The sequence below is a fragment of the Nicotiana sylvestris genome, chromosome 7 (genome assembly GCF_000393655.2).
Source record: "Nicotiana sylvestris chromosome 7, ASM39365v2, whole genome shotgun sequence".
NCBI lineage: Eukaryota > Viridiplantae > Streptophyta > Magnoliopsida > Solanales > Solanaceae > Nicotiana > Nicotiana sylvestris.
Genome location: NC_091063.1, coordinates 43,497,381 through 43,569,469, shown reverse-complemented (window position 1 = coordinate 43,569,469; position 72,089 = coordinate 43,497,381). Strand labels below are relative to the sequence as shown.

At 38.0% G+C, this 72,089-nt stretch overlaps 3 protein-coding genes across 4 annotated transcripts; 2 read left to right on the top strand and 1 right to left on the bottom strand.

The window, feature by feature from the left end:
* The first annotated feature begins 21,003 nt into the window (after nt 1–21,003).
* Nucleotides 21,004–21,922, top strand: LOC138873053 (uncharacterized). The gene is made up of 3 exons (XM_070151487.1): nt 21,004–21,168; nt 21,323–21,431; nt 21,549–21,922. Exons 1-3 carry the CDS (start codon nt 21,004–21,006, stop codon nt 21,920–21,922), a joined length of 648 nt encoding a protein of 215 aa, XP_070007588.1.
* A 5,102-nt stretch (nt 21,923–27,024) lies between these two features.
* On the top strand, nt 27,025–30,390 carry LOC104247666 (probable WRKY transcription factor 69). Of its 2 annotated transcripts, none has more exons than XM_009803735.2 (3): nt 27,025–27,325; nt 27,480–27,623; nt 29,642–30,390. In XM_009803735.2, exons 1-3 carry the CDS (start codon nt 27,183–27,185, stop codon nt 30,171–30,173), a joined length of 819 nt encoding a protein of 272 aa, XP_009802037.1. In that variant the 5' UTR covers nt 27,025–27,182; the 3' UTR covers nt 30,174–30,390. The 2 variants fall into 2 exon arrangements, with proteins under 2 accessions (XP_009802037.1, XP_009802036.1); XM_009803734.2 differs by having other exon boundaries at nt 27,477–27,623.
* Nucleotides 30,391–31,508: 1,118 nt separating this feature from the next.
* LOC104247663 (ras-related protein YPT3) lies at nt 31,509–36,459 on the bottom strand. The gene is made up of 2 exons (XM_009803733.2): nt 36,115–36,459; nt 31,509–32,257 (listed from the first exon to the last, which is right to left on the bottom strand). The coding sequence occupies exons 1-2, from the start codon at nt 36,333–36,335 to the stop codon at nt 31,822–31,824; spliced, it is 657 nt and encodes a 218-aa protein (XP_009802035.1). The 5' UTR covers nt 36,336–36,459; the 3' UTR covers nt 31,509–31,821.
* Between the last annotated feature and the right edge of the window lie 35,630 nt (nt 36,460–72,089).

Here is a 72,089-nt window from a genome sequence, read left to right as displayed (position 1 = left end):
GAAAAGCTTTCATAGGATTTCAATTTCTTTTGGATTTTAAAAGAGTTCAAAGAAGCTGAAAACCTGATGTTGATTGCTACTGTTTCATCCTCATTTATGATGAAGCTTTATTTCTATTTTTCTTTGTCGTTTCAGGTATGTCCTGAACTTTGAAAGTGCAGAAAAAATGAAGTTGTAGCTCATTGCTTGTTAAATGAAAAATGCATGTTCTTCACTTCGAATTGCTGCCTAAAATGTTCATCTTGTAACTTCTTCTGCAGTTTTTCCTTTTATTATTAAGCATATTATCATTGTTAGGACAGTATTCATAACCTAAAAGTTCAAATCAAGTGATGTATTTTATTGAGCATTTCATTAAACACTTAAATGTATAAAGTGGACTGACAGGCTGTGTTTGTAAATTCCAGCCTATACTTTGTGCAATAGTTTGATGTTGGTTTACAATTAATGTATTTAATTAGTTATTTTTGAGTGTATATGTTCATTAAACTGATTTCATCACAGCCTAAGTTAGTATATGTTAGAATTTGAGGTTATGTGCATGTTAGTAACATGTCTTAAATTAGTTATTTTCTAAGAATTTTGATGTTTTCGCATAAGCCATAAGAAGAGAATTTGAAATTTTGATTTGGGGTCTGGCAAAGGCCCAGGAGAGGTAGCCTATGCTTTGTCTTTGGGCTCAACTTTAGGCCCAAATGACCTTGAAGCTTCTATTTTCTTTGTTTATAATAAGAAACGGGTCCTTTGTCTGGGAACGGGGCTGAAAATTAGCCCAATTAAAAGACCACATTATTATAAGCTGGCCTAAGCCCAAGTCAAAATTTGTGTATTGTTTGATTCATTTTATGGGTCCAATTTTAACCTTTTTTTGTATTTAGTTTTATTTAAATGGCATGTTGGGTATTCATGGATATTGGCCTTATTACCTAAAGTATAGTTGTACAGATTTGGGAGCTAGTATTCGCTGACTCCTTTTGAGAGTTCATTGACTGCCTGCTTGGCCCAACTTCTGGGCCCGATTTTGAGTCCAGCTTTTCCCTTCTGAACCGTTTGGTCTAAGCTTAAGCCCAGAGCTGCTTCTAAAAATTAAGGGCTCAGTCACGCACATCAAACCTTTTCTACAATTATAATTGCCTATTAAGTGCCCATCATTATTAGATGGGAATATCCTTAGACCCTTTAATAAAAATGTAATTCTTCTCTAAAAATAATTCGAAGTGTGCCATACACAAACAAAATTCCTAACCTATGGCCCTCACTTTAATATTAACTTAGTATTAAACGATCTTAAACACTCATAGTTTGCTTTAGGCTCGACTTAGATTATTATTGTGATTATGTATACGTTCGCGTAACATTATTACGAATTTATTTCTAAGAAAGTAACTCGAGGGATGCGTTCGCGCAACTTTAACCAAACTTTTCTTAATAAAATAAACAAAACGTTATTAATTGTAAACACGTTCGCGTGACATAATTTTTGATGCGCTAAAGGAAAATAGTATACGTACGCGTAACGCAATTCTTTAATTATGATTAATCAAGCAATTAAAAGCAGTAAAAGATAAATGCACATAGGTCCTAAAATGAGTAGTTAGACTATTTAAGCCAAGTAATAATCACTAAGCAACCGTTCTAGAACCACGGAACCCAGGAATGCCTAACACTTTATCCCGGGTTAACAGAATTCCTTATCTAGAACTTTTGGTTTACAGACTTTTAAATAAAGTCGAAAATTTCCTCGATTTGGGATTTAAAATAAACCGGTGACTTGAGACACCAAATAATTTATTCCAAGTGACGACTCTGATAATTTAAATAAACCCATTTCGATTAATGTCACTTTAATTGGAAAAACTCTCATATACCCTTCCGGGGTAGAAAAAGGAGGTGTGACAGCTTTGACTAGAGTATTTTGATGAATCTAATCCTGAGTGAGTTATGTGCATTGTGTGTGTGAGGTTTGTATGTTATTTTGTGCATTACATTTGATGCCTAGAACTTGTCCCGTGTGTTTGCAAAGTGAAATAGTAGTTTTGTTCAGTCTTGGAAGTGATATAGGCGTTTCTTTGTTGAGTCAGATATGTATATTTTACCCTCATAATTGTTATGTATCATAATTAACCCCTTTGAGCATGTAATCATGTTTCTTTGGCAACCACATTACAAGCCTTACCCATTTGTTTGAATTACCATCTATTTGAACCGTTTCACCTCTCATGAGCACTTGAATTGTTATGAACTGTGTAAAAGTTAACGTGTGGGGTGGTTGGTTTGGCTTTTGAGTGGAACTAATGAAATAAGGAGAAAGGTGCACTGTTTTGAAAAAGTAAGAGCCACTTGAATTTTAAAAAAAAAAAAAAAATAGTTGTATTGCTATAAAAATAAATTCCTTGATAAGTGGTGACTCTTGATGTAATTGTGCTAAAAGAAGTATGGGTTAATACATTGATGTGAAGGTGGAGTTTGGTTTGACATAAGTATGAGATTTGAATGTTAAAGTATATGTATTAAAGTGCTTAGGGAGGTGTAGTCACTCTTATATCTAAATGTATCTTAACTGTCCTGCAGCCTACATTACAACCAAATAAAGTGTTACTTGATCCTAGACTGAGTGAGCTCGATTATTAGAGTAATACACTACGGGCAAGCCTATGGTAAATCTTTTGTGGCATATGAATGTTATTTCTAAGAGTGAGTGAATTCTTTCTATCTTGAGTTTCTAGGTGTTCTTAAATTTTATTGTGTGGAACTACTCTCTTTTGTTGTGTGAGGGCACTTGATTCATAAAAGAAAGGTAATGTCAGTGACCTCTATGTTAGAGTAAGTGGGTGAGTTGTGAATAACGTGTGGTACTTGTAAGTCAAATCTTGAAGTGAAGATGTTACACTTTTGTGCTTAGTCTATTTTAAGTATTCTTGGTGTGATGAGTTAGGAGAATTGTTTAAAAAGGTTGTGTCTATATAAAGTCTAGTTTGATTACTCGAGTAAGAGCAATGGTTTAAGTGTAAGGTGTTGATGATAGGTTATAATTATGCATTTTAGTCGCTTGTTACACTCTAATTTACTGCACTTTAATTGAGTTTGAGCTTTAATCGCTAGTGTTTTGTACTAATTGTGTATTTTATGCCTTGTAGGAGTGATTTCGAGCAATATAGATGTTATGGAATGATTCAAGTGATTTAGAGCTTTGAATTCTGAGTAAAAGTCCAAGGTATTAAGCCGGGATCGTGTTCGGGGATCAACGGATGATAGTTAAGAACGAACGAAGAATCGAGTAGGTATATTGTGTACTGTCTAGTAAAATACACATAACTTTTCGTTCAGAACTCCATTTGATCTCCATAATATATGGTTGGAAATCGAATTCAAAGAGCTACAACTTTCATGTTTTACATTTTTTCAAATTCCAAATATAACAGGGTGAAAAATGCACGTGAACTGGACGCGGATGTGAGGCAGAAACTGGCCAAAATCCACGGCCAAATCCGCGGTTGAATCCCCGGCCACGGATGTGCTGACCTGGAAAAGTGTCCTTTTTCGCGTAAGAGAATATATAATTGTTTGGGCACGACCCTACTTGGTATATATGCATAAAAAACGGTATTTTGAGCATCTTTGACATACTTTTGACATAATTTAGACCTAAGGAGGCTAAGGATATCAGAGATTCGACCTAAGGAGGCAAGAACATATTTGGAGAAAGGCGGAGAATTCTTCTACGAGTTTTTTACTTCCTTCTTCCTATTTCCATTATCGGTTATAAATTTTAGTAGTGTATTTTTGCATACTATTATGAATAGCTAATTTGTTATCTAGGGTTTTGATGGAACCTCCTGGAGGATGAATTCTTGTTATGTTTTAATATAATTTAGCCTTTGAATTTATCTATTTGTTCAACTACGTGTTTATTTCAATTGATTGAATGGTCATCGATTGACTATGTCTATTTATTATGTGTTGCTTGAGAAAAGATACATATTTAGGTGGTTGTTGAACAACGCACTCCTAACGTATGTGAGAAATCAATACAGTGGGTTTAAAGGTAGGTTTAGAAATAACAAAGCCTTGATGTGGTCATAGTGAGCGGTTAGATGAAGCCAACTAGCGTAGTTCGAGAGAATATGTCTAGTAAATTGTTGTAGTTGCTCGAGAGAGAATTACGGCACCTAAAGTGCTCACGATCAATAGAGAATACATAGGCGAAATTGTAGGGAGCATAACGGGAAGGATTCTGACAATTGAGAAAATCATAACTCTAGACTTCCTTAATTTAGTCTCCAATCATTTGTCTCGTTAGTTGATAATTTTACTGCTTTCTAGTATTTGCTAGTTAATTAGTTAGAAACATAAATCTCAATCTTTATATTAAACAGCTATAGCTAAGCCTTAGTTCTCTGTGGGATTCAACTCCGAATTTTAGACCGAATTATATTTACAGCGACCGCTTATCCTTTTTAGGACTAGAGTTGGACGTGATCAATATCCAATTATACTATCGCTATTGATGACGGTATTACTTTGATATAGAAATAACATATACTAAACTAGTAGCAGATCAGATCAGATCCTTCACTCATTCTTCTCTTAGAGGAATAATTCAATATGAAAAATAATTAGCCAATGAGAGAATTTGACGTCTTTTCTCTGCTAGAGAGCGTCAAGCGGAGCAAGAACCGGTCTTTCGGACTTTTAGCAAAAACATTATTATCAGTTCAACTTAAAAAATAGAAGAATAACTCGTTCATTTATCATCCTGATTTTGCCACTATAAAAAAAAATTCGTACCACAATATTTTATGCTTTCGCTTCGAACATCAAACAACAGTTGTTGCTAAAATTACATTTTTGTTCTATATGATACTATTTGTGTGTGTGTGGAGATTTTCATCTAAAATCTGTTGTATAGAGATATTAATTAACAGAGAAGTTTTATTACGGCTAATCCATCTTACTGAGTTACATTAAATTCCTTACGGTTAATCCCCTTGAGAAAAGATTTGGATCATAAGGAATTTGCCAAGATTATTCAAGGCCAAAAATACTTTTTTTTTTTATTTAAAAGTTCACTTATTTTCAAAATTGAAGTGTTTAGCCAAGATTTTAGAAGAAAAAAAGTGACTTTGAGTAGAAGTAGAATTAGTTTTGGATAAGGAGAAAAAATAGTTTCTCCCTAAAAGTATTTTTGAAAATTACTTTTGAGAAAAATATATTTACAAGCACTTTTTTAAAGTTTGGTCAAACAGTAATTGCTACTTAGGAGTACTTTTCAAATTAATTAGCCAAACACAAACTGCCTCTCATCAAAAGTACTTTTGAGAAAAAACACTTCACAAAATAAGCTGATTTTTGAAGTTTGGCCAAATAGGATATTAGAACCGCTGTTTAAAAGTTTGATCAAACACTAATTGCTGCTCAAATTTTTTTTTAAAATTAATTAGTCAAACACAAACTGATTATCACCAAAAGTATTTTTGAGAAAAGTATTTTTGAGGAAAAAAAATACTTCTCAAAATAAGCTGATTTTGAAAACTTGGACAAACAAGCTATTAGGGGATAGAATTGTTCGGAACTCCTTATGATCCTAATTTTTTTTCGAGGGGATTAACCGTAAGGAGTTCAATGTAACTCAATTAGTCATCCCATAATCTGGTTGTTAACAATTAAATAAAAAGAAAGAATCCAGCTACAATAGTTTTAGCAACCAATTTTATTCTTTTCATCCTTTGTTATGATATTTTTAATTGTACGCTTTTTTCGTTTTATTAAAAAAATTAACATGTGTTAAGTACTGAGTCACCGGCTGCCAGCTCACTTGTGTTGTAATGATCAGAAATCAAAGTTGTAACCTTTTTTTTTTTTTTTTGGAGGTTTAAGCGTCTCTGTGGCCTTTAAAATAATTGGAACACTGCATTTTACTTATCAGATGTTGCACGAGTCAAATTATTAAATTTTCTACAGTTGTTTGCACTCCAGAATTTAAAATAACTGCTAACATTTCAATGTCTTGTTTAAGTCAGCGTTTGAACTTAGATTTGATTGAAAACTGGAAAAAAAAAAGTCTAAGTTTTGTGAAAAATAATTTTTGAAAGTTGAAGTTGTGTTTGGACAGACATTTTATTTAAAGGTAGAATAGCCTAGTAGGCACCTATACTTATGTCACTTTATCATGTCGGTCCTCTTACTTCACTTGTTTTCATTCAGACAGTTTAACTAGATCAAAACATATATTTTAAACCCCTTGACCGTTAATCAAGCACATGTGACAATAAAATGATTGAGCTGGACAAAGTAGGTGTAATTCACGCGGACAACTAACATGCATATGAAGATTTTGAACAAAAAATAATTAAAATAAGAAGAAAAAAATAAAATGAAAAATAAAAAAAAAATAAAGATAATATAAGTCAAAAAAAGAAAAAAGCAATTTCCCCACACCCACCCCCATTTAATTTTTTTTCTTCCCCACTCCCTCCTTCAAAAAAAAAAAACAGAATCCTTGAAGTTCCCTTAAACATCTCTGTATACCTATGGTGTTATTTTTACCACTCTTGAATCCTGAACAAGTCCAAAATAAACTAAAGAGGCAGCGGGTATCAATATATTAAAGAGACAGCGGGTATTAATTTTCGAGTTGGACGAAAAATGGACCACCGAACTTCTTCTCCGCTACCTAACGCCTTCAGCCGGACCACCGAACTTCTTCTCCCACTTTGATTAAAAAAAAATTAATTTTACCTCGATTTCTTTTCTTTATTCATTCTAATTTTATTTTTATAATATAAAAAGGGAAGAATTGGAAAGGGAGAGGAGGAAGAACACGAAGACAGAGAAGCGAGATGGGCAGGAGAAAGAATGTGAGGGGAGAGAGAGAAATCAACGTGGGAGGGAATTAGGGAATTAATGTTTGACTTTTATTTTTATTTTTTATTTTTTATTTTAATTATTTTTAATCTACCATGTGACATGGCATCTACACATTGTTATTTTTTGAAGTGACCGCTAACGTGGAGGAGATTGTACAACATGCACTGGCAGCCTCCTGTCATAAGCGTTTATTATATATGGATTGAAGGAGAGTAAGTGTTCAATTGGCAAATTGTTAAGTTTGGGGACCGGCGTGATAAAGTGGCACAAGTTTAGGTGCCATTTAGGCTATTCTACCTTATTTAAAAGTTGAAATTTTGTGAGTGAAAGAAAAAAATTTATCCAAAAACTACCCTAAACCAGTTTTTGGGAACTTAAAATTTTTAAAGTTTTTCCCCAAAACATGATCATATTTCATAAACAAAAAATGTATTCAATATTTTTTTGAAAAAATGAAGCCAAAATCTATGATAAAATTGGAGCTAAGTAATTAGCAAAAATTTGAAAAAGCGGTTATTCTTTGGGTGTGTTTGGTATAACGGAAAATGTTTTCCAAGAAAATATTTTCTTGGAAAACAAGTAGTAATCTTATTCATTTTCTGGTGTTTGGTATGCAAATTAAGGAAAATGACTTCTCAAGAGTATTCATAAATAATTTAGATATAATAAACATGAAGCCATAAACTTTCAAACCAACAACCTTCCGGACCCACAAATTTCATAAACTTTCGAACCGCTAAACTTTCAAAACTGAGGAATTTGGAACTCGTAAACTTTATAATTTCTAAACCCGTAAACTTCCAAACACATAAACCTCCGAACTCTTAATTTTGAAATTTGTAAAATTTTGAGCCTATAAACCGATAAATAATAAAACTAAAACTGAAAAATATATTTAAAATTTTTTTTCGGAGGGGGTAATTTTTTTTGGGGGGGAGAGGGGGGCTGGGGACGGTAAAACGAAAAAAACAAAAATTTAAATTACAAAAAAAATATTTTTTTTTGTGTGCAGGGGGGGGGCAGTAAAACGAAAAAGAACAGAAAAAAAAAACAGAAAGTTAAATTACAAATTTTTTTTTTGTGCGGGGGTTGGGGGGTTGGGGTGGGTGGTGTAGAAAAATGAAAAAAACAGAAATTTAAAATTGCAAAAAGAAAAAGTTAAGGTAAAAAAAAATATTTTTTTGCTGGGGGGTTGAAGGGTTAGGGTGGGTGGTAACAGAAAAAATGAAATTTAAAAAAAAAAACATTTTTTCGGAGAGAGGGTGGGATGGATTGGTGAGGGTGGGGAAGGTTGAAAAGGAGCTTTGGAAAATATTTTTCCTTCTCTTGATAAGGAAAACATATTCTTCCAATTAGAGGAAAATGAATTAATAAAAAAAATATTTTCTAAAATATTTTAACTAACCAAATATTGAATAATAAAAAAATATTTTTCGAAAAATATTTTCCTTTCGTACCAAAGACACCCTTTGAGGTTTCATACTTTTCCCAACATCTTAAAGAATGTTGAGGCAGGTCTAGGAAAGATAAAATATTCATATTGTCTAAACACCGGGAAAATCAAGATGTTTTCTTGAACAATTGCCTAGGAATTAAATTGGTTTTTAAATCAAAATGATTACAGAAATGTGATAACTTTTGTGTCATTTTGCTACTTCCTTTTGGCAGGATTTAAAGCTATATTTGTGAAATTTCTCCATATTTACTAGTCACAAAATGAAAAAATAGAGCCATTACGTATCCTTACAACCCAAAGAAAGAAAACTAAGGATTTTTTAATCATAATTTTAAAAGGATTAAACATAATTATTTTTATCCTTATAAATTATGTTTAATATGGTTCCATATTAAACATAATTTATTTGTTGTACATTAGGTTTCACCCGTGACGAAGCTGAAAAATTATTTTAGGGTGTTCAAACTTGAAATAAGTAAAAAAAAAATCCCGATTAACATATATATTATAGACCATTAAAATCTAATACTTTACCTATATATACAACTTAATTTTTCGACGAAGTTGACCACCCTTAGTGCCATGTACCTTCGCCCCTGGATTTCACTTCTCGTCTCTCGAATAGGACAGACTAAAGATATGTCCAACTCTCGAGTCATTTTTATATGATGAATACTCTTCAAAATGTTGTAAATTTACAAATAAAAATGTTATATATCGAAGAATTAAAATCTCACGCTAATTTGAGATCTGAATTGCAAGAGAATATCATCAAGCTGCAAGTCCATTAATTAAATTTAACCTTTAATTTACCATTCGAATAACCGATTATTTATTCGATACTTAGCAAATTTTTTTTTTCCTATCCGCTTTCAAACTCTATTGCATAAGGCTCATTAAAGGAAATGCTCCCTATCAAATTTTTTTAGAATCCAGGACTTGAATCGCAAACGTCTAGTTATTGATGGAGGATCATATCCATCCCATTACAACCTTTAATAGTGCGGCCTTGCAATTGTACCTTTCTATATTACAGATTATACATTATGCAGATGTTAATAATTTATTGAAGTTCATCTTGTCAAAATCATGAATTGTTCGTTTCATTTTTTTTCTTTTAATTATTTTTCTCTCGCTTCAATCTTTATTTTTTCCCCTTTTTCTGATTCTTTGGTATTAGACTGTTCCAATCCAAATCTGTATAATAAAGAAATCAGCGCATGTTATAAGCAGTTGACTTTTAAATATAGGTAGGTTTAAAATCAAGAACATGGATGAAAAAAAATTTGTTATCTTACCTAAGCTGTTGATTAGATCTGCGGAAATATCGGAAAAATATGCGAAACTTGCTTTAAAAAAAGACTTAAGCAAAGAATAGAGGTGAACATAAAAATTAATTAAAGTCACTATTAATAAGTCGCTGTTTGCCATTCATTTGCAAAAATGGTCCAATTTAACACGTAAACGATGACACACATATTAGACACGATTTGAAGCATGATTCACCTTTTATTTTTAATCTATCTATCTTTTTTTTTTTCCTTGAACTCGAAGTAATATAATGTTGAAAACACTGTTGATTCTATATGTGGGATCCGGGAAAAAAAAAAAGAAAAAAAAATAATGTACTGTATACTTGCAAATTTATTTGATTGGTTTATAAATTTTGTAATATGTGATATTTGATCCCAGTGGCGGCGCCAGGATTTTCATCAAGGGGAGCCAAAATATAAAGAAACAAACTCACCAAGAAGTCATATGGGTGTCATTATATAGTATATATACATATTTTAAAAAAAATTACCGAGCTATATAGTGTAATTTTTCGGCGAAGGGGTACCGGTTGACACCCTTTGGTGCACGTGGCTCCGCCACTGTCTGATCCCGATAGAAATCTATTATGTTAATTGAGGACTAATGGATTTTCTAAGGGGTGTGAATGGAAAATGAGAGAGATACCTTTTGGATTACACCTCTCCATCTTGCCCTTTTTCCGATAAATTCAAACTTTTTTCACTCACAGAAAATTCTGAAATTTAATTTCCCCCTCTTCTTTGTATATTTATATCAAAACAAACATAAGTATCACGTGTGATTTGATCTACCATTGAATTCGCCGAAGCTCTGTAATTTGTAGTGCCTCTATTACAGAATACTTTTCTGTTTTATCGTAGGAGGAATCAACCCAAATATCTTGAACAACAGTGAATGGATTATATATTCCTTAAGAATACAAACGAAAAATTCGTGGACTCGAAATATTTTTAAGTTTCTGTTCTAAGTTGCTTTTCTGATTTTCTGTTCTGAACACAGTTATACTAACTAGGGCTGCTATGGAGAAACCTAAATGTGAACCTACAATTTCATGATTGATGATTCACTAGGATTCCTATGACTTACATAAGGAATATAATGGTCTTTTCTTTCTAAAACAAATCTCTATTAGCAGCTGGGGCATGCGTGGTAGGTTAGGTAGTCATTTATTTAAGCCGCTAATGATTAAATGAAAAACGTTAATTATCTGTTATAACAACCTTATACATTCCACTGTTGCTCCAGCAAAGAAAAAGAAATAAACTAGTAACACGACTTTTAACTACAAGATCTATAATGTAATTAAGCCAATCAACAAATAACGACGCATAGTTTTAGCTATAGTAGCGACTGGTCCACTATATGATAAAGATGTTTCACCAACAAAGGCCGGGTTACGATAAAGTGGTAAGTACTCTCTCATCCTTAACCAAATGTCTCGGATTTGCCTTTGTTAGGGAGTGCTTTAATCCTAATATGTGACTTTCCGGCACGAATTCGAATTTAGTCGGGCCCTAATGTGGATACTGGACATCGAATAGGAAACAAAAAAAATAAAGATGTTTCAAAAGCTAAATCAACAAGATAGAAAAGAGTAGAGCTTTATATCCAAGTTGTTTTGGACTAAAGAAGATATATATATATATATATATATATATATATATATATATATATATATATATATATATATATATATCCAGCGGCGGAGTTACAGTGTCGGATACGGGGTCGGCCAAATCTGGTAACTTTTATTCATGTTTTGGATTTTTTATTTTAAATCATTGAATATGTATAAAAATATAATTTAGAACCCAGTAACTTAATAGAATTGCAACGTCGAACCCACAAGTTACAAATCCTGACTCCGCCTCTAAATATATCTATATTGAGAAAAATTGAATTTACATATTAAAGTGATTGGAAGATGACATGTCATGACACGTAGACTGGTCAAAGAGTTATGATTGGCAAAGAGGCACGAGTTGCAACAGATACGAGCAGAGGCATAAGAGGAGGCACGAGCGGATACTCAAAAGATTCAACGCCCGTACCTATTTAAGTCCAAGAATTAAGGAGAATGAATCTGACAACACAAGAGAGTACATATACAGTATTTAATGAGCATTAAATACTAAAAACGTTAGAGAATCTGTATTAAAATACAATAATTATGTAACGTAGCATTTAATGTCTTTAATTGTCTATAATGGCCTTATTATCACAAAGGCAAAACGCATATTTCCAATAGCTATAAAAGGGAAAGAATGGTTCAATTGTAGACACACGAAATACAATCTGGATACATTGGTTTTACTTTGAATCTTATTGTTGGCAAAAATCACTTTCCTTTATTCATTCTTTGATTATCAGTAACCCAAGTTCTTCTAAATTAAGGTTTTAACCGAAATTCCACTTTTTGGTTAAACAAATTGGTTCCGTTACCGGGAATATGATAATCTATTCTTTTTTAGTTTAACTTTCCTTGTTGCATCAACTATGTCGAACAATAATGACAACATTCAAGAAAACCAACAACTTCAGGGAAATTTACAAGATAATCACACCCTGGTCCCTTCTCCACAAAGCTCTCCTCGACGGTATCGAGAAGGCACTCCTGATGGATCTCATGCAAATGGAAACGCTCAATTTGAAAATATTGAAGCTATCAATGAAGCTTTGCAAAAACTAATTGATGAACATGTCAATAAAGCTCTTGAGGTTTTTGCTAGCTAGTTACCTGCTGCACCACCTACACCCACTCCAAATAACAACACTTTGGAGAACCCTCGCTCTGGGCTTGTTAATTCAGGTAGTGGTGGAACCCCCAGCGAATCACAAAAGGGAGTACCAGGTAACTTAGTCAATTCTGATTTACAAAATTTAGTACTAACATTGCAGAAACAGCTCAAGGAGCAAAGTGACCGCATAGAACAAATACCCGGGGTGCCGCCCGTAATCAAAGAGATAGATATGGATAAATATTCACAACAACCCTGGAAGCCAAGTGCTGCTCCCCTCCCAATTCCAAAGAAATTCAAAATGCCCGATATTCCAAAATACGATGGAACAACTGATCCACGAGACCACGTGACTACATTCACAACAGGCGTAAAAGGCAACGACTTGATCAAACAGGAGATCGAATCAGTATTGGTCAAGAAATTCGGTGAAACACTCACTAAGGGTGCATTAACATGGTATTCTCTTTTACCCGAAAATTCTATAAATTCTTTTGCTGAGCTTGTAGATTGTTTCATCAAAGCACACTCAGGAGCTCAAAAAGTCGAAAAAAGAATGGAAGATATTTTCAAAATCAAGCAAGGGGACTCAGAATTGCTTAGAGAGTTCGTGGACAGATTCCAACGTGAAAGAATGACATTACCGCGTGTACCTGACAATTGGGCAGCTATAGCCTTCACAAGTAATTTGAATGAAAAAGGCTCAGAAGCTACGAGGCGACTCAAGGAAAGTCTTCGTGAATTCCCAGCTACAACATGGAATGATGTTTACAACAGGTATAGCACGAAGCTGAGGATAGAGGAACATATTATCTCACGGTCTCAAAAAGAAGAAAAGGTAAGTTCGAGATGGGCGAAAATCGAAAAAAGTTCCGATAAAAATAGGTACGAACCATACATGAGACCAGCGGAAAAAGACTCACGGTCAAAACAGGACAATCAAAGGTACGATCACAGGTCGATGAATAGAGAGTCAGGCTCGTCATCAATATTTGGGAATGATCAAAACACGCGTGAGTCACGAGATGATGATAGAAATTTGAAAGCAAGGTTTGGCAGTTATAATTTCAATGTGAGCACTTCCGAGCTCGTAGCTATTTTGAGAAGAATGGGTGACAAGGTACGATGGCCAAAAGAGATGAGATCGAATCCAAACAGGCGCAATCCTGATCATTGGTTCGAATTTCACAACAATCATGGGCATAAAACGGCATACTATAGGTTTTTACAAAGTGAAGTTGATCATTTATTAAAACAGGGTTATCTTACCGAATTATTCAGTGAGAAAGGTAAGCAAGCATATATGAAAAATAGGCAGGATCCCCTAAACCACCTTCTCCCAAAAGGACCGTCAACCTTATAAGTGGAGGTGAAGACATTAATGGTGTGACGTACACAGCGGCCAATAAAATTTTCAAAGTCACAATTACTCAAGGGAAGCGGGTGCGACATGTCTTAGAGGAAGAAAGCATTACGTTTGATGATGCATATGCGGATGGCGTATTATCTCCTCATAACGATGCACTGGTAATATCTCTACTTGTACATGATACTAATGTAAAACGAGTTTTGATTGATCCAGGTAGTTCCGTGAACATTATTCTGTTAAGAGTATTACATGAGATGCAAGCTGAAGATAAATTAATACCAAAGGAGCATACTCTATCTAGATTCGACAATTCCAGTGTCGTGACGAAAGGAGAGATAATACTTACTACATTCGCAGAAGGAGTTGTCAAAGATACAAAGTTTCAGGTAGTAGATATGGAGATGGCTTACAATATGATCCTTAGGAGACCATGGATCCACGAGATTGATGTTGTTCCGTCAACCTTGCATCAAGTTATTAAATTTCCATCACCTTGGGGAATATGTCAAATCCGTGGGGACCAACGTACATCCAGGAACATCAACTCTGTAGCGGATTCAAGTATGAGAAACGAAGAAAAATAGCAATCACAGAATCCAGTTGAGGGTACCACAACACAAACCTCAACTGAACAAGGGCGAACAGACGTGGACTCAAGGCCAGATACCATTCAAGAACCAGAGGAAAACGAAAATATCAAGACAACAATTGAAGAACTAGAGGCTGTGGTGTTATTTGCACAATGGCCTGATAGGAAAGTTTACGTAAGGGCCAATCTAAGCCAGGACATAAAAGGTAAGTTGATTGAATTTTTGAAAACTAACGTGGATTGTTTTGCTTGGTCCCACTCTGATATGACAGGAATACCACCGAAGGTAATGACTCACAAATTAAATGAAGACGCATCGTATCCTCCTGTCAAACAAAAGAAGAGAAAGCAAGGAACTTTCAAAAATCAGGTGATTCAAGATGAGGTTCAAAAATTACTAAAGATTGGGTCTATCCGTGAGGTAAAGTATCCTAATTGGTTAGCCAATACTGTTGTGGTACCGAAGAAAAATGGTAAGTGGCGAGTTTGTGTAGATTACACAGACCTTAATAAAGTCTGTCCTAAAGATTCTTTTCCACTACCGCATATAGATCAACTAATTGATGCTACTGCAGGACATGAATTATTAAGTTTTTTAAATGTGTATTTAGGGTACAATCAGATCAAAATGGATCCGATAGATGAAGAAAAAACTTCCTTCATAACTGACAGGGGGACTTATTGTTATACAGTAATGCCTTTTGGTCTCAAAAATGCTGGTGCAACATATCCGAGACTAGTGACTAAAATGTTTCAAGAACATTTGGGGAAAACTATGGAAGTCTATATAGACGACATGCTCGTCAAAACTCAACATTCAGGGGATCATATATCACACTTGTCTGATGCATTTCAGATTTTGCGAAAATTTAATATGAAATTAAATCCTGAGAAGTGTGCATTCGGTGTTGCATCAGGTAAGTTTTTAGGTTTTCTTGTCTCTAACCATGGTATTGAAGTGAATCCCATATAGATTAAGGCCATTGAAGAAATCCCTGACGTACTTACAAGTAAAAAAGAAGTGCAGAGGTTGACAAGAAGAATTGCAGCGTTGGGAAGATTCATTTCTAAATCATCAGAAAAGTGCTTTAAATTCTTTTCAGCTCTTAAAAAGCAAGATCATTTCGAATGGAATGAGGAATGTCAACAGGCACTCAAAAATTTGAAGACATACTTATCAAATCCTCCACTGCTCGCAAAACTAAAGGTTGGGGAAAGACTGCTCATCTACCTTGTCGTCTCAGAAGTAGCGGTAAGTGCTGTCTTAGTCCTGTAAGCACGTGATTTTTGCTTTACGAGCAATCGCTCCAAAAGAAAATAAAAAATAGTGACAAATGATTTCGCGGTACAATTTTTCGAGTTTTCCGTGACATGTGTTGTTAGTCATTTATGGGTCTGTCCGTTTTGCATCTAGGCATTATCAAACAAAAATACAAAAATGCCTGTCGTTAAAAGAAAATTCAAAAAATGTGTATGTGTGCACATCGTTCGTTCTCAGCTGTGAGCTAACCATTTTTATTTTTATTTTATTTTTTCATTTATGTGTGTTTATCGTTGTGGGTATCACTCAATATGTGTGTAGGTTTATTTTAATTTTTACATTGTTTTAGGAATTTTTGTTTAATTTGAAAAAAAAAAGAAGGGAAAAGGAAAATCTGATTTGGGCCCCGAAACAAGGCCCAAAACCAAAGTACTGATCTAGTCCAAGACGAGCCTGCCCAAACACGGACTCAAATGACGCCGTATCGGCGTCCCTACCAAGGCCGTTGATCTGATTCAAACGAACGGTCCAGATCAGGCTGTTCAACTCGCCTCAACGACGTCGTTTCAGGCAAGATGATCTAAGCCGTCCAACCCCATTGATCCAACGGATCCAGGCCCTCCTCTAAACCCGTCAACATGACCCGATCCATGCCCTTTACCCGGTCTCACCCACCATCACGCCCAAACGACACCGTCTTTCCTAAGTGGATGGATCCTGGCCATAGATCTCACTTGATCCAACGGCCAGGATCTAAACCCTCAATACATATATAAGCTCTCCATTACACCCCACGCCCCCCAAACCAAACCCCACCTTCCCCACTGTACACCCTCGTCCCAAACACAACCCCTTCTCATCCTCGAACCCTAGCAGCCGCCCCAGTATCCCTCGCCATTAAAGCCGGCGGCATGAACGCCGATGACCGCCTCCTGAACACCCTAGGACCACCTCACTGTCCTGAACACGAATCCACTAACCACGAGCCTCGAATCACTTTCGTTCGTCTCGAATCTTCATTTGAAGATTTGAGTCGAACCCGGATCTATGCCAAACCATCCCATCTTCATACCAGACACTCCCCTGACCTTCCTCGTGACCAAACCAAACTTGGTTTGGTCCGAATCTACCCACAACTCCCTAAAAATCAGATCTGGAAATCCAGACTTTAGAACACATGCACCTGGGGAATCCGGCCGGTTTGGACATGGGTTTGAGGTCTAATAGACCTTAATCAAGGTGTTCTCATGTGAGAACACCCTGATTAAAGTTTGTTCGGCCTCAAAAGTTCGAGGTTGAATCAGATTTGGGTCTGTTTGATTTAAACATTGTCGGTAAGTTTTCCTTTCTTTTGTGTTAGTTTTGATTAAGTGGTCAGCATGTTTCGTTGTGTTTGTTTGTTATTTTTTGTTATTTTTCATTCGGATTTCTTTCATCTCTGTAAAGACCTTTTATTTGGTCAATTGTTTTCTGTGTATGATTTGAATGTATTCTGTGATGTACATGTTCGATTAGATTAGTCGTCAAATGAATAAACTTATATAGGTTCCCAGTAATTGAACACAAAATTGTCTGATGCCCTTTAGGTCCCTGAACATATTGTTTATGTGAGCGACTGATTATTACCTGCTATAATTAGTATAGTCGACTCGATAAATGTCGTTGATTAGTTTCTATAACTAATGAATCAAACGAGCTAATAATGTCGCATGACTAATTGAACTTTGCCACTGATTGAAGGCCCCAGCATTGTTTGAAATAGTTTGTTTGCATTGAAAAATGACTGAAAGGTTCAGTCTAGGCAGTCTTGAATTTGAACTTTCATCAGTTCAAAAATGCCCTGATGCTGCAAAGGGTCAAGACAGTGATAACCAGGGTTTAACAGGGGTAGTCTGGGGTTTGAAAAGAACAAAAATGATTAGTTTAAATGAGCTGACAAGTAGGGTACTAATTTAGGATTAAACTAATACCAATGGGGAGCAAGACATAAGAGTATGGGGCTTGAAATGAATAATAAAATGATGCTCATAACTCTTGATTAAACAAAAGACCAGGCGTGGAGAACAAAAGGGGCTGGCACAAAAGATGCTTAGGCATGGCTTTAACAGAGTATGGGCAGGCTGCAAAGTTGCAGCACGAGGGCAGCTTAGCTGCACTTGGCCACTTTGGCTTATAAATAGGCCAGTGGAAAACTTAAAAAAGGGCTGGACTTTTGAATTTTCAGAAAGAAAAAAACTTTAGTCTGAAGAGAGGTCTAGTGAGTCCCAAATCACAATAGCGTAAACACAAGGTAGTTTCCAATAGACATTGTAACCAAACACTGCCTGAAAGTTGTACAAGAGTGCATATTGGTCAAAGCTGTCTTGGCCAAGTTCTGTTGCTTGCATTGGCTGAGTTGTTTGTTGGTTGTTGAACTGTTAGTTTTACTGCATTTGAACCCTCAGTTACTGCTGTTATTTCCTTACTCTTTCCTGGGATTGCTGGCTTGGTTTCGACTATCTGCTAGTCCTTGTATTCTGGGAGATATTGTTGGTTATCTGTGGCTGTGGAAAACATTTGGTTTAGTTGGTTGTTGCTGTGTTGTTGCTGTGTGTCTGCTGCTGCTGTATTTACTGCATACTGCCCAGCTGATCATTCCTTTCTTCTTTTGTTCTCTATACCAGGTACACACCTAATACACTGTCAGATGTAATTGGAAATTGAGGATGAATACAAAAATGAGAAAACCTGAAGAATGTCTTTTATACGTAGATTGTTGCATTAAATATCATGTAATGTAGAATGATTTTTTATTTTGGTTTGGATGCTGGAAGCAGCTTGCCCGCCTAGTAAATATCAATGTATGGGGATTGAATGTTAGTTGTATATGTAGGCTGTTAGATGAATATTCCTAATGCAGTAGGTTGTATCCCAGACTTAGGTTTAAATTGTGTAACATACTCTTTAATGTAGGCCAGGCATGTAAACTATCCACTATTAGTATAGTTCTTTCCCCTTTTGCTAGTTTGTCACATATAAATTGATAAAGAACAAAGAATCAGTTCTAGGCCTCCACCCCAGGAAGGCCGAGCCCAAATCGAAAATCAGCTAGGCCTGTATCGGAAAAACAGGGCCCAAGTCGGGCCATCTCGCATGAGCTGGGTTTGGGCCCATAATTTGCGACTAGTTGTCCATAAATGCGGTCACGTTTTATTATTCTGTAGTAGCACTTTAAATCCGGTTTTATAATCAACTAAGGCTATTTACTGCTTTCAATTGATAGAGACAAACACGACGAGAAACATAGTTGCTATAGGATATCCCTTAAAAATAACAACGAGATGAGCCTCGATAAAAATAAACAAAACGCAGATACGGGGCCCTTGTTAAATGCATATTAGTGAAGCATTTAGTTTCCAGGACGGGTTGTTTAGCAAATCTCACAACTCTCCTAAAAATAACAATGCGTTAGACTCTTTAGGACGCGCCTTAATAAATCTTACCTTCTTAAACTCGGGTGCGCATTTATGTGACCCAAATCCAATTCTCAACGGAGTCGAAATGTGCTTCTAATCACGGGTACATTGATTGTGACGTGGTTCGAGATGCGTGTCCATGACGTTGCAAATTCATTTTTTTTAAAAAAAAAAAATAAGAATGAGATGAGCCTCGCCGAATAAAAATGCAAATTGCGGGGCCCTCAGTAAATATTTGCTTTAAAAATTGTTTAGACTTCGGGATGGACCGTTTAGTAAAATTCCACGGTCCTACCCAAAATAAATACGCTAGTCGCTTTAGGCGCGCCTTTAATAATTTAATTTCCTTAAAATCGGGTGCACATTGGATGTGACCCAAATCCAAATCTCAACGGAGTCAAAGTGTGTCGACGACCGCGGGTACATTGATTGTAACGCGGTTCGAGATACATTTTCACAACGTTGCAATTCTTGATAAAAACAGTAAATGATAAAAGCGGTTAAAAGTTAAATTTTGCACATAAGTTCACACTTGTATAAAATCAGATAATCAAGCCGAATATAACAGTTGAGCGACCGTGCTAGAACCACGGAACTCGGGAATGCCTAACACCTTCTCCCGGGTTAACAGAATTCCTTATCCGGATTTCTGGTACGCAGACTGTAATATGGAGTCATTCTTTTCCTCGATTCGGGATTAAAAATTGGTGACTTGGGACACCCTAAATCTCCCAAGTGGCGACTCTGAAATAATTAAACCAATCCCGTTTTGATTGTCCTTTAAATTGGAAAAAAAAACTCCCCTGCGCCCCTCGGGCGCGGAAAAAGGAGGTGTGACAAGTCCGAGAGGACCAAGGTAAACAATCTCCGATCTATTATGTTAGCAAATCTTTATTAGATACGGAGACACGGTATCCTCAATTAGAAAAGCTTGCACTTGCATTAATCATGACATCTAGAAAATTAAGCAATGTCATCCTATTGATGTAGTAACTGCTTATCCATTATGCAATATATTACACAAGCATGAGTTGTCAGGTAGGTTAGCCAAGTGGGATATAGAATTAAGTGAATATGATATCACATACCAACCTAGAACTGCTATAAAATCTCAAGTGTTAGCTGATTTCATGGCTGATTTTAGCCAAGGGGTGCAATTAGAAGCAGAAAAAGAATTGCAGGTGCTCAACGGAGCTAACCCAGGAATTTGGACCTTATTTGTTGATGGTTCATCTAACATAAAGGGTGCAGGCTTAGGGATCGTTTTGGTACCACCTACGAGGTGAAACCATTCGACAAGCCATTAAATTCATTCTATAACTAACAATGAGGCAAAGTATGAGGCAGTGATTTCAGGTTTAGAACTGGCACGAGAACTTGGCATTAATCAGACTGTAATCAAGAGCGATTCGTAGCTCGTGATTAACCAAATATTGGGGACTTATACCGCCAAGGAAGCACGAATGCAACAGTATTTAGAGAAGGTACGGGATCTAATCAGGCAATTCCAAACCTGGAAGGTTACGCTAATACCAAGAGATAAAAATGTTGAGGCAGATGCCTTAGCTAATCTTGCATCTGCAGCAGACGTGGCAAGCAATGAAAATGCTTCTGTAATACATTTGTTGCATTCAGTGCTCGATCCAGATAAAAATAAGGTAAATTTTAATAACTTAACCTGGGATTGGAGGAATGAGATTGTTGCCTTTTTGCAGAATGGTATCGTTCCTGAAGACAAGAGGAAACCTCACGCGCTTCGAAAAAGGCTGCTCGATATTGCTTAAAGCAAGGCAATCTTTATCGGAAAATGTTCGGTGGTCCCTTAGCAAGATGCCTCGGACCTTTTCAGACAGAATACGTGATGAGAGAAATACACGGGTGGCATTGTGGGAATCACGCAGGAGGAAGATCACTAGTAAAAACCCTAATCATGGCAGGTTATTATTGGCCCAAAATGGAAGAAGAAGCAGAAAGTTTCGTGGCTAAATGTGATAAATGCCAAAGGTACGGTAATAATATGCATAGACCTGCAGAGTTGCTACATCCGGTCACTGCACCGTGGACGTTTATGAAATGGGGGATGGATATCATAGGTCCCCCACCACAAGCAAAAGGACAGGTAAAATTTTTGCTCGTACTCACTGATTATTTTACTAAATGGGTAGAAGCAAGAACATTCAAACAGGTGCGTTGGTGTACCAAAGGAAATCATATAAGACAATGGCCCTCAATTTATAGGCACACAAATCACAGAGTTCTTTCAAAGTTGGCAGATCAAAAGAATTATATCCACACCTTATCACCCGGTGGGTAATGGGCAAGCCGAGTCAATAAACAAAATCATTATCAATAATTTAAAGAAACGTTTAGAGGAATACAAAGGTAATTGGCCAGAAGTGTTACCTGGTGTTTTATGAGCATACCACACAACAGCAAAAACAAGTACAGGAGAAACACTATTTTCATTGGTTTACGGGGTTGAAGCTTTAATTTCAATAGAGATAGGAAAGCCAAGTACAAGATTCACACAAGCGTCAGAAAAGTCTAATAACGAAGAAATGCGCATAAATCTTGATCTACTTGAAGGGAAAAGGGAAGTTGCACTAATAAGAATGGCAGCACAAAAGCAGGTCATAGAACGATACTACAATCGAAAAGCACGCCTAAGATTCTTCAAAATTGGGGACTTCGTGCTCAAAAAGGGTTTTCAATCTATGAAGGCAGCTAATGCAGGGAAATTAAGTCCAACATGGGAAGGACCCTATAGGATTCATGATATTGTAGGTAAAGGAGCATACGAGCTGGAAACAATAGATGACAAGATACTACCTTCGCATTGGAATGTTGTTCACCTGAAGAGATACTATTTCTAAGGAATACCCACGGTTAGGTATACCTATTTTAAAATTTAATTTTTGAATTGTTAAATTTTACTAACTATTTTAGATGATAGGCAAAAAGCTAGCCCGTACTAAATGATGAGTCACGACCTGCAAGACACGTGGAATAAATTAAACTTCCCGGTCTAGGGTTACAATTATTCTGATAGAAATTCGAACGGGCTAAGCAGTCTTCATCTATAATCGCACCTCCAGTCCCGTATGTTTTTTCCTTTTCAGGAAAAGGACCAAATGAGAAGAACAATCAAGTGCTCGAGGCTTCACACTTCAACGCTCAAACACTTGGGGGACTATATAATAGACACAGGCATGTGTATAAAGAAGGCAAAGAAGATTGGGAAATAATCAAAGATCAAGCTTGAAAAGTTCACTCAATGAATAAGTCAAGTACAGAGCAAAGTCACGAGCTAAGCCTAAAGAAAGACCTTACCATAGCTAGGGTAAAGGCTATGTACTGAAACGGGTTATAAATAAAAACCTCGTGTTTATTTTTCTTTTTAAAATCTGTATGAGGAAAATAGTTACGAGAAAGTTATAGATGTAATTTAAATACATGTAAAGTGTTATTCAAAAATAGACAAAGTTCAAATAAAAACTTGTCAAAGTTATTTCAAGAAACATATGTATTCCTATTTCTTTTATCGTATATTAACACCGTTATGAAGTTGAGACGTCTTCTTCATTAAGTGTCGAATATAAAAGGGCCCTCTTTTATAAAATTCATGATTAATTTAAGTATTCATGAAGTTAACAGAAGCATTTTTTGAAGAGTAAAAATACAAGTTATTCAGTAAGTCCTTAGAAATAAAGGCAAGAATAAACAAAACAGAAGTTCAAATAGTAACGAAAAACTTCTTAATATTAAAAAGCTTAGACTAAGTATGAACTTAGCTATAAACTGAAAATTGTTTATACATATTTCCCCATAAAAGGTCTGGGGACTTAAGTTTTCAAAACAAACCCTCAAATGAGACCAAGGGTTTTAACCACAATTTTCCAAAAAAAAAAGAGACACAAAGGAATTCAAACAACTTAAACTTGTCACTGAGAAGATGAAGGAACTAAAGCAGGTACATCAACAATAGCGGGTTCAACTTGGCTTGAAGGAGTGGGGATACCCGTATCATCTTCAATATTTGCGGAAGCTTCGACCACGGGAGAAGGAAAATCTTGGTTTTGTTGAGTCTTCTCAATAGTTTCATTGATCTTAGCTAACTCAGATTCCAAGTTAAAATTCCTTTGGCTAGCTTCAACAAGGGTATCACGACGAGAATTCAAAAACGCCCAATTCACTTAAATGGTAGACTTATCTTCAAGGATCTCATAATCCCTTTCCCAGTCAGCGATTTCGTTCTTTAGCTTTTCATTTTCAGCCAAGGTAGATTCATAAGAAGCTTGAAGAGAGGCGTGGGAATTTTCTAAGGAACAAACCTTATCAGAAGAAACCCGGAGGTCTTCTTGGGTTTGAGTCAAATTCTGCACGAGTTTACCAGCATAGGCTTCTTTTGCATCCAAGAGAGCCTTCAACTCTCTAATATCTTCACTCGCCTTGGAAAGCTGCTCGGAAAAAGAAGTTTCAAGACGAGCCTTTTCCTTGTCTGCTTGACTGGAGGAAGCCTTTTCAACTGCCAATTCCGAAGTCAAAGCCCGCACCTGCTGCTCCAAGGTACTTTTACTTTCTTCTAAGTACTCCACATCGATCTGAAGACTTTTATACTGTTTTTTCCAATTATATGCCTCCAACTTGTAATCACGCACTAACTGCTCTAAGAGGGTAACCCTTTTCATCATCTCTGTGCCGATGAGATTGGCCTAAAAAGGGGGAAAGGGAAGGAAATGAGAATCCCAAAGATAGAAAAATGACAAAATAAAAGTTAGGAAAAAGGAATATCTTTAAAGAAGCATGCACAATGTCATTCATCAAAGTCAAAGAACTATGGCTCTCTAGCCTGACTCTCTCAACAGGACCAATTAAAGGCTTTAGCCACACATCTGCTTGACCCGATTTTCTTAAAAGGTTGCCCTCAGCGGGGACTTCAATAATCATTTGCCTCATAGCACCACTCCTACTTGAGGAGACAACCTCAGCACGGTGAGTAGGTGGAGGAGGAATTGTCGAAGGAGGAACAGTAGAAGTAGTAAAAACAGCCTGGGGAGGAACGGAAGCAGCCATATCAGCAAAGTAGGAGTCACAGGCACGGGAGGAGAAAAAGAAGCCAAAGGAGCTTCATCAGAAATGGGACCTAAACTTTCACTACCAAACCCGCGGTCAAAAAGCTGCTCAACAGAATCATGAGCAACAGCGGGAGCATCATCAACATCATCAGGGATCACTACCAGGACTTCAACAGATTCGGTTAGAGGAATAGAACGGCGGGGGATGTTTCTGCTTCATCATCGGAAATAATGCGTCTGCGAGCTCGTGGCCTTGTTACCAAGGAACCCCCGTCTTCCTCTTCTTCGGAATCTTGGTCATCAACGGCTTTTCTTTTCGATAAAGAGCCTAGAATTATTTCTTGAGCCCTTTCCAAAGAGATACGAGAAGCCGCAACCACCTCAGCAGTAACTCCTCGAATAGGAAATCCTGATAGAAAAAGGATTGGGTTAAGTTCAGGAAAAAAGAATATGTAAAATAAAATAAAAGCTCTTACCATGAGTTTTTACTTTCCAACCAAAACGTTGGGAAAGGATCTTCCAAGATCTACCATCCATTGGTGCAATACTCAACAGCATTCCTACCCAATCACGGAAATTGGAAACATCTTCCACAACTCCCATGGTTGCTAGAAAGGAAAAGTAAAATTAGAAAAATCAACAAAACTGAAGAAAAAGGTACAAGAAAGTTAGAAGACTCACGTGCAAAATTCCACTTCTCAGGAAAGGGAACGTTCTCATCACCCATTAAACCAACAGTGGGGGAAGCAACAAACCTGGCATACCAGCCACGGTCTTTGTCATCTTCAGGGCTAACTAGAACTCTTTTGCTCCTGGCAACTAGTGTAAAAACATCATTGCGAAAGAATCTAGGAGAGTAAAGATGAATTAGATGTGGAAAAAAGGCACACTGACTATGTTGGTCAAATGCCTCAAACAGGCAACAACCCTCCATATTATTGGGCCAATTTGACCTAAGCAAACATCAAAGAAACAACAGAACTCGAGAATAACAGGATCAATTGCAGGTTTGAATCCTAATGTGAAAGGGTACGTATAGACAAAGGAAAATCCGGTTAAGTAAGAGGTAATTCTTTGATTTGGATTGGGAATAATGATAGGAAAGTCATGACTTCAATGGCAGTCTCTACGAACTAAAGAAATCAAACCTTCAGTGATTTGAGTGGGATAGATATCGGGGTGATCTAAAGAAGATACTTGATTTCTAAGAGTTTCTCTGTCATTATAGAAAGATAGTTCCACAGGAACTATCTCCTCTACTAGAGGTTCACGAAGAGGTTCAGAAGATTCCTTACCTCTAGAAGAAGATCTGTGTGAAAGAGAACCTCTAGTTCTAGAAGAAGGGTCAAAACTAGGCGAAGGAAGAGAAGAACCACGCAGGGATGAAGATCCTAAATTACGAACCCTACCTCCTCTTCTGCTCATACTGGGGGCATCAGGGAAGTTATCGACTATGGGGACCCTTTTAGGGTTAGGGTTTGATGAAGACATGTTAGTACGAGGAAGAAACAAACAAAGATTCAAGAACTGAATATTTTGAAAACTTTATGTGATAAAGACAAAGAAGAAAACTATATTTATACTACGAAGCAACCGTCAAAGGAAAAGGTGCATTGATGGAAAAGTCATAATGAGAACTCACGCTTCGTGATTAGTGAAGCTGTGAAAAAGTCCTAAAAAGCACTGCAAAGTTGCAGATCCAGTAAAAAGGTGCCACGTGTGAAGAGCATTAAATGGAAGTAACAAATGAAGGGTTGATTTTGCTATAGCATTAATGGTGACAAAAATTCCCGTTTTAATGAATTCCACTTCCTAAATATTCAATTGATGAATAAATGGCAAGTGGAGGGACTATCTGTATTGGGAAAATTTGAGTTTACATATTAAAGTGATTGGAAGATGACGTGTCATGGCACGTAGACTGGTCAAAGAGTTATTATTGGCAAAGAGGCACGAGTTGCAACAGATACGAGCAGAGGCATAAGAGGAGGCACGAGCGGATACTCAAAAGATTCAACGCCCGTACCTATTTAAGTCCAAGAATTAAGGAGAATGAATCTGACAGCACAAGAGAGTACAGATACAGTATTTAATGAGCATTAAATACTAAAAACATTAGAGAATCTGTATTAAAATACAGTGATTATGTAACATAGCATTTAATATCTTTAATTGTCTATAATGACTTTATTATGACAAAGGCAAAACACATATTTCCAAGATAGCTATAAAAGGGAAAGAATGGGTCAATTGTAGACACACAAAATACAATCTGAATATATTGGTTTTACTTTGAAGCTTATTGTTGGCAAAAATCACTTTCCTTTATTCATTCTTTAATTATCATTAACCCGAATTCTTCTAAATTATCCATTATCGCAACTTAATTATCCTCTCGCCCTCACAAAAAGGCCAAGCAGAAACCATTAGTTGAGCCAAGTCCAATTTGCTGATGACATTTATTTTAGGAATTAAATTCTGTGCAATGATAATATATACGTAAACTTTTACACAATCAAATTAAATCAACTTATACTATTATCAGACAAATTAGCAAGCCTGATATGATAGTTCAAAAAATAATATATAACCTGCTATAATTGGTTTTAAAAGTTCCCTTTATTTTACATATATTTTTTAGAATTTTACATTAAATATTCATAAGAAAAAAATATCAAAGGCCAACTTGGATAAATGAATAAAGAAATGTGGACGGGGCTCAACTATATTTAAGACAACGGGCCCCTTAATTAGAAAAAGAATAATTAATCAACATATGAACATGTCACCTTATGTCACATTATCATGTGTAATTGCTTGCACGTCCTTAATAAACTATATTTTTGCCAATCTGTCAATTTGGACTGCCCCTCATATTAAAACCCAAAACTTCACAAATTATTTTCCACTACCTTCCCCCACTTCATACCAACTCTTTTCGGCAATCCCATTACAAACTTCTTTTTTCTTACAACACTTTTTCCTTTCTTTTCTAAACGATAAACTAAAAAGAGTTTTGTCCAAATTATAATTAATAAGCTGTAGCTAGTTTTTGGTCATGGAAGATAGGTTAAACAGAAGAAGTACTCCATTTTTTATCAAACAAGAAGATTCCACCGGAACTCCGCCGGATAATGCCGCTGATTCTCCCTTTTCCGGCGATGAAGCTGCTGAAGTTAACATGCCATCTCCTAGAAAAAGGTTTGTAAATTATTCTTTCTTTTTTTTTGTTGAGAAAATGAATCTTAAAATATTTTATGGTCAGTTTTATTCTTTTTTTTTACGGAATTCGGAAAAAATGAAAACTTTGGATAGTTTTCTTATATTAGTATTGGTTTGATTGTATTTATAGTAGGAGAGGAGCAAAAAAGAAAGTAATTACAGTGCCAATTATTGATGCTGATGGATCACGAAGTAAAGGAGAAGTTTATCCACCACCAGATTCTTGGTCTTGGAGGAAATATGGACAAAAGCCAATTAAAGGGTCACCTTATCCCAGGTAATTAAATTAATTATCTTCACTGCATTTTAGATTAAAGAACCATGGTAAATTGAAATAAAAGAAATTTTAAAAATAAATAAAAGTTGCTTACTAAATAATGACAGAATTATTGTTCTAAACAGTCATTGTAGTTGCCGCCGGGGGGTAGTTGGTAAAGGTTTTGATTCTTATCCGGTAGGCTGATGACTATCTTATTATGGACCAATTAAACTTTGCATTAAATTAATGTAGTAGTTTGAATTATGCATTGCTAGTAGTACTTCACTCGCCTACTTACACCTTGCTAATCACGCTCTTTTTTCTGGTATTACCCACTTTGGCAATCAAATTAAAGCGTCGTAAATACAGTTGAAATCTATATTTACGGACTTAAAATGTTGAATTATCCATTAATTACACCTTTTAGCGTATTTGCCAATTAAGGATAAGCACAAAGGCTCATGTATTGTACTTGCTTCTTCTTATAGTATCGGAGCATTTATGCCACTAAGATAGGGGTTCAATTCTAAAGGACAATTCAGTATACAAAGTATCCCGCATTCATGTAAGGTTTGAAAAATGACCATTCCTCAATCGTGTAATGTTGGCAATCTACTCTAATGCAAACATCAATGGCTGATTACATGGCTCGAACCCGTGACTTATAGGTTATATAGAGACAACTTTATTGTTGCTCCATAGCTTCCCTTCAAAGAGTTCAATTCTACATACACTACTAAAAACAATATTTAACGACTGATAAATTCAGTAGCTAAATCAAAAAATTCGTTGCTAATCCTATTCAGCAACGACTTAGCAACATATTATCAAGAAATTTTGTTAGCTACAAGCGATTTAGCGAAGACTAGCGACGAAGTTCGTAGCTAATTCTATTTTTTTGTAATAGTGATATCATTAATGTGGTTGTCCCTTACAGTGGACGCTTTCAAGACATTGTTCCATAATTTATTGTGATATTATTGGTTTCAATAGTATGGCCAGATTGATAACATTACAACCCCAGAAAATATACACTAGAGAAAATTGGAGCGAAGTGGCATTACAAATTTTGAGTTTTTTTTTCCCATACATTTAATGAACTTCTACACCTTGATCTAACCTCGAGTTCCACGACTTCCAAGTGTCTTCATAGCCCACTCTCTTCTCCATTATATTGATGTGAATTCCTCCATAAATATCGATGGTAAATGCAAAGGCACTCATTGTTTTCGGGCTTGACTTTTATAAATGTAGTTACAAAATATCTTAAAATTTATATACTTGTGCCAATTTATATACTTCCTCAAAATCATTTTGTATAACATTTTTTTCATGTTTATATATATATATATATATATATATATATATATATATATATATATATATATATATACTTCAACATTACATTTCTTATGTAATGTTTTGGAGCACAGACTCTAAAAGATCTTTTGGTACGTGTGAAAAGTCTTTAAATATGAACATGCAACAAAAGCGGAGACAATACCTTTTACTGTATGGGGTTGTTTGGTAGGGGTATACGATTAGTACTAAATGGGGTGTATACGTATTGTTGGGATTAGTAACGCTGAGATTAGTTATGCTGAAATTATTACTTATCAATTATCTGGTTTGGTGTATTAAAGGTTTTGAAAGGATTGTTTTGTCTTTATACATGCTTATCCATGACTTCGTGTATTAAAAACTATAGTATTACTAATGCCACGGTTCGCTATAGGTTTGAAAAACACTACCAAACAAGGGATTAATAATATAAAGTTAGCTAATACATGTATTATTTCCCTAACGTACATCCTACCAAAGGGCACCTAATCGGTTTGATAATACTGTGTATTCACTTAATTTTAAGGTCCAATTCACTGTCTTTGGATTTCTAGAAGAAAATGTAATTTGTGAAGAGAGCAAACTTTTATGGGTTATTCAATATTTTTTACTACTATAAAATTTTGGTGGGCTATTAGCACTCTATTTATTATTTCTATCTTTTACTTAAAATGGTGCATGTGTTTCATGCTCAGGGGATATTATCGATGCAGTAGCTCCAAAGGCTGTCCTGCAAGAAAACAAGTAGAGCGTAGCCGCCTGGACCCCACCACTCTCCTCATTACCTACTGTTCTGAACACAATCACCAATTCCCAGCCGCCACCAGCAAACACCACCACCACCCTCCTGCCACCAGTACACCCACCACCTCCACCACATCTACCAATACCGCCGGAGACAACAATGCGGCGGCTGCGGCCACTGACGTCACCATGACAGATAAATCATCTCCTGAAGAATGTGACGTCTTTGCTTATCAACATGACAATGGCTTCTCGGAGCTGGCCGGCGAATTGGGTTGGTTCTCCGATGTGGGAACTCCTACATTTATGGAGAACACGTCATCAATGGTGGGGTCCACGTGGAATGATGCTGACGTGGCTTTAATGTTGCCTATTCGGGAGGAGGACCAGTCTTTGTTTGGTGATTTGGGGGAGTTGCCGGAGTGTTCAGTTGTTTTCCGGCGGTATAGTGTGGAAGCACCGTGTTGCGGCGGTACTGGATAATAACCCACGTGTCAAACTTTCACACTGAAAACTGAAATTACATGTAGATGGACCTCAGTTTGCCACACGAGATACCAAAAGTTTTTTTTTCCTCCTTTTTTTTTTTTTTTTTTTTTTTGTTCCACGTTTCTCATGACCCTTTTTTTTCTTCTTTATGTAAAGATCAGGTAGATTGGGACAAAAAAGAAAAGAAAAAACCATACTTTTACTTGATTGAGCTCCTTTTGGCAAAGTTCACCTTTTGGATTATTATATGAGCCTACTTCTGCTTTCTAATGTGGACAGGGATTTAATGTTAACCTAACTTCAGTACATTTTAAGCATCTAGACTGCTAGTTGGCGGCTTTACGTGAAGATTGTCCTTTCACCTTCTTTTCCTTCTTTTGACGAGACAGATTGGATTACGTTTAGCTTCATCTATGTTAGTAAACAACAACAACCCAGTATAATCCCACTTAGTGGGGTCTGGGAAGGGTAGTGTGTACACAAACCTTACCCCTACCCTGGGATAGAGAGGTTGTTTCCAAATAGACCCCCGGCATCCTTCCCTCCAAGAACTTCCCGTCTTGCTCTTGGGGAGACTCGAACTCACAACTTCTTAGTTGGAAGTGGAGGTTGCTTACCATCAGAGCAACCCTCTTGTCTACCTTCATCTATGTTCATAAAGAAATCAAGAAATATAAAACGAAAAACCACGCTATTGAACATGAGGTAGCAAATCATACTGCTCATCTCTTTCAATTTAGATGACACACTTTACTTATTAGTTCGTTAAAAAAAATGACATATTTCTATAATTGAAAATAATTCTACTTTAAACTCGTCATTTTATCCTAGAAGCTTTTATAATCATATAAATGTCATGCCCTCACAAAGGTTTTATCCCTTAAACTTTTAAGACCATAAGTTTCAAATATCTTTTTTTTCCCCTTAAATTTCGTATCGAGTCAAACTACCTCATCTAAATTGAAACGGAATAATGTTAAAATGGAATGGTAACAGGAGATTTTAACGTTACTTTTTTATTCGAATGCTGTGATGAGAGGAAATAAATATATAATCATTTGTAATGGTTAGTTCCTTAATCCTATGCCCAACATCATGAACGAAAAAGAGTCCTGAAAGACAGATTGCAATGATGGGTTAGTAATATGGCAATGGAGAGTTTCCTATTATGAAGCTTTTTAGTTCCATAACATGGAAGGGCTGTTAAATGAAATTCACATGCTAAACCTGCAGATTATCAACAGTTTGATCTTGCCCTATTAATGGACAACAATTTCTACTCAAGAGATAGACAAAAAAAAAATCTAATTAAAATCAAAGGGACAATCGAGACGAAAGATGATATATTGGTAACATGTTATTGGAAAGACCTTGCCACTGTCTCATTTTTTCAAGCTAACATCCAGAACCCATAAAACTAAGACCTTGTTTGCACATTCTGTAATTAGAAACCAACGGTACCTGCTCCTTCGGAGTTTTTCATGAGAACGCTGCTTCGTGTATTCTCATGGCTAGCTTAAATCTTATCCCACAACCAAGATAACCGAAAAAGGAAAAGGAATACCGGGGAGGAAATCATTGATTTAATGACAATTTACAACTAAAACAGCTTGAGCATCGTCTTGCACATTTTTCAAGAGCCCTAGCTTGAACAGCATCCGAACTTTTTCCAGGAAGACCCTTCATCTTTGATGTTAATCGTCTCTCCTTTAGGAGGAGCAGATGAAGTAGCACCTTCATCGCCTGCCTCGACTGCTTTTTTACTGACGATCCGGTATATCTGCGTGAGAGCTTCAGTGAATGCATTTTCCACGTTGGTTGCTTCTAATGCAGAAGTCTCCATAAAGTATAGGCCCTCCCTCTCTGCCAAACCTTTAGCCTCATCAGTTGAAACAGCAACGAGATGTCGGAGATCTGATTTGTTGCCTATGAGCATGACTACAATGTTAGGGTCAGTATGGTCTCTCAACTCCTTCAACCATCTTGTGACGTTCTCATAGGTAACATGTCGAGTGACATCATATACGAGCAAAGCGCCGACAGCTCCCCGATAATAAGCACTAGTAATGGCACGATATCTGGTAGCGAAGAAGAAAAAAATGAAGCATTAGTATAACACCTTAAGATGATAACATCTAATTGACATGAGTTCCTGTGTCTTATTCATTCCCTCTCTATACGACAGTTAGCAACAAAACACATACAAGCAACTACATATTCGCCATAAGCAAAGAACATCAATAACGGGGAAAAAGGGGCACCAAGAGGGAAAAAGAAAAACGTAGGGAAAAGAGATCAAGTATTCAAACATCTGCCTATGCAATTGAGCTTGAATATACGAATATTATATTTACTAACCAAGAAAAATATTGAAAGTTGTGGTATACCAGTATACATGACCTATTTTTTTTTTTTATTATTAAGTAAATACATGACCTATTTTTATTGCCAACAAAACTTTTTGATCGTTTTCTATTAAAGATGCAACTTAAATGTGTTTTAAACACTAACCTAAATACTTTATACATTTATTTCTCAAACTATTCTCCCTAAACAAAGAGATAAGTCCACAACTCCCACTGAAAAAACAACAGGAGAAGAAACCACAAGACAGAAGATAAAGGACCAGAAAGATGAGGTCTACTCCATCTTTCTTCCACTGCTCTATTTTAGGGTTAAGTTGGACAGTGTGGGGGTAAATATATCAGGCTTAACTTGCACCTTCGCAAAATAGCTAGAAAAGAACCCCCCCCCCCCCCAAAGAGATGAAATTGCTCAAAGATTTTTAAGCTAGAACCTATGTTGCGCGGACTCTCCAAAATGTAGCCGCACCCGTGTCGGATCCTTCAAACATGCACTACTTTTGGAGGATCCGACACGTATCCGGCTACATTTTCGGAGAGTCCGAACAACATAGGCTAGAACTATTATTCATCTCAGGAAAAGGTTTTGCATACAACCACCAATAGGGAATATATCAAAACGTGGGCTTTACAATAAGCGAGAATTATGATCGATATTTCGTCCAGACTTTCACATCCTTGCCATTGAGAAATGCACAAGATGTCAAATACATATCAGGCACTAAAAAGCCATGAACCAGCAGCTGAACTGTGCCAACAAAAGCACTGCCATGAACTAACACGCATGCTGCACATGTTCACAAGAAATGAGTAGGATAAAGGCAAAGCAACATATCAGAAAGCCACCCAAGGGCATTCAAGCAGGGCTAAATAAATTCATCTTCCTCTTAATTCAGTTCTCATGTTTTATCATACCAGCTCCATATACAATTACGAAACATGTTGTATCACCCTATATTTAACACTGCACCGTGTTTGCACCCAACTATTATGTACTTTTTGTAAGAAACATGAGCATAGAACATCTGGAAGAACAACTATGATGTGATACCATTGCTAATGACATGTAAAACACACTTATGATTCATAAACCTTGTAGCAAATTACGTCAACCACATCCAAAATTGAAAATAACCAGAGGCATTGCTTACTGTATTTGCAAGAAGAAAGAGACCAACCCTTCAATTCACCACAATCATGCCAACTCAATAACCTAATACAAACTATCCTTGGGCATTCTCGTCTCTTACTCTCTTGATAACTTGATCTCAAGAATTTTTTCATTTGGCAAAAACGATGTTATTTTCTGAAGTTCAACTCCAAGCATGTTCTTTACTTTGTGCCTACTTTCTTAGTTTTCACAGGGCATTCTGTAGATATACCCAATCTCTTAACGATAGAAAATTGAGGTATCGAATCTCAGAATAGAAAGTTGACAAAGTGAAAAATTTGTTATACCAACAAGGTAGTGAATTTTTTCATGGCCATAAGTTCTGAAGGAGTCATAGTTTTCACACCTAACTGTCACCAAGAAGCCCACAGCCTTTAAGAAGGATTTTTCTAGGGCGAGACACGGAGGCGGATCCAGGATTTCCGGAGGATGGGTTCACTATTACTTTTTAAAAAAAAAATTAAACCAAAAGGTTGGTAGGGGATTTGATCCCCTGACACTAGGCTATTGGAAATAAGAGACCAAACCCAGTGCACCACTTGGTCTCTTTTGACCATGGGTTCCACCAAGTATATATATCTATTTTGCCAAATTATGTACATCATATCTATATTTTAACCCGAGGACCACGGGTTCACGTGAACCAAGTTTTACATGATAGATCCGCCCCTGGCGAGACATAGAAAAGAGATTACATTGTTGTTAACTAGAAGTTTCGACCAAATACAATTAAATTGGAGTTGCACCAGTGCTAGAGTAAAGTTTTGGTTCCCCAAAATTTCTTTTCTTTCTTCAAGTTCGTTACCAGAGAAATGACTTATACGAGATTTCATTTTCAATTGCCCTTACCAAGTATCAACTGCATTCCTTCCTTTTCTTTCTTAAATAACATAACATGAAAGAATTTACAAACACCAAGGGATATGACCTAATGGCCAATGAAGTGTTCAGAGTTACCGGGTAACTGTACAAGTGGGGTTAGCAAGTAACCGTGAATTCAGTGGAATAGTAAAGGTGCGCGCAAATTGACCCAAACACCACCGTTATAAAGCTACCTAAGATACAAATTTTACTTAAATTGGATCTCAGTTTTTTGGTCAGTACTTTAAGCTGTATCTAAATTACAACTTTGTTTGTATACTAACCACAAACGGGCTTGGTTTAGTTTCTAGCTTTGTTAGACCTATTTCCAAAGATTAATTCCATATGATGTGCGCAAGTATCTTCTTTGTGTACATATAGACTTTTCACTAATTTGTAGTGCATCTAAAGAATCTACTTTCAACAACTCGGATACACGTGTCAATGAAAATGAAAGATCCATGTCAAACATCTATATTTCAAAACGACGATCTATTTTGCAACTAAAAATACACTTTGGTTTTTAAAGGTACTTCCACTCCTTTTTGTTAACCCATTTCGTATGTCTTATAACCCTCAATACTGAACTCAAGCTAAAGCTATTTCATAGATTGAATTCCTTTTGGTATAAACCAATTTTTTTTAAACCTTCTCTTTTTAATTGGCAAATGAAAAGCTATGAAATCAATCAAACAATAAAATGGTCAAGGATCTCAAAAATTACAATAGGGAAAAAGAGTTGCTTCGGTCATTTATTTGTCATATTAGAAAACATATCCTCCCGATGTACTTGTACGGGAACTGAACAAATTCAAGTAATCTCATATAACAAATGTGGAAACAAAAATTTCTAAAACTAGCTTTCAGATTGACACCACAATAGCATCTAGACAGCTAGGAGTATACATAGCATGCAAAAGTGTTGAATTGTGTGATCACCTCATTTAAAAGCCTATTAGAGACAAAACACTTTTATACGTAATTAATTATGTCTTCAAAACACCCTTTGCAAAACATGTAGAAATTCATTTTTATAATTGGTGGCGGTGCAACTTCCATGTCCCTCAAATGGTAATACATATACTACACAGGATTCCCATTCAAGCAACAAAACCACATCTACACACTCATTTACAATATCAATAAACACAAACAATATTCAATAATCCTACAAAAAGAAGCTTAACACAACAAAGCCACAAGCAACTTTCACTTGACTAAAGCGCGAAAACATGTAAAAGCAAGCACTTACTACCACTCTGGAACCCCACAACTTAAATATATTGCAGATTTCATACAAATAAATAAATAAATAAAAGCTCACACACCAATATAAACGGTTATTTAGAGTTCAACAAAGATCATGTAACCAAGTAACAAAAGCACTATAACTAAAGCCACAAAAGCATAATAAGCAAAACCCCAGATACACAAACACAAAAAGAGACATAGATGTCTAAAGTATACTACCAGAAGAAAAGAAAAAAATATATAAATCAGGGGTCTTTTCTTTGTTTTTCAGAAAAGGAGGAAACTTTACCTTTCTTGGCCAGCAGTATCCCAAATCTGAGCTTTAATAACTTTGCTATCAATATTGAGACTTTTGGTAGCAAACTCAACTCCAATTGTAGACTTAGACTCCAGGTTGAATTCATTTTTGGTGAATCTTGAAAGCAGATTTGATTTACCCACACCTGAATCTCCGATCAACACTAGCTTGAATAAGTAATCGTACTCATCATCTGCTCTGTAACCTGCCATCTTTGAAAACAATTACTTTGTTCTGTGTTTTTTGGTTAGGCAAAAAAGTAAGTAAATCACAGAACTCTGCTTCAATTTTTTTTCTTAAAGGCGGAGAAAAGGGGTTGGGACTCTCGTCTGAGGTTGGCTATATTCTAGGAACAGCTTAAAATAGAAATGAATTTCATATCGTGAAATGACGTAACTACCCCTTCAGGTTCTCGTTTGATTTTTTTTTTCTTTGATTTTTCCGATAAACAATAAAATGAAAAAAAATTGGTAGAGAATAGAAATTACATCAAGTTTCCACTTAAGCAAAAAAGGAATTGAAGTATGTGCAGTAACAACAACAACAACGACCCAATAAAGTCCCACTAAGTGGGGTCTGGGGAGGGTAGTGTGTACGCAGACTTTGCCCCTATCCCGATAGGGCAGAGAGGCTGTTTCCGATAGACCCTCGGCTCAGGAAGATGAAAATAAAACAAGTAAAGACAATTCATCAGTAACGTCAACATAACCATAGAAATTATGACAGCATCCTAAAAACCATAAAATAGATGACATGCAATAACCATAACCCACAACTAAGGTTTAGAGCTATGGAAAACAGTAAGGTTAGTGTGAACTCTACATTAAACACAAGCATGTCTAGGACCAACCTACTCAAACTCGCTTCACCCCCGGAATGGAGGAGGAGAAACTCGACTACCACCCTATCCTACAACCCTAATGCTCGACCTCCAAACCTTCCTATCAAGGGTCATGTCCTCGGAAATCTGCAATCGTGTCAGGTCCTGCCTGATCACCTCTCCCCAATACTTCTTAGGTCGTCCTCTACCTCTTCTCGAACCCACTAAAACCAGCAGCTCACACCTCCTCACCGGAGCATCCAGGCTTCTCCTCCGCACGTGCCCGAACCATCTGAGCCTCGCTTCACGCATCTTATCTTCCACAGAGGCCACACCCACCTTCTCCCGAATATCGTCATTCCTAATCTTATCTATCCTAGTATGCCCTGAAGTATGTGTAGTAAAAGAGCAAAAATTTCAATAACACTGTTTCAATATTCTTTGTAAGCAGATACACGAATTAGCTTGAGTCGTGCTGGGCACTGTCCTAAGAAACTATTTCAGCAGTGTGAAATATTTCTTCAGGATTAAACAAGCTTACCTCTATTATTTAGAGAATACAGGAATCAGCAAAATTAAATATTACAAACCCAGCTAGCAAGAAGGAAAAGTAAATAAGAAAGGAAACAACTAATATTTAATATTAGACAATAAAAGAAGAAGGGAGGAGTGAAAGGAAAGGAGAGGAAGAAATGTTTTTTTGCTGATGGATATTTCCTTGTCAAGTGAGAGCCTAGTTATAGTTGTAATTGCATGAAACTTGGATTTTGCATGGCAAAAACGTGGCTGAACATTTGCCACTTTTTAGTCTTCTTTTGCCACTAATCATAACCTTCTAGAAGGGCTAAAACACTTGTCCAAAGGGCATTAAAATATTGCCACAGTCCCCCACTATTTTAAAGACTTTTTAAAATAAACTTGCTGGATTTGTATGGTCTAAATGCAATAGGTTTGGTGTCTTCTGGACTATGAATCAAACTTAGATCAATAAAAATTAACTCACAGAATTACTGGTGAAATATAAAATTTATGAACCAATAACTCTCATTGTAAGTCAGAGATTTTATCAATCACACTTCGACCCTCACAATTTTGAACGCGGTTTTGCGCCACTAGGCCATGCGCATGCCTGGTGATTCATGAGAGCCATAGAGATTAGGCCAAAATCTCATAGGAGCGGCCCACTTCACTCTCATATAGGTGAATTTATCAAGTGTATACTGCTTTTAAATACACCATTCATAAGGACTATGAATTTCATTAAGAGTTATAACTCAGCCTCTCAATTAGTAGCAGTCAAGCACTCTCTTTTAGTGCTCTAGTGCCAATATCGACTTGTTATTACCCATATAAACCTACTTCATGGGATCTCCAATCACATAGGTTGAGTTACCATCTCTATTGACAACATGTCGGCCTTAACCCCATCTCTTTTGAGGTTTGAAGAATTAATTTTCTTCCCACGGGTTTAGTTAGAGGATGGGCCAAATTTATCTCTGACTTCAAATAGTCAATGGAAATTATTCCATCTCTCAATAGCTATTTTATGACATCATGTCTCAATTTCATATGTCTACTTTTACAATTATAAGATTTATTCTTTGTTATAGCTATTGTCGTCTAGCAATCACAATGTATAGACACAAGAGGCAATACGTCATTTATTAAAGGTGTTGATACCTAATTTTTTCCCGTGTATTTTTTATATGTAATATGCCTTTCAAATAGCATGTATATGCATATATAAGTATACTCCAAGGCTACATTATTTTTTCTTATTTTTTAAAAGATTTTTAAATCAATTTACTCCCCTATTTTATCAAGAAAACCCCAATAATTATTTTTAAAATTATCATCTTGGTGATTCATTTATCGTATTCTCATATTTTTACCAAAATATAGCTAATATATTTTTTACACATTTTTTACAAATTTATTTGGTATTTTTAAGGATAAAATTGCATAATTATAATATTAGCCTCTTTAATGATTTGATTGCATTTATACTTATAAAATTAAGTCCAGTATTTTTATATTTATAGTTATATGTTATAAATTATTTTAGTATATTCAATTTATTTCCAGGATTTAATTTACTATTTTATAAAAAATAAAAAGGGAAAAATGGCTATTTAAAATCTAGCCAGATTTCATTTCGATTGTAGCCTAAATTCTACCCCAATTAAACCCAATTGAACCCCAGCCCAATTCCTAAAATTACCCAACCCATAGCCCGTTTGAATGACCCGCCCGACTCCCCTTTTAATCCAGGCCGTTGATCAAAATGATCAACGGCCACATTTCAACCTTACCTTTTTTAATTCACCAACACCCCCAACCCTAATCATTTCCACCAACCAGCTGCCTCTGAAACCTCCCCCCCCCCCCCATTCTCTCAAACTCTCTCAAAGCTTCTCAAACCCTAGCCGCCTTCCACCGCTTCCACCCTAAAAGCCACCGGAATCCATGGCTTCCAAGGCTATGGAAGCCCTATACCCACATCCTCTTGCTCCTGCATGCCTGGTTTTTGAAGGTTCAAGGCCTAACCACGATGAAGTTTGGCCCAGGCTTCGTTCGATTCGAGTTCCACGGCCATCTCCGGCCTTATTCCGGCGTACCATGGTTGTTCGAGCCTGATTTTGACCTCTCCGACTTAGATCGGTGACTCTTCAAAGCCTTTCTCACTACTGGGGTTCCTCTGAAACCCTAACCCTTCGAGGTTTTTCCGATTTCCTTAGATTTGTTCCAGATCCATGCTTTTCTTAAGGTCTTAAACGATTTTCCTAACTTTTCTTTCAAAAAAAAAATACTTTCAAAATCTTTCTTTTCCGATCTAGGGTTTTTCGGAAAATATTTAAATGTTTCTCTGACTTCCTTTTTCCTTTTGTGTGTATTTTCCTCTACTGTGTTCTTGTATTTTCTTCTACCATGTTTTTGTATGCTTCTTCTATTGTATTTTCCTATACTGTGTTCTCGTATGATTTTTCTATTGTATTTCTTCTCTACTGTGTTCTGGTTTTCACCTACTTTTTAGCATGCTTCTTCTATTATTCTTATCATTTTTTTTCCATTATATTTCGTATTAGCTTCTTCTACTCTATTTTTTTTGAATTCTTCTACTATGTTCTGTGTATTACTTGCTATCATCGTTTTCTCATGAGTTTCTGCTGCTGAAAGAAACATGCAAGAGGTTTCAGTTCTTCTCTAAGACCTCTGAGCCTGTTTCGATCACTTGCCTTCTCATCTCTGTACTTGATTAATGGTGGAAACCCTAGAATTTGGGGGTTCTTCCAAGCTTGGTTATGTGATTTGCTTGAACTAAGGTTTCATTTCAAAATCCCTAACTCTTTCAGACCAACTTCGGGTCTCTGAACTGAGTTTGGACATCCTTGTTTTCATATGATTCTGACCTTTTCCTAAACTCTTCTACACTGGATTTTTCTACCGATTTCACAACGACACGACAATCTTCTTTCATGCTTAACATGTTCGTATGCCCCTTATATATGATGAACTTCCCTCTAAAGTGGCTTTCAAATTTGTGATTAGTTCATACTTCCCTCTGAATATGGTCTGATTGATTTCTTTCCATTGCTTGCGGATTTTCTTTGTGACTCGACCTAAGTTAAGACCCTTCTCAGCTTTTGCGACTTGGTTCATTCATGGGTCAGTAATTACAAGATCCCTAACCTTTTATTTACTGGCTGTTAATTGATTTTTTACCTTATTTGTACAACCGTGTACTTCAAAACCCTGTTCCTTAGAGAACTTTTTATGTATTCGCCCATAATTGCCTACTTTGCACAAAAGTGTTTGTTTAATTACTTTCCTTAAATAGTTTACCCGTTTGAATCTGAATTCCTTAATTAAAGGAAGTCTTGTGTGATTGATTCTTGATTGATATTCGGTTCCTTAATTGTTTTCTTACCTTATTTCTGCCGGATTTTTACACTATAAAAGGCACGATCCTTTTCACAAAATAAAAACAATCCTTCTGAACTCACACTCTCTCAATAATATTCTCTTCTTGTCTGCATTGTGGCCTGTTTATAAGACCTACTGCATTTCCTTTATTTGTTTCTTTGAAACTGGTATGTCCTAATTTAAGCTTCAGCATCACAACAATGTGTTTTCCATGTTTATTTACTGTTTCTGTAGAGTTCAATGTTTAAACTAGCATGTTGATTTCTTTCTATCTATTTCTGCTATGAATCCCTGCTCCCTACCCCCTTATGTGTTTTGAGTTATGGTTTAAAACATGGCAATATGTAAGTTACTGTCCATGGATTGAACTTGGTCCCTTAGGGAATCCTAACCTCTAAACAGTGTATTCTAAAAGGCTTATGGGTATGCCAACACTTCCCATTGCTGGGTATGCCCATCAGCCTGTCTTTGCCTATTTACCACCTCCCCATTCCCTATACCCCTATGTGTATTGATGTGAGTTGTTTTCCCTTTCCCTTTCCGCTCTCAGAATTTTATTCCTGCACTTGCACTCTCTCTTAGTCCCTAAGTTCTGCTCCTCTCTTGTGAGCCTTGCCTTGGGACCTTGAGTTCCATCTGAACTTGGACACCTGAGGGCTGGCCCTTTCCACACTGCACTATGTCCTAATCTGGTGATACATTTGAGTGTAAGCACTGTCCGGAGTTCATTTGAGACTCTTAGGTAACTTTGACACACCCCAAGTGGGAGAAAGGCTTTGAAATATGACCTCTTGGAGTTGGTTTACTTCATACTTCAGATAGGAAGTCTGAATCAGGCTCTCCTTGATTGTACTTTTTAATTTCCAATTTTTCTTTTTACTTTATTTTTCTGGGCTGTAATAACTTTGTAGTAAACTCTCGGGGATGGCTAGTGAAAAAGGGAGGGGTAACCATGTATGCAAAAGGGGTAAATATCCTGCCTATAGGAGTTTCTGGATTTTTGCACTCTCATATATAGATACCATGTCTATAGAAATCCTGCATTCTCTCATATAGATACCATGTCTATAGGAATCATGTATTCTCTCATATAGATACCATGTCTATAATTACCTAAAAATCTGAATTCTGCATATGCACATAGAGAATATGCCTATAGGTCTTTCTGAACCTTGCATATCCATTCTTCATTAGGCAATCATGTTTGTAGGTCTTAATAATCAACCGCAATTAGATATCATGTTCATATGTCTTAAACGAAATTCAGCACCTAGATATCATGCTTATAAGGTTTCTGCATTTTACTATGTCTATGAAAGTGTTTAAAATCAACAATGCGTAGAAAGCATGCCTATAGGAGCTATTAATCAAGTCTGAACTATTTCACTCGCTTAAAGTCTAAAACCGGCAATAATGATGCATTACCAGTTGCAGAACTTATGATCTTTTGCTAAAACTCGCCCTTCTTTAATAACTGACAACTTCTCTTAAATCAGTATGTAATCATCTCATATCCTTGTTCCTGAAGTCTGTAGATATCATGCCTATAGGGTTTTCGTCCAACACTTAGGCAAGCCATAGGGTAAAAGTTTATAAATTGAATCTATTGTTATTAACTACAACCAGCAGGCAGGCCTGATTCGGGTTTCTTATCTGAATTATGTGATAAATCAGTCTGCCTCAACCTTTAAGTTTAATCAGGCCCTAAACAGTATGTGTAAGTCATGCTACTTACTTGCTTTCTTTGTTTAAAGGAGGTGTATTTGAGCCTTTCTACTTGCTGTATGCTTTTCCCAATTTGCTATACATGTTTTTGTATGTCGCCTTAGTATTTTACCCTTTTAAAACCATAAATAAGCCCAATATCTCCTCCATTTAGGATTAGTAGTCCCAAATACCTCCGGGACTGATAGGATCGGGACGAGTAATAGCATGCAATAAGTAAACGAGACCATTCCGTGCTTTAATACCTTAAACAGGGCGGAAAGGGTAGATATGGATATGATGACCACGCAATAACATCACGTGTATCCCCTCACTGAGGAGTGATTACCGGATGTTGCATGGGGTGATCCATATTATTAATAAACCTAGGACCCCCCCCCCCCCACACACACACACACACCTTTCCTTTGTTTCTTCCTTTTAAACCTTTTAAACTGCTTCTTCAAAATCAACTCTTTTAGTTTTCTTACTTGTAACCATCATGTGCAAAATTCCCTCTTATTTGAAGTCTTATTCTCCCACGTGTTGTTTGCGCTTAAAGTCACAATAATTGTCTGGCCAGGAACCATACTAGTGGATTCTGAGGGGTGCCTAACACCTTCCTCTTGGGATAATTTCAAGCCTTTACCCAATCTTTGGTTACTCAAAACAAACCCTTTTTAGTGTCTTAATGCACTTTAATCATTAGGTGGCGACTCTTCCATTCAAACCCAATTCCCAAAAGGGAATGAGTTGTCCTCCCAAATGTCATAAACCCGATTTCGCGAGAAAAAAGGGGCACGACAGCGTGGCGACTCTGCTGGGGATTCTTAGGCTTTTACCATTTCATACTATTATTGCGAATTTATGCTTCTTTATGCGCAATTATCTGTTTATTTCTTTCAAGCATTCAATTTTTCGTTTTGATTGCAAAACTGACTTGTCTTTTTGTTTCTTTCCCTTATTACTTTCCTTTACTGCTTTCCTTTACTACCGCTTTAAATTATGAAAAACTGTTGCATTTACTGCTTTCCTAACGTGCAAATATGTGACAACCTGCTTTAATTGTTGCATAATCATGCTCAACTTCATATTCCACTCGTGCCAAACAAAATATCATAGCAACGCTTATAATGAGTGGTTGCGCTCTTCCGATATTATCACCCCTTTAAATCCGAAAAAGGCGTATTTACGGTAAAACTAGTCGATCAACGGTGTAGTCGACGGTTCCGTGCCTTCCCCCTTGAGTTGCCCGTTCAAGGGTACCAGTCTAAAACCCCTTAGAAACTTACTCTATTTAACTATGCATGCATCATGGTCAAACCCAGCCGAGTCAGTTATATTATCCATATAATGACTCTTTAAGATAGCCTTGTCCAAAGTCCACTGGGTTTCCCTAAAACCCAAACGAACATCCCCATGTTCTGTGCATTTATTTGGAGAACTAAATGCTTCATGCTAATTGTTGATGTTAAATAATCGAGTCCGGTAGGGGTATGGTCTTAACCCTTTTGTTTTGCAAAAATTGAAGGACGAGGTCCCCAGTTTCGGAATGTTTAGCACGCCCCCACTCTTGCTAGACTAATGGGGAAGTCTTCCGTCAGATGACCAAATCAATGATTGGAAAGAGAAGGCCGTCAGAGCTAGCGAAAAGTTAGAATATCTGGAATACAGTCTGCTGGAATTAGAAGGAAAAGTGAGGAAGAGAGTCGCCGACTGCCAGAACACTGAGGGAAATGAAGAAGAACACCTGGCCAAGGCATTTTTACTGGTGAACCTACGCGAACTGGAGGATTTGATCAACGAGAGCATTCAACCTGAGGAAGGTCCTTTTGGGACCAAATAGATAGGAGTTTATCTTTTTCGTTTTATGAATGTAATAAGGCCGATGGCCACTAGTGCTACTTTACTTCCTGTTATTTAGTGTCAATTTGGGATTCATCTAATTTTTATCAATAAAATGAGGCATTTAGCATTCAAAGTTCTCCAAATCAACTTGCCGCTAGTCCTACCTCGGGCACAAGAGGATTCCCCAAATTAGGACACGATTTACATTCTTGCACTATGTGTTTAAATATCGCAACATTTTTTCTTATAATTTGCACTGACTTGTTATCTCTTTTGTTTTATTTATTCCCCTCCCCAAAGGTTAGTTCGTGCACTCTGGCATCATCATCATATTCCACAAGATCCAAGGGCCCTCCACCCACTTCTTCTCCTAGCCTTGTCAGAAATAGGAACAAAGAAAAGATGGAAGATTTGAACAACACCAGAAAGGAAAACTCAACTGAACGGGTAGAGGTCACTCATGGTACTCAGGTCTCCAAAGAAAGTGCGTCCCAACTCGAGCAAAAGTTGTTGAAATTTCAAGAGGAACTTGACCAAGTTCGAAACTTAGCAAATTTGTCATTTTCCCTCACTAGCCCAGATATCAACCCCACACATCCACAAAAGATCCCAAAACCACAAAACCATCCCGCTCCTCACCACCACTACAATACTTGCCACACTCTCAACAGTACTCCACTGCTCATCTCGGAACCTTTAAACTACACAAATGACCACCTCCACACTCATCATAACATCCCCATCTATGTGGAAACCATGCCATACTCCACCCAACCCATTTCAAGCACACCCGAGTCTGATGATAAAGACTCACTCATCAGGAGTCTGGCTGAAAAGCTTAAGAAGTTGACTAGCCGAATTCAGGGCGTCGAAGGAAGTAAGGGGATTGAAGGGTTGAACTACGAAGATCTTTGCATACAACCCGATGTCGAACTACCCGAGGGGTACAAACCTCCTAAGTTCGAGATGTTTGATGGTACAAGGGATCCAAGAGTTCATTTGAGAATATACTGCGACAAACTGGTCGGAGTGAGGAGAGACGAGAGGATCCGCATGAAACTTTTCATGAGAAGTCTAAAAGGAGATTCTCTATCTTGGTACATCAGCCGAAGACCCAAAAAATGGTCAAACTGGGTGAGTATAGCGTACGACTTTATGGACAGATTCAGGTTCAATACAGAAAATGCACCAGATGTGTTCTACGTTCAGAACCTAAAGAAGAAGCCCGCGGAAACATTCCGCGAGTATGCCACTTGTTGGAGATCAGAAGCCACTAAGGTCAGACCTGCTCTAGAGGAAGAACAAATGAACAAGTTTTAGTCCGGGATCAGGATCCGCAATATTATGAGAGGCTAATGTTGATTGAGAACCATAAATTTTCTGACATTATCAAGCTGGGAGAAAGGATCGAGGAAGGCATCAAGAGTGGTATGGTTACGAACTTTGAAGCCTTGCAAGCTACTAATAAGGCTTTATAGTCTAGTGGTACGTCTAAGAAAAGGGACGTAGGTGCTGTAATGGTTGCACAGAGGACCAAATCCCCTATCAAATACCAAGCCTATCCAATGCCTCCACTCACATATCAACCTACTCCGAACTACCAAGCACCCTCACCCTCTCACCAAACTCCACCGTCCACTTATCAATCATCTCCACCTCACACATATCAGCCTACTTCGCCCAGATACTCCCAACCCGCACATGTTTACCAAGCCTACAATACTCAACCATCCCACTATCAATCGCCTCCCACACGTCAAAACTCTCTTAAACCTCGACCAAATTTTGACTGCAGGCCTCACAAACAGTATACCGCCATTACTGAACCCATTGACCACCTGTACGAAAGGCTCAAAGTTGCTGGTTATATCACCCATATCCCTACTATAACCCCTAAGAACCCTTCTCAATGGGTTAACCCAAACAAATCTTGTGCATACCATTCCTGCATGAAAGGACATACCATTGATGAATGTCGTTCTCTGAAAGATAAGATACAGACTTTGATTGATAACAAGATTATCATGGCGAAAGAGCCTGCTCCGAATATCCGCAATAACCCTCTGCCGGGTGGAGGTGTTCACATGATTGAAATAGAGGATGATTGGGACCCCAAGGGATCGATCGGTTTGATCACAGAAGGCGACGATCCAAAGAAGCCAATAGTCACCCTTAATCCGATTGTAGTCTAGATTCAGCCTTCTGGGGACGCCGAGGTAAATATGTCTATAGCACTTGAGTTTGAAGCACCACCCTCGGCAAAGACGCCAGCACCAATTGAGGTCAAGTTTGGGTCTCCGGCAAACACACCTGTACCATTTGAAGTTGTGGTTTTACTTTCCAAAATACAAGCTCCGTTCGGAATAAAGGTGCCCATTCCAGTAGCAATGTCAGTCATAACACCATTCCATATAAATTCCATACCTTGGGACTACACAGCCGAGGCAAGAATAAAAAGGAATGCCAAGTTCGGGGAAGCTGTTGCGGCACAGGGTATGACAAGAACCGGTAGAGTTTATACTCCAGAGCATTTAGCTGAGTCAAGCAAGCAGGCCTCTGGTCATAGCCATCACTGAAACCGGGCCCAATGATCTCTGGAGAAAGATACAAGCCAAGGAATACTCAGTCATTGATCAGCTGAACAAAACGCCAGCACAAATTTCTATCCTAGCTCTGCTACAAAATTCCGATGCACACAAGAATACCTTGCTAAAGGTGCTGAGTGAGACATATGTACCAGGCAATATCACCGGAGGAGAAATGGCAAATATGGTAGGGCAGGTATTGGAAAGTCACAAGATCACTTTTTATGAAGATGAGCTGCCACTAGAAGGGTTGAGTCACAGCGAGGCGTTGCACATTACCGTACAATGCAAAGATTATTTTATCACCAGAATCCTAATTGATGGAGGGTCCAGCCTCAGCATTTGTCCATTGGTAACACTCAAGACATTGGGAAAGGGGCTGCACGAGATAAAGGATGGAGCCATCAACATGAAAGCTTTCGACGATTCCCAAAGGTACACCATCGGGGAGATTAGTCTGTGTTTGCAAATGGGGTCAACTTGGATCGATGTTGATTTTCAAGTGATAGACGTGCTGACATCTTACAATTTGTTGTTGGGACGACGGTGGATTCATGCCGCTGGGGCTGTAGCGTCAACACTACATCAGGCGGTGAAATTTGAGTGGAACCACCAGAGGTGATCATTCACGGCGACGGTAGAAATCCATATATAGTCGCCAGACCATCCTATCAATCGGAGGTAGAAGAAAGATAGGCGGGGAAACCTATCACCATATCGAGCGAGTCAACACTGTCGACAAGGACAAATGGTGGGATAATAAAATTAAAAGCATATTGAACTGGAGTGGATACGAACCTGGCAAGGGGCTTGGCAAGAACCTCCAAGGAATCGCTAAGCCTATCAAACTAAAGAAACATGGTACCACCTTCGGTCTGGGATATGAGTACACTTGGGAAGAATTCAACAATTGGTCGCCGCCATGGCACGATCCTTACTATCCACTGGAGCAGCCAATATCACATTTGGAGCAGACTTTCTAGCCAGCCGATGTTATCTATGGGTCAAAAGAAGAGGAAGCACTGGTAGTAGTGAGGAATTTGTTCCTAGAAGACGATGATATGGACTGTTGTGTTGTTCTCGAGGAGGAGAGGGATGAAGGCCCTTCCATATGGCAGTAAACAGAGGATCATGCCTCAATAACTGGACCATCAGAACCACCAGAGCTCGAAAAGCCTCGGGGTAGCAAGGCTGATCAAGCATCATGCACTATCTTTTATTTTTATAGTTGACTTTCCTTTCGCATTTTAAAATTTCGCAATAAGATCTTCAATGTTCAAAACAGTTATGGAATTTATCAAAGCATTTCGATTTTCCCTATAAATCCTACTCTTATTATTTTTCTCTCATTACTTTACTTATACAACATTACTATTACTTATCTTGATGAACCAATGACTGTGATATGCAACGAGACAATGCAATAAACGGATATAGATTTAGAGGAAGATGACATACCAGAAGAGATTGTTAAAGAAGTCGAGAATTTTGAGAACAGACCTAAGTCCAACCTGGATGAGACTGACATTGTTAACCTGGGAGATGCAGAGAACGTCAAAGAAACACGAATCAACGCTTATTTGTCACCGTCAGAAAAGGAAGAGTACACAGAATTTCTAAGGGAATATGAGGACATATTCGCCTGGTCGTATGATAACATGACTGGTCTGAGTACATCTATGGTGGCTCACAAACTGCCAACCCATCCAACATGTCCGCCGGTAAAGTAAAGGCTCGGAAAATTTAAGCCCGACATGAGTCTGAAAATCATGGAAGAAGTCACTAAGCAAGTCAAAGCCAAGGTTCTCAGGGTAGTAGAATACCCAACATGGTTAGCCAACATTATGCCATTACCAAAGAAGGATGGGAAGGTCAAAGTCTGTGTCGACTACCGGGATCTCAACCGGGCCAGTCCGAAAGACGACTTGCCCTTGCCATACATACACATCCTAATCAACAATTGCGCCAAGCATGAATTGCAGTCATTTGTGGATTATTTCGCGGGGTATCATCAGATATGGATGGATGAAGAAGATGCGAGAAAACAACTTTTATTACGCCGTGGGGAATGTGTTGTTACAAGATGATGTCGTTCGGCCTAAAGAATGCAGGGGGCACCTACATGAGGGCCATGACCACCATTTTCCACGATATGATACACAAGGAGATCGAAGTATATGTAGACGATGTTATCATCAAGTCCAAGAAAGTCACTGATCACATGGAAGATTTGAGGAAGTTTTTCAGTAGACTAAGAAGGTACAAACAAAAATTAATCCCGCGAAGTGCGCATTTGGGGTTCCTTCCGAAAACTACTTGGGTTCATTGTAGTCGCCGAGGAATAGAACTGGATCCATCAAAGGTCAAAGCTATTCAAGAGTTGCCACCGCCGAAGAGCAAGAAGGATGTAATGAGTTTCTTGGGGAGACTTAACTATATCAGCCAGTTCAAAGCACAATCTACAGTTATCTGTGAGCCGATCTTTAAGATGTTGAAGAAGGATGTCGCTACCAAATGGACTGATGACTGCCAACAGGCCTTCGACAGAATCAAGGAGTACCTGTCAACACTACCAGTTTTGGTCCCTCCCGAGCCAGGTAGACCTCTATTACTCTACCTCGCAGTATTGGATGGAGCGTTCGATTGTGTTTTGGGGCAACATGATGAAACGGGGAGGAAGGAGCAGGCCATATATTACCTCAGTAAGAAGTTCACCCCGTATGAGGCCCGGTATTCTCTGTTAGAGCGCACCTGTTGTGCTTTGACTTGGGTAGCTCAGAAGCTGAGGCACTATTTCTGTGCCTACACTACATATCTCATATCAAGGATGGATCCTTTGAAGTACATCTTTCAGAAGCCCATGCCCACTGGCAAGCTAGCCAAGTGGCAAATCCTGTTGAGTGAATTTGACATTGTCTACGTGACTTAGAAGGCGATCAAGGGACAGGCACTAGCAAATCACCTCACTGAAAATCCCGTGGACGGAGAATACGAACCCCTGAAAACGTATTTTCCCGACGAAGAGGTATTATTCATAGGAGAAGACATTGCAGAATCCTATAATGGTTGGAGAATGTTTTTTGATGGAGCAGCAAATTTCAAAGGAGTTGGCATAGGAGCAGTCCTGGTATCAGAAACCGATCAACATTATCCGGTCTCTACCAAACTCAAATTCCCGTGTACCAATAATATGGCCGAATACAAAGCCTGCAGCTTAGGGCTCAAGATGGCTATTGACATGAACATTCAAGAGTTGCTAGTAATTGGGGATTCAGATTTGCTTATACATCAGGTCCGAGAAGAATGGGCAACCAAGAATTCCAAAATACTCCCTTATCTGCATCATGTACAGGAGTTGAGAAAGAGGTTCACAAAGACAGAGTTCCAGCATGTTCCCAGAGTCCAGAATGAGTTCGTTGATGCATTAGCTACCGTATCATCCATGATACAACATCCAGACAAGAACTTCATTGATCCCATTCCAGTAAAGGTCCATGATCAGCCAGCCTACTATGTTCATGTCGAAGAAGCAGCAGACGGAAAGCCTTGGTTTCATGATATCAAGGAATACTTGGCAAAAGGAGAATACCCAGAGCTCACAAATCCTACTCAAAAATGCACTTCAGAGGTTGTCCAACAATTTTTTTTCACAGCGGAGGAATCTTGTATAAGAGGACTCCAAATTTGGGATTACTGAGGTGTGTCGACGCAAATGAAGCATCTAAACTACTAGAATAAATCCATGTTGGGACCTGCAGTCCTCATATGAACGGTTTTGTCTTCGCCAAGAAGATACTCCGGGCTGGTTATTTTTGGATGGCTATGGAAACGGACTGCATCTAGTATGTCTGAAAGTGCCACCGCTGTTAGATACATGCAGACATGATAAAGGTGCCTCCAAATATTCTTAATGCAACAAGCTCGCCATGACCATTCGTCGCTTGGGAAATGGATGTCATCGGACCAATCGAACCTGCCGCATCAAATGGGCACAGGTTCATCCTAGTAGCAATTGATTATTTCACCAAATGGGTTAAAGCAGCATCTTACAGAGCAGTGACTAAGAAAGTCGTGACAGACTTCGTCCGCGATCATATCGTTTGTCGATTCGGGATCCCAGAATCAATCATCATTGATAATGGTTCCAATCTCAATAGTGACCTGATGAAAGCCATGTGTGAAACCTTCAAGATCAAACACAAGAATTCTACAGCCTAAAGACCTCAGATGAACGGAGCCGTAGAAGCCGCCAATAAGAATATTAAGAAGATATTGAGGAAAATGATAGAGAAGCATAAACAGTGGCACGAGAAACTATCATTTTCCTTATTAGGGTACAACACTACAGTCCGCACATCAACTGGGCCAACCCCCTACATGCTGGTATATGGTACAGAAGTGGTCAGTCCCGCCGAAGTAGAAATCCCTTCCTTGAGGATCATACAGGAAGCAGAACTCGACGATGCAGAGTGGGTGAAGAGTCGTTACGAGCAACTAGCTCTTATAGATGGAAAAAAATGAACGCAGTTTGCCATGGTCAACTTTATCAGAACAGAATGTCCAGAGCCTTCAACAAAAGAGTCAAGCCGAGACAGTTCACATCAGGGCAGATGGTGTTAAAGAAAATTTTCCCGTATCAAGATGAAGCCAAGGGGAAGTTCTCTCCCAACTGGCAGGGTCCTTACATGGTCCACTGGGTTCTAACAGGAGGAGCCCTCATACTTGCAGAAATGGACGGAGAAGTTTGGCCAAAGTCGATCAATTCAGACGCAGTCAAGCGATACTATGTGTAATCTTTATGCTTTCCTTTATGATGTAATCTGAACTACGCCTGACCTGATTCTCGTTTGAGAGGGGATACGTAGGCAGCCCCAATGGGTTCGGTCACAAGTCAATAAAATTTTCATTTCCCCCCGCAATTGGAAACTGGGGCAGAATTTTGAGGAGGACCCTCAAAATTCCGAAGTGATTTCAGCCATTCACCGCAAGCATCCGTCAGAAGCAGCAGCCCAATAAACTGGGGCAGAATTTTGAGGAGGACCCTCAAAATTTCGGAGCAAGAAAAGTTGCAATGTCTTGAACCACGTCGCAGTCGTCGGTTCATCTAAAGAAAACTACTCTTAATTTTGTATTTATGTTACATTTTCTTTACTAAAATCATGCATGTTTATTTCTGAAATCGCTCTGTTTAGAAACGCTACCCCAATGATACAGGCAGTATCACTAGATCAAAATCGAGCAGGTCAAGCAAAGCCAGCAGGGGACACGAACTAACCTTTCCCCTTTACAAAGCTCACGATTTTTCTTTGGATGCAGGCACTTGAGTTGCAAAATCATCAAATATACCATACACTCACGAGACAAACATTGGTCAGGAATACAACTCTCAGAACCGTTGCACTTACTCACAGGTGCTATCCGCACACAACAGTATCCCCAGCAGTCACAATATCGCAATCTGCTATCAGCTAAGAAAACTTTATTATCATATGCCTTTTTACTTCCTACATAAGGCTACCATTCTGCCTTTCCGAGGTTAAGCTCTACCTCCATCTGCATTTTTGCATTGCATAAGGCTACCATTCTGCCTTCCTAGACTAAGCTTTGTCTCCATCTGTATTTTTGCATTGCATAAGGCTACCATTCTGCCTTCCGAGGTTAAGCTCTACCTCCATCTGCATTTTGAATTGCATGAAGCTACCATTCTGCCTTCCGAGACTAAGCTCTGTCTCCATCTGCATTTTTGCATTGTATAAGGCTACCATTCTACCTTTCGAGACTAAGCTCTGTCTCCATCTGCATTTTTGCATTGCATAAAGCTACCATTCTGCCTCTCGAGACTAAGCATTATCTCCATCTGCATTCTCTGCATTACATAAGACTACCATTTTGCCTTCCGAGACTAAGAACTGTCTCCATCTGCATGACTGAAAGATCGCAACTTTATTTACATCTTGCCTGGCTGAAATATCGCCATTTTATTTACGTCTGCATCGGCCAAAAAAATGCCACTTTATTTACGCATTGCATCAGCTGAAATATCGCCACTTCATTTACACTTGCATGGCTGAAATATTACCACTTTATGCATTGCATGGGATGAAAGACCGCCAAACACTGCATCTCATAGGCTGAAAGATCGCCAATCTGTCCAAAGGCGTCATTGTTCAGAGGCATCATTCTCATAGCCCGAGAACGCCCATGTTATGGCCTGAGGACCCCTTTTAATCTCTTGCATATCATTATTCAAAGGCATCATAGTTCGGATGCATCATTCTCATTACCCGAGAGCATCATTTCATGGCTTGCGAATCCTTTATATATGCTTCATGGCCCAGGACATCATGGTCTAAGGACATCATCCTCATCGTCCGATGACAACTCTCATGGTCCAACGGGAATTTGCATCATGTTAACTTTTTATGCACAATATATGCTTGTATCACTTACTTGCAGATAAGCCAGCGAGCAACAAACATCTCAGCAGGATCGATCCCGCTCCAGTTCCCGCAGCCCTTGCAGGTTTCAAGTCATTCACCCCAACCTGGATATTGCATCCGTTCTTGAAAGTCTCCATCGGCCTACTCCGCCGGTGGATCCTGAACTACATATGGCCTGATTCCTATAAAATCAGGGATATGTTGGCAGCTCAGAAACCAGAGTACGGCCTAAGTCTCCTCGAACCCTTTTGTTCGGTCAAAATTGGCCATCATATCTTTACCCGATAACTCTTTCATCCTTCCTGGATAAAGAGGGACAGTTGTTGATACCCAATTTTTTCCCGTGTATTTTTTATATGTAAAATGCCTTTTAAATAGCATGTATATGCATATATAAGTATACCCCAAGGCTACATTATTTTTTCTTATTTTTTTTAAAGATTTTTAAATCAATTTAGTGCCTATTTTATCAAGAAAAACCCAATAATTATCCCCCAAATTATCATCTTGGTGATTCATTTATTGGATTCTCATATTTTTACCAATATATATCTAATATATGTTTTACACATTTTTTACAAATTTATTTGGTATTTTTAAGGATAAAATTGCATAATTGCAATATTAGCCTCTTTTATGATTTGATTGCATTTATACTTATAAAATTAAGTACAGTATTTTTAAATTGATAATTATATGTTATAAATCATTTTAGTACATTCAATTTATTTTCAGGATTTAATTTACTATTTTATAAAAAATAAAAAAGGAAAATGACTATTTAAAATCTAGCCAGATTTCATTTCGATTGTAGCCTAGATTCTACCCCAATTAAACCCAATTGAACCCCAGCCCAATTCCTAAAATTACCCAACCCATAGCCCGTTTGAATGACCCGCCCGACTCCCCTCGGCTCTCCTTTTAATCCAGGTCGTTGATCAAAATGATTAACGACCACATTTCGACCTTACCTTTCTTAATTCATCAACACCCCCCAACCCTAACTATTTCCACCTACCAGCCACCTATGAAACCCCCCCTAGCCGCCTTCCACCGCTTCTGCCCTGAAAGCCACCGGAATCCATGGCTTCCAAGGCTATGGAAGCCCTCTACCCACCTCCTCTTGCTCCTACATGCCTGGTTTTTGAAGGTTCAAGGCTTGACCACGACGAAATTTGGTCCAGGCTTAGTTCGATTCGAGTTCCACGGCCATCTCCGGCCTTATTCTGGCATACCATGGTTGTTCGAGCCTGATTTTGACCTCTCCGACTTAGATCGGTGACTCTTCAAAGCCTTTCTCACTACTGGGGTTCCTCTGAAACCCTAACCCTTCAAGGTTTATCCGATTTCCTTATATCTGTTCCAGATCCATGCTTTCCTTAAGGTCTTAAACAATTTTCCTCACTTTTCTTTAAAAAAAACTACTTTCAAAATTTTTCTTTTCCGATCTAGGGTTTTTCGGAAAATATTTAAATGTTTCTCTGACTTCCTTTTTCCTTTTTGTGTGTATTTGCCTCTACTATGTCCTTGTATTTTCTTCTACCATGTTCTTGTATGCTTCTTCTGCTGTATTTTCCTATATTGTGTTCTCGTATGCTTTTTCTACCGTATTTCTTCTCTACTGTGTTCTGGTGTGTTTCTCCTACTATATTTTTCATTACTATGTTCTTAAGTTTCACCTACTTTTTAGCATGCTTCTTCTACTATATTTTCTTTGAATTCTTCTACTATGTTCTGCGTATTACTTGCTATCATCATTTTCTCATGAGTTTCTGCTGCTGAAAGAAACATGCAAGAGGTTTCAGTTCTTCTCTGAGACCTCTGAGCCTGTTTCAATCACTTGCCTTCTCATCTCTGTACTTGATTAATGGTGGAAACCCTAGAATTTGGGGGTTCTTCCAAGTTTGGTTATGTGATTTGCTTGAACTCGGGTTTCATTTCAAAATTCCTAACTCTTTCAGACCAACTTCGGGTCTCTGAACTGAGTTTGGACATCCTTGTTTTCATATGATTCTGTCCTTTTGCTAAACTCTTCTAAACTGGATTTTTCTACCGATTTCACAACAACACGACAATCTTCTTTCATGCTTAACATGTTCGTATGCCCCTTATATATGATGAACTTCCCTCTAAAGTGGCTTTAAAATTTGTGATTAGTTCATACTTCCCTCTGAATATGGTCTGATTGATTTCTTTCCATTGCTTGCGGATTTTCTCTGTGACTCGACCTAAGTTAAGACCCTTCTCAGCTTTTGCGACTTGGTTCATTCATGGGTCAGTAATTACAATATCCCTGACCTTTGATTTACTGGCTGTTAATTGTTTTTTTACCTTATTTGTACAACCGTGTACTTCAAAACCCTGTCCTTAAAGAACTTTTTATGTATTCGCCCCTAATTGCCTACTTTGCACAAAAGTGTTTGTTTAATTACTTTTCTTAAATAGTTTTACCCGTTTGAATCTGAATTCCTTAATTAAAGGAAGTCTTTTGTGATTGATTCTTGATTGATATTCAGTTCCTTAATTATTTGCTTACCTTATTTCTGCCGGATTTTTACACTATAAAAGGCACGACCCTTTTCACAAAAAAAAAACTATCCTTCTGAACTCATGCTCTCTCAATAATATTCTCTTCTTGTCTGCACTGTGGCCTATTTACAAGACCTACTGCCTTTTATTTATTTGTTTCTTTGAAACTGGTATGTCCTAATTTAAGCTTCAACATCACAACAATGTGTTTTCCATGTTTATTTACTGTTTCTGTAGGGTTCAATGTTTAAACTAGCATGCTGATTTCTTTCTATCTGTTTCTACTATGAATCCCTGCTCCCTACCCCCTTATGTGTTTTGAGTTATGGTTTAAAATATGGCAATATGTAAGTTACTGTCCATGGATTGAACTTGGTCCCTTAGGGGATCCTAACCTCTAAACAGTGTGTTCTATCAGGCTTATGGGCGTGCCAGCACTTCCCATTGTTGGGTATGCCCATCAATCTGTCTTTGCCTATTTACTACTTCCCCATTCCCTATACCCCTATGTGTATTGATGTAAGTTGTTTTCCCTTTCCCTTTCCCCTCTCAGAATTCTATTCCTGCACTTGCACACTCTCTTAGTCCCTAAGTCCTGCCCCCCTCTTGTGAGCCTTGCCTTGGGACCTTGAGTTCCCTCTAAACTTGGACACCTGAGGGATGACCCTTCCACACTGCACTATGTCCTAATCTGGTAATACATTTGGGTGTAAGCACTGCCCGGAGTTCATATGAGACTCTTATGGAACTTTGACACACCCTAAATGGGAGAAAGGCTTTGAAATATGACCTCTTGGAGTTGGTTTACTTCATACTTCAGACAGGAAGTCTGAATCAGGCTCTCCTTGGTTGTACTTTTTAATTTCCGATTTTTCTTTTTACTTTATTTTTCTGGGCTGTAATAACTTTGTAGTAAACTCTCGGGGATGGCTAGTAAAAAAGGAAGGGGTAACCATGTATGCAAAAGGGGTATATATCCTACCTATAGGAGTTTCTGGATTTCTGCACTCTCATATATAGATACCAAGTCTATAGGAATCCTGCATTCTCTCATATATAGATACCATGTCTATAGAAATCCTGCATTCTCTCATATAGATACCATGTCTATAGGAATCATGTATTCTCTCATATAGATACCATGTCTATAATTACCTAAAAATCTGAATTCTGCATATGCACATAGAGAATATGCCTATAGGTCTTTCTGAACCTTGCATATCCATTCTTCATTAGGCAATCATGTTTGTAGGTCTTAATAATCAACCGCAATTAGATATCATGTTCATATGTCTTAAACGAAATTCAGCACCTAGATATCATGCTTATAAGGTTTCTGCATTTTACTATGTCTATGAAAGTGTTTAAAATCAACAACGCGTAGAAAGCATGCCTATAGGAGCTATTAATCAAGTCTGAACTATTTCACTCGCTAATAAGTCTAAAACCGGCAATAATGATGCATTACCAGTTGCAGAACTTATGATCTTTTGCTAAAACTCGCCCTTCTTTAATAACTGACAACTTCTCTTAAATCAGTATGTAATCATCTCATATCCTTGTTCCTGAAGTCTGTAGATATCATGCCTATAGGGTTTTCGTCCAACACTTAGGCAAGCCATAGGGTAAAAGTTTATAAATTGAATCTGTTGTTATTAACTACAACCAGCAGGCAGGCCTGATTCGGGTTTCTTATCTGAATTATTTGATAAATCAGTCTGCCTCAACTTTTAAGTTTAATCAGGCCCTAAATAGTATGTGTAAGTCATGCTACTTGCTTGTTTTCTTTGTTTGAAGGAGGTGTATCTGAGCCTTTCGACTTGCTGTATGCTTTCCCCAATTTGCTATACATGTGTTTGTATGTCGCCTTAGTATTTTGCCCTTTTGAAACCACTAATAAGCCTAATATCTCCTCCCTTTAGGATTAGTAGTCCCAAATACCTCCGGGACTGATAGGATCGGGACGGGTAATAGCATGCAATAAGTAAACGAGACCATTTCGCGCTTTAATACCTTAAACAGGGCGGGAAGGGTAGATATGGATATGATGACCACGCGGTAACATCACGTGTAGCCCCTCACTGAGGAGTGATTACCGGATGTTGCGTGGGATGATCCATATTATTAATAAACCTAGGACGCCCCCCTTCCTTTGTTTCTTCCTTTTAAACCTTTTAAATTGTTTCTTTAAAATCAACTCTTTTAGTTTTCTTACTTGTAACCATCATGTGCAAAATCCCCTCTTATTTGAAGTCTTATTCGCCTACGTGTTGTTTGCGCTTAAAGTCACAATAATTGTCTGGTCGGGAACCACACTAGTGGATTTTGAGGGGTGCCTAACACCTTTCCCTTGGGATAATTTCAAGCCCTTACCCAATCTCTGGTTACTCAAAACAAACCCTTTTTAGTGTCCTAATGTACTTTAATCATTAGGTGGCGACTCTTCTATTCAAACCCAATTCCCAAAAGTGAACGAGTTGTCCTCCCAAATGTCATAAATTCGATTTCGCTAGAAAGGCGCGACAAAGGGATATTAGCTAAGACGTTTCTTAGCCACTCAGCCTCAAAACCAGCTAACTCCAGAGCTACAAACTCTAATTCCATAGTCTATCTAGCAATGATCGTCTGTTTAGCTGATTTCCAAGATATTGCACCACCACCAAGGGTGAATACATATCCACTAGTGGATTTTGTCTCATCTGAATCTGAGATCCAGTTTGCATCACTGTACCCTTCTAAAGTAGAAGGAAATCCACTATATAAGATACCATAATTCATGGGTCCTCTCAAATATTTCATTATTATATCTAATGTAGACCAATGCTCTCTATTGGGATTATGAGTATATCTACTCAGTCAACACACTGCATAGGCTATATCAGGCTTTGTAAAATTCATTAAATGCATCAGACTCCCAATAATTTGAGCATATTTAAACTAAGCAACTGGGTCACCATTATTCTTTTTCAACGTAGAGTTAGCATCAAAAGGAGTGCTCGCAGATGTGACATTAAAATATTCAAACTTCTTAAGAAGTCTCTCAACATAATGTTCGTGTGATAGCATTATGCCATCTTTACTCCTTTATAACTTTAACTCCCAATATCATATTTACTTTACCCAGATCTTTCATATCAAAATTAGCAGACAGAAATAATTTAGTACTTTACGCAATATTTAAACTTGTACCAAATATAAGTATGTCATCAACATACAAACATATTATCACATAATCAATGTCTACCACTTTAGTATAAATACATTTATCCACCTCAACTGAAGAAAAAATGTCTCTCAGTAAGACTTGTTCTAATTTCTCATACCACTGCTTATGAGCTTGTTTAAGGCCATAAAGAGATTTAATTAATTTACAAACTTTATTTTCTTGTCCAGGAATGATACAGCCTTCAGGTTGAACCATATAAATCTCTTCTTCTAAATCACCATTTAGAAAAGCAGTTTTCACATCTATTTGGTGGATAAAAAGCTTACGGATTGAAGCTAAGGCAATTAAATTCGAATAGAAGAAATTCTAGTCACTGGTGCAAATGTATCAAAATAATCTATATTTTATTTTTGAGAAAATCCTTTTGCTATTAACCGAGCTTTATATTTATCTAAGGATCCATCAGGATTAAATTTTCTTTTGAAAATCCATTTACAACCAATAGGTTTTGCACCAGGAGGTAAATCAGTTAAAATTCATATATTATTTTTCTTAATAGAACCAATTTTAATTTTTATTGCATCTTTCCAATATTTAGCATCTGAAGAAGATATAGCTTCAAAATAATTTGATGGTTCATTATCGATAAGAAAAGTCTGAAAATCATTTACATAAGAAAAATATTCTTTCCTAGGCCTTTTACTCCTTCTCAGTTCCTCATTAGAGGTAATTTCTCTATTTGTTTCAACAGGTGTATGAGAAATTTTATCAGACAGTGGATAAATATATTCAAAGAACTCAGCATTCTTTGTTTCAATTATAGTATTCCAATCAAGCATATCACTTTTCAAAATAAGGAATCTATATGCAACACTATGTTCAGCGTACCCAATAAGCATGCAATCAGCAGTTTTAGAACCTATTTTTCTCTTTTTAGGTTCAGGCAAAAGAACTTTAGCAAGGCACCCCCACACTTTTAAATATTTTAAATTAGGTTTATAACCCTTCCACAATTCATAGGAGTTTTGCCGGTTCTTCTATGTGGTATTCTATTTTGTAGGTGACATGCAGATAAAATAGCTTCACCCCACAAATTATCAGGAGCATTAGAACTAACTAACATAGAGTTCATCATTTCTTTCAATGTTTTATTTATTCTTTCAGCTACTCCATTTGACTCAGGTGAATAAGGCGGAGTTACTTCATGAATAATTCCATTATTTTCACAAAATTCATTTAAAGATAAATAGTCTCCACCTCTATCTGATCTAATTCTCTTGATTTTTCTACTACGTTGATTTTCAACCTCAGTTTTATAAGAAATAAAAGCATTAAATGCATCATCTTTATTTTTAAGCAAATACAACTTAGTATATCTAGAAAAATCATCAATAAAAGTCACATAATATCTTTTACTACCTCTAGTCATAGTCTGCTTCAAGTCGCCTAAATCAGTGTGAATTAAAGATAACAATTCAGTTTCTCTATTTACGGAAAAATAGGTCTTTCTAGTACTTTTAGCTTCAGCACATATTTCACACTTGTTAATATTATTTGAGTTTAAACCAGATATTAATCCTAGTGACTGCATTTTCTTTATATATGTGACATTAACATGTCCTAGTCTAGCATGCCATAGAGAAATAGACTCAACCATATAAGCAGAAGTAGATACATTTCTATTGATAACATCAGAAATATTAAGTACAAAGAATCCTTGGTTACAATAGCCCTTTCCCACAAACACATTATTTTTGGTCATTATGATCTTATCAGATTCAAATGACACTTTCACTCTGGTTCTTCCCAACAAGGATATAGAGATCAAGTTTGTTCTCATAGTAGGAACATGCAGTACATCAACAAGGGCTAAAATTTTTCCTGAAGTGAGTTTCAGGAGAACTTTACACTTACCCAAGACTTTGGTAGTACTTGAGTCTCCAAGGTAGACCTCTTCTCTATCATCCTCTACAGGAGTATAAGAGAAAAATGCTTCTCGATTTGCACAAATGTGCTGAGTAGCCCTAGAGTCTATCACCCATTCTTTTGCATGTGCTACAATGTTTACTTGAGAAATGACAGCTGCAATAATATGACCTCCTTCGGCTAAGTTAGCCTTAGGAGTATTAGTTTTTTCTTTATCATTTCTTGCTCTGTACTTGCACTGTGAGGCATGATGGCCCGGTTTTCCACAAACAAAACAAGAGCCTTTTTTTTCTTTTAAGGTTAGGATTTTTAGGCTTGCAACCTTGAGACTTATTCTCGTACCTTTTGCGGTTGTTGTTGCTGCTTTGCACTAAGTTTGTTTTAAGAGCTGTCATCCTAGCTTTGGCAGATTCTTTTTTGTTGGAATCTTCAATTAGGATGTAGGTCACAATTTTCTCAATGGCGAAATTGTTTTGTTTGTGCTTTAAGCTATTTTGTAGTCACTCCATGAGTCAGAGAGCTTCAATTAGCACTCCAGCAGCAAACTTCTCTTGTAAAAACTTCGGCCTTTAAGTCTTCTAACAATTTTTGAAATTCATTGATTTGTACGTTCATCTCTTTAACATCTCTCATCTACTACTGATAAAATTTTCCTACTGCTAATTTTTGTTTTGTAGCATCTTCAGTAGTGAATTTTTTAATTAAGGCTTCCCATATAACTTTTGCTTCTTTATAACTGCAATACACATCAAACCGTTCATTAGAAATAGTTTGCAATATGATATGACAGCATACCTTGTTGGCGTATTGCCATGATTCTACTATTTTATTATCAACGTCTGCACTAGGTTGTAGATGCAGCAGTGCATGTGCAACACCATGGACATCAAGCAGTGAGAAAATACGTTATTGCCAACGCTTGAAATTTTCATTGGCAAAAATTTCAATATTTGACACATCTGGAAATGGTCTGGCATATGGTAGTGCAACTGGGGCTGGAACGCCAATATTGGCGGTATCAATAGTATTTTCAGCATCAGTGTTATTTGCCATAGTTTCTTAGATTGTAGTAATTGAGAGCAAAAATTTCAATAACACTGTTTCAATATTCTTTGTAAGCAGATAAACAAACTAGCTTGAGTCGTGTTGGGCACTGTCCTAAGAAACTATTTCAGTAGTGTGAAATATTTTCTCCAGGATTAAACAAGCTTACCTCTATTTTATTTAGAGGATACATGGATCAACAAAATTAAATATCACAAACCCATCTAGCAATTAGGAAAAGTAAATAAGAAAGGAAACAACTAATATTTAATATTGGACAACAAAAGAAAAAGGGAGGAGTGAAAGGAAAGGAGAGGAATGATGTTTTTTTGCTTATGGATATTTCCTTGTCAAGTGAGAGCCTATTTTTAGTTGTAATTGCATGAAACTTGGCTTTTGCATGGCAAAAACGTGGCTGAACATTTGCCATTTTTTAGTCTTCTTTTGCTACTAATCATAACCTTCTAGAAGGGCTAAAACACTTGTCCAAAGGACACTAAAATATTGCCACAGTATGTATATAGGGAAATAGCATAATTACAAGCAACTTAGGAAATTAATTGAAGATTGAAAAATTAAGGGTCAAATGTACACCACAATTATTGATAATATCATTTGCCCCAAAAAAAACATTATTCCATATAAGAAAATTTCTCTTTCATTTTTCCTCTGTACGTTCGTCCTCCTCTCTGTACAAACAATAATAGATTTAGGGGTTGTTTGGTAGGGTACATAACAATAATGTTGAATATGGTGTATTAGTAATGCTGGTATTAGTTATGCTGGTATTAGTTATGCTGACATATTTCTTATCCATTGTTTGGTTTGATGTATTAAAGCATTGCACAATTTCTAAAAGAATTGCTTGTTTACAAAAACATCCTCAAAACCGGTCCATCACTCTAACTTTTTAAAAGAAACATATGTTGAGAAATGTTTTTATATGAAAAAGTTTTAAAAAAATTATTTGATTTGTCTACCTATATTGTAATATAGAACTAAATATTTATCTATAAAAAGAAATATGCTAAGTATTTATTTATTTACTAGAGATATAATTTTATTTCTCACTATTTGGATTATTTTAAACTTGCATTAATATAATAACTAGCACATTTTAATCAAGCATAACTTTTGAAGGACAATTTTGTCTTTAACTAAGCTAATGCATGCATAAAAACCATTGCATTGCTAATACCATGGTTTTCTATGCATTAGTTATGCATAGGATAATACCAAATAGAATGTATAACTAATGCTTGCATAACTAATGCATATGTTCAAAATATCTACCAAACAAGGTATTATTAATACACAAAGCTAATGTATGCATTATTTTATCTAATTGTGACGACCCGACCCGTCGTCTCATGAGTTGCCGCTCCATTTCCCCCATTTCAGCTTCTTTATGCTTTGTTATCCGTGTTTTATGTGATCGAGTTGATTAGTTCGAGTTCGGAGAGGATTTGGTAAGAAATGAGACACTTAGCCTCTTTTAAGAAGGCTTAAGTTGGAAAAGTCAACCGGGTGTTGACTTATGTGTTAGAAGGCTCGGAAGTGAGTTCTGATGGTTCAATTAGCTTCGGGAGGTGATTTGTGACTTAGGAGCGCGATCAGAAGGGGTTTTGGAGTTGTAGAGAAGATTTAGGCTTGAATTGGCGAAATTGATATTTCGGCAAATTCCGGTTGATAGGCGAGATTTTGATATAGGGGTCGAAATGGAATTCCGAGAGTTGCAGCAACTTCATTGTGTCATTTGGGATGCATGTGCAAAATTTCAGGTCATTCGGACGAGATTTGATAGACCTTTTGATCGAAAGCATAATTTAAGAGTTCTTGGAGTTCTTAGGCCTGAATCCTATGTTAAATTGGTGATTTGATGTTGTTGTGAGCGTTCCGAAGTTTTGAGCAAGTTTTAACGATGTCATGAGATGTATTGGTACAATTGGTTTGAAGTTCCGGGAGTTCCGGGTAGGTTCCGGGATGTTTTTAGTGCAAAAATCATAGCTGCAGCAGGTCTACAGGGGTTGCAGACCCCAGAACTCACCCATCCGGTCCGCACAAAGGTGAGTGCACCTGCGGTGAGTACTGTGCGGCCCGCACAAACACGGGCGCGGGCGCGGTAGGCATCGCGTGGACCGCACAAAGTGGGGCGCGGCCGCGGTGAAGAACATTCCACTGGTCCTACTTAGGAAGCTCATATCTTTTGATCTACAAGGAATTTTGAGGCGATTCAAAAACAAAAGTTGTCGATCATCGTGTCTAGTTTCAAGAAAGGTAAAGATATCTCAATTTAGACATCTGTAGAAAAAGGTATGGCCAAAAATACTAAAGCCTGTCACTGCAAAGGGAGGCCTGTGCGGCCGCACATTGCCTTTGCGCGGACCGCACTGGCTTGCGCGGACCGCGTGAGTTTTTGTGCGGCCCACGGTAGCTGATACCTGAGGGATACCTATAAATACGAGGTTTTGGGTTTTATTTAATAGTTTGACCTAGAGTGCTCGGATTTTGGCGATTTTTCGAAGGTTTTTCAAGAAATTCATCAGGGTAAGTGATTTTAACTCAGATTTGGCTAGAATACATGAATCTATCACTGAATTCATCATTTAATTCGTGATTTGAGATGGAATTTGGGAAAAAAAATTGTGAAACCTTTCAAAAATGTAAAATGATGATTTGAAGGGCCAAATAGTATCAGAATTGGATAATTTTGGTATGGTTAGACTCGTGAGGTATGAGGATTCTGAAAATGTAAATTTTACCCGATTTCGAGACGTGGGCCCGGGGCTCGGGTTTTGCTAATTTCGAGATTTTTGATATTTTTCGAATGTTTTCGCTTGGGCTTTGCTCCCTTAGCATATTGTGACGTATTCGTTCTGATTTTGGATAAATTCGACGCGCGTGGAGGCCAATTTAAGGGGCAAAGGCGTTCTGAGCTAGAGAATTAGCCATTTCAAGGTGAGTAATGGTTGTTAATGATGTCCTGAGGGTTTGAAACCCCGGATTGCACATCATAGTGCTATATTGAGGCAAGATACGCGCTGGATGATGAGCGTGGGGTCTTTCACTACTGGGGATTGTGACTTGGTCCATCCCGATTGATGATTTTACTGAATATTTGACTGAAATTCATTTGTTATCATCATGATTTGGGCTGATTGCCATATTTGGGCTTCGTGCCAACTATTTGAACCCTTCGGGGATTTTTATCACTGTTTCCTTACTACTTGACTTATTATTTGAACTCAGTCCTGTTGATATCTACTGTTTTACAAACTCAGCCACTTTTACTCAGATTTGAAACTTAAATGATATTTATACATCATGTTTTGGGCTGAGAACTACTGTTTTACTAATGCCCAAGGGGCTTGTGATGATTTTTGGACTGAGTGAGGCCGAGGGCCATATGTGAGGATATGCTGAGTGATATGAGGCCGAGGGCCTGAGATACTTTATATGCCACGAGGTGGCTTGAGTGATGTGAGGATATGCTGAGTGATGATGCCACATGGTGGCTTGATATAGCGCTTGGGCCGTAAGGGGCCCCTCCGTAGTCTGCACACCCACAGTGAGCGCGGGTATCCATGTGATTTGAAACAGTGGTAACAATGACACTGTATGATGCAATTTGGTCAGGTAAAAATGGCTGACCATTATGCTGAGTGATTGATACTATGCCCGTGGGGCTAATATGAGTGATTGTGAGGTTACAGTGGTAACAATGACACTGTATGATGTAATTTGGTCAGGTAACAATGACTGACCAGGAATAACACCGTGCGGTCAGGTAACAATGGATGACTAGGAACTAATTTGTGCCCGAGAGGCTGGTACTATTCTATATGATTGCCCGAGGGGCGAGGTTTATGTGTTCATTTTCATACTTACTTGTCTTTTACTTGTTTAACTGTAGTATTTGTGCCCGAGGGGAGGATTTCTGTGCATAGCGGCACTAATTGTTTTGAAATTATTTCACAACTATTGAAAAGATCATTTTCAAAAGAGGTTTAGAACCGAGCCAAGGTATTTTCTAAGAATTCACAGTTTCACTGATTTTTTTCTCAAGGAGTTTTACACTGCTTCTATATAGCATGTTGGTTGCTTTACGTGATTTCATGCTGCTCAGTTATTATTTACCTTTATTACTCACTGAGTTGGAGTACTCACTTTACTCCCTGCACCTCGCGTGCAGTTGTAGGTATTTATTCACCCGGTAGCGGGTATTGGCTGTGTCTAGGCAGAGTTGTAAAGGTTTTAGCGAGGTGACTGCCAGCGTTTGCAGTACCACTGTCTTTCTATGTTATTCATTATTCTTGTTCAATGTATTTCTAGACTGTAAAGTGGAAATTTCATTCTTATAGATGCTCGTGACTTGTGACACCCCGGTTTGGGCTGTGTTGGGATGGTTCCTGATGTTGTTAACGTTAAAAATTTCCGCAATTTATGAGTATCATATTACATGTTATTACTGTTATGATGATTAACTGTTTAAAAGAGGTGTTTCGTTTTGGTCTGGCTGGCCTTGTCTTCACGAGAGGTGTCATCACAACCGGGTTCGGGGATTGGGTCGTGACAAGTTGGTATCAGAGCCTAGGTTACATAGGTCTCACGAGTCATGAACACGTTTAGTAGAGTCTCGCGGATCGGTACGGAGACGTCTGTATTTATCCTCGAGAGGCTGCAGAACCTTCAGGATAAACTTCTCATTCTTGAATTCTTATCGTGCGTCCTTGAGTCAGCTTGAAAAGTAACTCTTGAAATTCCTTCCACGTGTTCGTACGCGCGCATGAGCGCTTAGTATCAGATGTGCCTTGATGGCTTGTGATCCACCGATCGAGGGGCGAGATGCAATCTCTGTGAGTTTATGTTGGGCCAGTCTGGAGGACTTGAGGCCGGATGTTTGCCTATGGCTTGAGCACTGAGGCACTGATTGTGTGAGCAAGTATTTTGAACTTATATGTTCAGTATTATCCCTAATAGTGGGAATGACGGCTGGATAGATATGTGATGAATATGCTAATTCTGTGTGATGTTTCTATATGACCTGGAAGTGTTGAGGAAGATTTGTTGGATTCGATGGACTACTAAGTGTATGATTTCCATTGTGAGTGGAAGTGTAGTTCCGAGATTATAGGCGTGGTAAGAATATTTTCAAGACTCCTAGTTGAGAGTGAAGTAAATTTCATGTCGCGGTATGAGTACAGACTCAAGAAGGTCAAATGACTGCGTAATGCTTATGTCGGTGGAAGGTGTGAAGAAATGTTGTATTGAGGCGAAGCAGGTGGGTTACCTCCTGCGGAGTGTTCTGAAGTGGCGTGATCCTCATGTGTATGTCAGAATATCTCATGTGTAATTGAAGAATACGTACTGAATTTGGAATTTCGGGTCGCTTAAGAGAGTGGGTTTAACTGTTGCAGGAACGAATGCGAGAGTTGCAGAAGGTTTACATTACTAGACAATATGAGTTTCGCAAACTTATAAATGATTCGAGTTTAATCTCACTATGGTATTGTGGCATCAATAGAGTAAAAGTGTTATGTGTTCTGATCTATGGCTTCGAGCCAAGTTGGGGAGCTTGCTATTAGTTAGTTGATTGTACGGTGGTGTTGCTATGTTGTTTTCGATTTGAGGCATGCTGGCGAATCAGTTCTGATTGTGGAATTGAGCCGAGGATGGCACGAGTGAAGGAAAATTTTAATAAAGGTTATATGGTGCTTCGTAGATGTGTAAAAATAATAGGATGTCTTGAGATGTTGTTGGTAAAGAATGCCTAGCGTATAGAGAAGGAATATGCTTGTTTGTATTGGGATAAGGTCGTATCCTACGGTGTCAGAGTGCTAATGAGGCATAGGTGGTTTTGTTAGTTGAGCGGGCTAAATGCAAGCTGAATAGAGTGAATGGCTCTCGAAAGTGGTTCTAATGTGTTCAAGATTCGACATGTAATAATGGGGTATCTTAAAGTAGCATATGTGATTAGGAACCGAGTCTCCATTGGAAGAGGTCAAGACTTGTGGTATTTTTATGTTAATTATTGGATTCTATATATTAGTATCTGGAAAGTAAAGGTAACGGATTTAGATTCGCAGGAAGTTCTCCGGAGTGGAGTATGTTAGAATGTGGTGTATCTGGAAATAATTGAGAGAGGATTCAGTGGCTTATAAGTCTTAGACAGTGTGGTTTTGCACGTGGGTTTCGTGCAGTGAGCCTGCATTGAGGAACTGTGGTGCTACAGCAAGGAAAATATCAAGTTGAATATGAATCAGAAGGAAATTTAGATAGATGGAGTAGCTTGATAGTAGACCGGATCGGCATGGCAAGGATATGATTAATTCTTTGTATGTGTTCGAGGTAATGAGTTCGTACAAGTATTTTGCAGCAATGCTCTTAGGATTTGTTGGCTTGCTTAGCTTGGTCGAGTTAGAAGGATTCCGTCTTGGCAGTTTAATTTATGCAAATGGAATTGAGAGAGTACTTATTGATTTCTACCATGGTTGAAGAGGTACATTTTCTACGAATATGAGAGATATGGGATGTGTAATGATTTTTCTTCTAGATGGGATTAATGGAAGTTCTTGACTGGTGGAGTGCATAGATGTCTGTGGCCCGGAAGGGAGGTAAGGTTTTCATGTATCCTCGGATGGTATGTTATATGCGGTATGTTGTGGAGGACCGATACTTGCGTGTATTAAGTTATAGTTCAGTTCAGAAAGAAAGCTCATAAAATGCTTAGGCAGTGGATAGCCTCAGATAATCAAGGAAAATGGTACTGCTATTTGAAAGGGATTTGACGAGAGTATATGTTTCAGAAAAGGGCAATGTGATTAAATGGATGGCACTTCGGTGGTATTACGACACTTTCTTGTTAGATCGACTGGTGATATTAGGGTTGGCTTGGTGACACAGGGAAATTTTAGAGTATCTATCATGGAATTGTTGGATATTAAGGTGTGGTATGCTTTCGGACGGCGAAATTGGGATCAGGTGCGATGATTCGTGTGCTATATGGAGCTGGAGACTGAGAGTTCTCATGTACAGGCTATGTCGTGGTTGTGGACCGTATGTATTCGGCACCATTGAGCGGCAATCGGGGTTTGGAGGCTCGGGTGGATCTTTATTTGCTGGTATGCTAGATTTTGGATGTGATGTTGAAATTCAGACTGGTTGTCAGAGTATTAGGTGATTCTGAACTATTGCGCTATGGGATATGCCGGAAATGCCACGGGTTGAGTGGCGAGGTGTATTAGATTATGTTCTAGCAGAGTGGCTTATATTTCAAAGACCTAGCGGGCGATGGGGAAGGATTGTTTTTCTTAATTGGGCCTTCATGATGATTGTCAGTGCAGAGGTTTTTACCATTGGTTCCGTACCGGTGTTAAAGGACTTTTCGGATGCGTTTCTTGTGGCCGGGCATGTCGCCGGGCGAGGTTGTGGATTTCGATATTTATTTGGTGCTGGGCACCGTATCGTACCGCTCCGGCAGGATTTATAGTAGTGGAAGGAGAAGCTTTAGGCTTTCTTGGTAATGAGTTCGCTGGTAGGCCAATCTAGATACGCGTTTAGCTTGAATTGGCTTAGTTGGCCCCGAATTGTATTGTTGAGGGATAGGTTGATTCGATCATTATTGAGCTTGTTAGTGATATGAGAAGAGCTATGGGTTGCTTTTCGGTGTAGTGAGATGTCATGATTTGTTGGTTATGGGCGCATGTAGTGCGGTTCTACTAGGGAATTCATAGTGAAAGTCGAGCGAGAAGAGTAATTGGGTGTTGTGCGGTAGATGGAGGATTGGTTATGACCTATCGGGTTGCATGGCGTATGTTATTTGTTTCACCGTGGGTGTAATGAATTGCTTTGGTTCCAGACATCAAATTGTGCGTGGCTGTCGGTTTTGAGCATAGTGACATGAGTGGGTTTCATGTGTAATAGTGTTTGGATAGGATCGTGCATTATGGGGAGGCCACGTAGAGATATGACCGTTCGGGGTAGATTCAGGTGTTCTATTTCTATGATGTGAGACGGGGTCTCAGCCTTGTGTTGTGACAGTACAGATGAGCTTGAAGTACAGCTCTTTCGTTTGAGTCATTTTTCATGATTTGAGTATGTTCAGACCGTTTCTTACTGGTGCACGTATTATGCAAGTTGTGGCTTAGGCTCGTGTTGATGTGTCATGTCACCTGGATGGTGTGTTTGGTCAGGAGGGATCGTTGGGATCATCAATGAATACAAACAGACTCGAATTCAGCATGTTTAAGGGGTTAATATCGAGGTTCGGTTCAAATTTGCTATGGTAACTGCCAAAGGGGAAGTGGCCTCATGAATGGTTAACCTTAGAAACGGTTTCGGTTTATTGCGTGTTTCGGTATCGTTAGCAGTTTATGAAAGTGTTGGAATTAGATTTCAGTCGATAAGAGCTTCTCTATCGGTATTTAGGTGTTGTGTGCAGCTGCTGCGGATAGGGGTTATGGTTGCGAGCATTAGAGCTAGATGGTTTATCATGTAATGGCACCGAGGTTGCAGGTATGGGTTATTACAGCTGGTTCGGGCTTATTCTGAGTATAGATGTGAGGTTCTGATCGTGTGTATGGTTTCGGAAGGTGCAATGTGGTTCTATGGTTTACGGACTAGATGGATTGTGAAATTTCAGCTATGTGGTGTTATCGGACCTATGAGAGATAGGGTGACGTGAGATCACCCCGGGTATATGCTTGGTAAGGTTATCCAACTATTGGTTGGCTTCTAGGACAAACTCTGGGTACGCTCGAGGACGAGCGTTTGTTTAAGTTGGGGAGGATGTGACGACCTGACCCGTCGTCTCATGAGTTGCCGCTCCATTTCCCCCATTTCAGTTTCTTTACGCTTTGTTATCCGTGTTTTATGTGATCAAGTTGATTAGTTCGAGTTCGGAGAGGATTTGGTAAGAAATGAGACACTTAGCCTCTTTTAAGAAGGCTTAAGTTGGAAAAGTCAACCGGGTATTGACTTATGTGTTAGAAGGCTCGGAAGTGAGTTCCGATGGTTCGGTTAGCTTCGGGAGGTGATTTGTGACTTAAGAGCGCGATCGGAATGGGTTTTAGAGTTGTAGAGAAGATTTAGGCTTGAATTGGCGAAATTGATATTTCGGCAAATTCCGGTTGATAGGCGAGATTTTGATATAGGGGTCGGAATGGAATTCCAAGAGTTGCAGCAGCTTCATTGTGTCATTTGGGATGTGTGTGCAAAATTTCAGGTCATTCGGACGAGATTTGATAGACCTTTTGATCGAAAGCATAATTTAAGAGTTCTTGGAGTTCTTAGGCCTGAATCCTATGTTAAATTGGTGATTTGATGTTGTTGTGAGCGTTCCGAAGTTTTGAGCAAGTTTTAACGATGTCATGAGATGTGTTGGTACAATTGGTTTGAAGTTCCGGGAGTTCCGGGTAGGTTCCAGGATGTTTTTAGTGCAAAAATCATAGTTGCAGCAGGTCTACAGGGGTTGCAGGCCCCAGAACTCACCCATGCGGTCCACACAAAGGTGAGTGCGCCCGCGGTGAGCGCTGTGCGGCCCGCACAAACACAGGCGCGGGCGCGGTAGGCGTCGCGCGGACCGCACAAAGTGGGGCACAACCACGGTGAAGAACATTCCGCTGGTCCTAATTCGGAAGCTTATATCTTTTGTTCCACAAGGAATTTTGAGGTGATTCAAAAACGAAAGTTGTAGCACATCGTGTCTAGTTTCTAGAAAGGTAATGATATTGCAATTTGGACATCTGTAGCAAAAGTTATGACCAAATTACTAAAGCCTGTCACTGCAAAGGGAGGCATGTACGGCCGCACGTTGCCTTTGCGCGGACCGCACTGGCTTGCGCGGACCGCGTGAGTTTTGGTGCGGCCCGCAGTAGCTGATACCTGAGGGTACCTATAAATACGAGATTTTGGGTTTTATTTAATATTTTGACCTAGAGAGCTCAGATTTTGGCGATTTTTCGAAGGTTTTTCAAGAAATT

Bases quoted from the DNA above. Each gene is read 5' to 3' on its own strand.
- LOC138873053 (XM_070151487.1), top strand. From the start codon at position 21,004: ATGGAAGAAGAAGCAGAAAGTTTCGTGGCTAAATGTGATAAATGCCAA. The intron at 21,169-21,322 runs GTAAAATTTTTG...CAAAGTTGGCAG, and splicing joins CACCACAAGCAAAAGGACAG to ATCAAAAGAATTATATCCAC. The intron at 21,432-21,548 runs GTAATTGGCCAG...TAATTTCAATAG, and splicing joins ACGTTTAGAGGAATACAAAG to AGATAGGAAAGCCAAGTACA.
- LOC104247666 (XM_009803734.2), top strand. From the start codon at position 27,183: ATGGAAGATAGGTTAAACAGAAGAAGTACTCCATTTTTTATCAAACAA. The intron at 27,326-27,476 runs GTTTGTAAATTA...TTGTATTTATAG, and splicing joins ATGCCATCTCCTAGAAAAAG to TAGGAGAGGAGCAAAAAAGA. The intron at 27,624-29,641 runs GTAATTAAATTA...TTTCATGCTCAG, and splicing joins AAAGGGTCACCTTATCCCAG to GGGATATTATCGATGCAGTA.
- LOC104247663 (XM_009803733.2), bottom strand. From the start codon at position 36,335: ATGGCAGGTTACAGAGCAGATGATGAGTACGATTACTTATTCAAGCTA. The intron at 32,258-36,114 runs GTAAAGTTTCCT...CTTCGCTACCAG, and splicing joins GATACTGCTGGCCAAGAAAG to ATATCGTGCCATTACTAGTG.